We start from the raw sequence: 72089 nt of genomic DNA, 5'->3' as shown, positions 1-72089 counted from the left end.
AATGTCTAATTTAAAGGGCAGCACAGCTAGGAATGCATCATCCACCAAAATCTGCCCTGCAGTGTCAGCAGTCCAGTCATCTGGACTGGGAATAGAGTTCACAGCCTTCTGGTCTTCAGCACCAAGGTTAGGTGTATAGCAGAGCCACTACCATTGCAAACTGCCAATGTTTATGTCCCTGAAGAAGTCAATAGTTAATGCACCTTCTTAGATGGATGGTTGACTTCTAAGAGTTCAGCATAACTACACATATACATTCTGTAGCCAACAGCCAGATTTTATATGCATATTTGTATTGTGTCAAGTGGACCACTGATCATACAGCTCATAGTATCTTAATATGTTGAACTTTTGTCATCTACATAAAATGATTCATCACACTGTTGCATCTTCTGAGACTGCACAGAACTGGTTATATGTTGTGAGAGCCATTACTGGCATTACTATCGTTGTCTTCTTACAAGAATCTTAGAATTATTACTTCTTATGTTATACTCTCTTAGAGAGCAGTTGAAAGTGTTTTTTATGGGGGGGGGGGCGCTATATTCTGTAAGTTGATGTACAGTTTCAGAAATTCTGGCTGTGACCATTTTCTTCACTCAGTATAGGTGTGAAGTATCTATTTCTGGAATATGAACATATGTAATTCTCTCTAAGGCAGTGCTGCCCATTAATGAATTTGTATGCTATGGCTTACATGGTGACCTCATCCTAGTTTAGGAATCTCACACAGAGTCATAAGAATGGGCAGAGAGGGTGTCTGCCGTGGGCACCAACATGTAGGGTGCACTGGTCATAGTATGCTGCCTTAAGAAGAAAAGCAATAATGTCACAGTTGACAACCTATCTTTAAGCAAATACAATCTCCATTTGTAAATTGTCAGAGACTGTCCTTTTCCTTCAAATGTAGCAATGAGTTATTAGGTTGCTACATGATAAATGTATTTCTTATAAACTTTGCTTTATGTCATACTTAACTATAGTACAGAAGGTTTACTAAAAATGTGTTTATTAATGTAGTAACCTAATACCTTGCTGTTATCTAGTTTACCAGCTGACATTAAGCAATGGGTATCATTATAAACAGTGTGGGGATACCAAATAGATGTGTTCTCTGGGCATCAAGCACCCTTGCACAACTCTGATCTCACACAAGCCTAATGGAGGTCAATTAGCTGCAACTTGCTGAAACTCCATGATGCCTGATTTCTAAAGAGTGGCTACCATTCATGAATTTGTTTAGCTACAGTTAGCCCTTGTGGGTAAGCCAGTATTTTTCTGAATCAAGCTCAGCTCAGATACACAAATGTGGCATCAAGCAAATCAAGTATGACAAGGCATTTTCTTCCTTCCGTTTAGTTATTCATAATAGAAGGATCAATGAAGCAGAATTTACATCATATTTAATTTCACCTGAACCTCTATGTATGGTCATCTCTTGTATTTGTCATCTGCTGGTGATAATGAACCCCGTCTACTCTCTTTGAAAGGAAAACTACTTTCCAGACATCTAAACTAGCTAAGCTGACAAAATCCCTTGGAACCAGAAGAAAGCACAACCAAAAAACAAAAAACACTGGCAGCACTAGGATGAAATGAAAGGAAATGTTCTTTAGCATAGTCCAAAGTTTAATCAACACTTTCATCAACAGACTTCTTAAGAAAACAAAATACATATCCAAAAACATTAATTTATACACAATTAAAACTATCTAAATACCAATTATACATCCATTAAATAATAATGCAATTAACCAATCACAGACTTAAAACCATAAAAACATTAAATAGTCAATTTCCTATCTACTAAAAAACACTTAATATTACTTACATCATTTAAACCGGGGGGGGGGGGGCTATCTGCAGCTAGCTTAATTTGACATTCTCCCTCGTATCTTTCTACTTTGTTTTTAAGGTTGCCACCTCTCTTATCCTGGTAGATACATTCTAGTATAGTAAAAATAAATTTCTTGTAATGCTCACACTTAACTGGATGTCTAAACAAAGCATTATTTTCATCCCTTGTCCTAAGTGCATAATTATGTTCTTTTATTCTTTTACTAAGACTTCTTGTGGTCATACCAACATAAAATGCTGGACAACCAGAACACAAAGCGGTTTACTATCAAAATGTCAACATTCATACGGTCGACGTTAATTTGATTGAAATCATTACATCGAATGGTCAAACTACCAAAATTAAAATGTCAAAGTTTAGATGGTCAGCAAACACCTGCAAACTAACACTAGTGTTTTTGCAGGGGGGCTGCACCCCCCTGCACCCCCCAGTGGAGGGTTGCGCCCCCCCCCTGCTACTTACATATTACAACTCCGAGATCGCACAACAGTGCTGACAAGGGTAAATCCTTGCCTGTTGTTAACATAATGTTGACAGAAAATTCGAATGCACTGTCTGTCGACTATATGAACTACTTAATATTCATGTGTCAACCATATGTGTCAATCATATGAATGTTAGGCCATATGAATGTTGACATTTTGATAGTAAACCACACAAAGCAATATTAACTACATTTTTACTATTACAGGAAAATCTACCAGGAATTTTGATAGTAAATGGTAAATGACTTAATGCTAAATATGGTCCTTCATATAGAAATCTGCAGACACTGCAGTTGTTACATTTGTAAGTTCCATATGTTTTGGTAGTGACAGATAATGAAGAACCTGTATCATAATTTGATATTTGTTTAATACTACCATTCTTCTTATAAATAAAATTAGGGCCACTGCCTGAAATAGAAAATAAATCTCTATTACCTTCACTAACTTTCCAAAAAGGCTGCGGTGGTGCAGCGGTTAGCGTTGTCGCCTCACAGCAAGAGTTTCTCCTGTTCGATTCTCAGCTGGAGAGTCTTGTGTGTGTAGTCTGCATGCCCTCCCTGTGGTTGAGTGATGTTAAAGAGGTAGGTGCATGCTTGAATGGGTGTGCCTCCTTTGAAGGTTGGGCATCGGTCTGGCAACTCAGCACCGTAAAAATCCACTGCCAATCATTAGCGGACTGGAGTTCCGCTGTGGCGACCAATAACCGGGAAAAGCCGAAAGACATTACTTTTACCTTCAATAACTTTCCATTTACTATTTGCAACTGTCTTAATCATTTCACTGTCTACAGTCATGTCTAAACAGCACCTAGGCAAAAGCATGTCCTGATTACCCTAGTTGTTAACATCTTTTTTACTACTAAACCCTTTTAATAATATAGGAGAAAACTGTGTAACTCTTTTATTCTGAATTTCTTGAGCTATATTTTGCAACAAGTCAATAGAATATCCCCTTTCTAAGAATAAGTCAGTAATAAAAGTTATTTCTTCTGTGAAATCACTCTCTCTGCTGACTATTCTTGAGGCCCTAATAAACTGACCCCTGGGAATATTCTTCTTGATAAAACTAGGATGATTACTTTTGTAGTGTAAATAACTATTGATGAATGTATGTTTTCTATGTTGTTTGTCTTTCGGCTTTTCCCGGTTAGGGGTCGCCACAGTGGAACTCCGGTCCGCTAATGATTGGCAGAAGGTTTTTATGGTGCCGAGTTGCCAGCTCGACACCCAACCTTCAACGAAGGCACGCCCATTCACGCATGTCTTTCGGAACGCCACTTTTACTAAAAAGCACCAGTTGTTGCTGTCCCAATCCAATTAATTGTCTAATAAACTGACCCACATCACCTACTATGAAGGACAAAAAAAAAATCACAACTGCTGTTAATTTCTTTAAGTTATATTTCATGAGAGGAGGCAGAGCCTTCATCAATAAAAAGCAAATCGTCAACAAACTGATGATAAAACACTGTATCAGAATAGCTATTAATGATGGGAAAGATTTTACTTTCCCACCACCCTAAAACTAATCCGGCAAAAGGTGGAGCTTCAGTGGCCCCCATGGCTACACCTTTTAATTGTTTATAATACTTGTCATTAAACAAGAAATAATTATTTTCTAATACTAATTCCAAAAAGGCAGTGTATAACCTTACTGTAGAATTTGCATATGATGAGTAATTAGTTAAAAAACTAAATAAGTCAACCCCTTCCTTTTGAGGTATTGTAGTAAACAATGAAACAATATCGACTGTGAGCATACAATAATCATTATTATCATAATTAAAATTACAAGAAAACAGTCTTATACAATTCAAAAAGCCCCATGAGTCACTGACATAAAAGGAAAACTTTTGTGCCAATGGATTAAAACAGAATCTAAAAATAAAGAAATGCCTTCTGTAGCACTTCCTGAGGCAGATACAAAGGGTCTAAATGGTGGATTGAGGGGATTTTTGTGTATTTTAGGAATCCCAAACAACACACCAACTTTAGGATTATCAACATGTAAAAAGTCATACAATTCAATGTTTAATTCACCATTCATGAGGTGGTTGTATAAGCAATGATGAATATATTTATAACTCTTTAAAATTTCTCTGAGTGTCACCTCCAAATATTCTTTGCTATTATTTAAAGGTTTTTTTCATAGCACTTATACTTGGTGACATTCAAAATGACCCCCCTTTATCTCCCTTCATAAATCTTATACTATGTTCATTTTTTAATTCCATTAAAACATTCCTATCTTCCATATCCATATTAAAATATGCTCTAGTTGTTTTAGAATTTAAGATACACCTATATATCTTTTTCACAAAAATAGTCAAAAGTTTTATTGTTGGGTGTAAGACAGGATTAAAGGTGGAAGGTTTGGAAATAACCTTTCTGACAGCCGCATCTTGCATCATATATTTCAGATTTAATTTGCTGACCCAGATTTGTAGGCTGCCTTGTCACGAATAACTTTCTTACATTTATGCTGCACGATAACTTTCTCATAATTGTCCACAGCCAAAAAAATCATAATCAGGTTTTAAGTCGGAAAAAAATTGAAAGGTGTTCTTTAATCATCTTGTCTAATTGTTCCAGATTCAGTCTAAGGGCATTAAGCACTTTAATATTATTTTTGACTAAAAGTTTCAAAAATTCAATACCAGCATTATTGAAAAAGGGCACCACCTCTTGATAAAAAGGGCTCTCATTATCAATGCCATTAGAAACTTTAAAAAACTCAGTCCCTTGGATACTATATTCAGTAGAATGCAATATTCAAAATACTTATTTTTTGGGCAACAGCCCAATATTTCTTCAGACCCTTTTCCAAATCAGACAAAAGGGTCAAAAACTTGTTTTTAGCTTCCTGTTGAGTCGAGGAATTAGTAGTTTATTTAAAAGGGTCATATATGGTGTTTAAAACCAAAGCAACATCCTTAAAAACAAATTCACTATGAGAGGGAACTTTGTTGACACCACCTGTTTCTGTCTCAGCTGCCACTTCAGCTGAAGATAAATCAAGTAACGGCTTCTTTACTGGTATACTACAAGAAAACTTCTTAGTTAGGGTTGTTAGTCATTTTTGTAGTTCACTTAATACCCCAAATAAATCTTTCATCGTACCTTCTTGACTGTCTGCAGCTGTATATGTAGATAAATCCAAAAGTTTTTCATCTGGTGCACAAGCCATAGGGAAGTCAAAAACTCAACCAAACTAGCCAAACTGACAAAATCCCTTAGAACCAGAAGAAAGCACAACCAAAAAACAAAACCCACTGGCAGCACTAGGATGAAATGAATGGAAACATTCTTTAGCATAGTCCAAAGTTTAATTAACGCTTTCATCAACAGACTTCTTCAGAAATCAAAATACATATCCAAAAAGCATCAATTTATACACAGTTAAAAAAGAAGCTATCTAAATATGAATTATACATCCATTAAACAATAATACCTTCCAGACATCACTGTCTCTGCAATAGTACCATCAGACCTCATGCTGAATAGAGGCATTCAGTATCTCATGGGCACCCTGCTTTGTCATCCCTAAGTGGCTTTTTTTCAGAATTAATCCCACAAACAAACTTGAAGAAAAATAGAGCTCTGTGCATAATATTAACATTTTCAAACAGATATACATTTTGTAAGAGCTGGAAACATATAGTAACACTCAATGAGAAGATTAAAGTATGATGTAAAATTTAAAACAAACAAAAATCAAGATCTTCTGGACAGAGGCTGAATTTCTCCGTGATATCAAAACTTGGATTTGTAAACAGACTTGAGTCAGTTGAGGGATACTTGGAGTGCAAAGCATTAAGTGCATCAACAAGACTGTGTGGGAGGGTACCAAGTGGGTATAAGCTAGAGGCAATGACAAAATACCAAACATCGAAGACTGAAAAACATGGCTGCACTTGCACTTTGCCCTCTAACACTAAGGGAAAAAAATGGAAGGGATACAGTTGGCTCAGCAATGGCTTGGCTTGGCCAAGGTACAGAATTCTTTCAAGGCAGGATAATAGAAATTATATTTGTAGAGATACATGGATCAGCCATTAAGGCTACATTAATTGAAGGAGAAGTCTATTCCACCTAGAGAGACATTGTGGAAGGATGCTTTCTTTGACAGCACATCTGTCATGAATTAGTGAAGTATGGATCTGTGGTATGTGGTTGTAAGGGGAGAACATATTACAGCAGGTTTCTAAGAGATGAGGCAAGGACCTCACTCACAATATACAGCACAAATATGTATCAGGTCTAGCCAGTTTCAAAATGGCCTGACCAGTTAAATCATTTTATGTGCATTTGGAGGGGTGTCACCATTCTTTTGCAGCAGGCTTTGACTCTTAAAAGGAGGAGATGACTGGATCCATCATAACAAATGCTAATCAATGCATACTTTGAACTAATGAAACATGGGACCTCTACAGAATGAGGGTGTGACTGTGCTTATGTCAGAAGGGGGTTAACAAGATTAAGTACAGTGTATAAATATGTAACTAAGGAATACAATTGTTTTTGTCCAGGTAATAATACAGCTGCTGTAGCAGTACACATAAAGACAAAACTGAATACAGCACATCAGGTAATCCTGTACCAGGCTCTACCTTTAGAGTGCTACTAACAACTAAAGCCACTCTTGTTAATTTTACATTATAGCACATCTCAAGTGTCACACACACACAAAGAATGGAATAAAAACAAAATACAAAAACAATTTTTACTGAGAGACGTATCAGTTTAAGACCTTCTTTGCAGATTCCAGCCTGCAAACACAGGAAACATTCTTTCCCCTACCCACCAGCCTGTCTTCATCCCCACATTCCACATAGCCAATTCCTCTATAATACACACACACACACACACACACACACACACACACACACACACACACACACACACACACACACACACACACACACACACACACACACAAATGGCTACCAATGCAGTTAAAAATAACCTGTCCTCCATCATGGATTTTTACAGTAGAGGAATAAAGCCCTAACTATGGTGCATTTCTGGTTAAACCCACCTGTTTAGATCAATCCTTTCAACTGCTATTATTAAGGCATACTGCATGATTTTTACCCTCATAGCTTTGCTCCTCCTCCATTTACTGATGTTCTTCAAATGCTTAGACCATATTAAATGTGCATGCCTTATTCAATAGCTGTGCTGCGTTGTTTACAAAGCTTCTACATCACAACTTGTCTGATGTATGAAGACTTGCTATATTGAAAAATAAGAAGTTGCTCCTCCTTCTGACTTGATCCTTTGCTATGATTTTCAAACTTGTGTGCTATCATTTTTAAATAAAAATGCATTATTTAAACGAGGAACGAAGTTATGCAATTTTCAGCATGGTTAGCTTCTGCATTTTTTTTCAGTCTTCAAACTAATTATATGTAGAGTGCCTCTGTCTATCTATCTATATATATATATATATATATATATATATATATATATATATATATGAGAGAGATAGATATATAAATAAATTTAGATATAGATATTGCAGGGGTTGCAGCTTGCAGTGGCACCTTTATTCTCGTCATTTCTACCTTTCTAATTTCTTAACTCCAACAAAGCTAACGGCAGACTAAATAAGCACCCTTGAGTAAGAGAAATGACTGGTCATTAATTTCACATTTAACCATTTGTATTACATTATGGTATTAATTAAATACTTAATCAGTTATCTTGAAATATGCACACTTTCAGTCTTCAAATGTTTCTAAACAAACAGCTATTAACAATGAAGAAAAATAACATTCATATTTAACTTTGTATTTTCAGACGAAATGTCGAGCTCGGATAACTCAGGTCGGTCATCAGTCACAGTGCCAGGCAGCTGTCACTCACCATCAGCAACGTAATCAGTTGCTTTGCTTTAATACATACAGACAGATAAGAAATTAAACCATGTTATAGTGAGTTATAAATACATCCATTACTTATGGCTTTTAATGAAGAGGTAGAAAAAGACAACATGGTGAAAAAGAAAGAAGAGCCTAAGTCTCACATTGGTGCATAGCTATAGTATGATATGGTATTTTATTTCATTTTTAACCAGGGTAGTAGAACACAGGCAGTTATGGTCTTTTTTCAGGCTCATCCCAGGAGAGCTGCCTTGTTAATTGCTTAGTTATACAGTTGAGGCAATTGAGGCTGGGAGAATCAAACCCTGAGCCACAAGAAGCAGCTCATTAACAGCACTTCATTCTCTGCACCGACTGCTAGATTAAAAATGAATGCATTTGTTTAATGGGCTTGAGCAGACCTAGATTAGAATGGGAGCATGCAGTAGTAGTACCTCCCTTGTGCACCAGACAGTACAAGACTGACATTCAAGTTTATACCAAATACTGACAATATCAACAGCCTCATTAAAATAACAAGGACTGAAAAACTGAAGGTGTACACGACAGAAGTTCAGCAGTTGATGCCGCGCCCTCTTTGGTTGGCAGCCGCCGCAAGTTGTGGGCAGGCTGCAGCTGTAAACAATTTTTTTAAGATCTCCCAGTCTCAAACAGGAAGTTAGGCACTGCCTCACAATGCTGATGCGAACAGCACTGATAATGTTGCAGGATCCACTGGCAATACATGATGATGATGTCAGTGGCAATGAAAAATTGTAAATAAAAAAAAAAAAAATCAGGATTTAAAGGGGACACCATTATTTTGCCCTCAAAACCATGAAATACTGAGGAATTTGGTATGGTTGAGAGGTATGTACATTATGTCTGTTACATCTGTTAGATCTCCTCAAAGAGGGCATTGAGGGCATGCATGATGACAACACTATCATCCAGTTGAACTTGACAAGGCCAAGGCATTTGACACAAATCCATGCTGAAGTATTCACTCACCACTGTCACATGTGGACATATATATCTATATCACCAAGTGGGTAGACCACTGGATCACATACGTGACAGCTAAATATGATGACGTGTGAAGTGAGCTATATCTCAGGTCCAGTGATCAGGTCCATAGAGCAGGGCTGTCTGGTAGGCCCTTTCCTGTCTATTGTTTAATAGACACCACAGATGACATACACATCCTGTGCCCAAACAGCTGCCTGAAGGACTACAGATTGTGAGAAATCATTTGCTCCAATTGTGATAGTAGCATAATATGGACAGTATCAACACACACCAAAGATTGCCGCCACAGCCATGACAACACCTGCAATGAATATAGACAAGAAATATGACTTGCTACAAAAAATTGCCACGGAATCACCAATAAGTGTCCGATCACCTCGGTATAAAAAATGGTTGTTTATTCCACAAACAAAAATGAACAGTACACTTGTAGTAAAATTGATAAACGGTTAAGCGCTTTCACCCATCAAATAATGGGCTTCATCAGAACACTGTTGTTAGTACTAGAACTTATATTTCAAAGTTGGTGCCAAAAAAAACGGCTTAATTTAAACATTTGCTTTTTAAATTCTTAAAGCTATATCTGCATATAATAATTCCATTTGTCTAAGCTTGTTCTTTCCATCTAAAAATATGCATATGAACATTTGCAAAATGCATCTAAATCTCCACATTCCAACAATATTGTTAAAAATATAAATATGTAATATAAAAATATATAAAAGTACAAACTACTCATCCTACCTGTCTCGTACAACATATAACATATGATATATTGTGAATGTGTTAACACCCTACAATATTAACCTTGATGTTAAATAAAGATAAAAAATATTAAATAAAGATAAAAATGTATTTTTACTACACACAGTATATGGAATATACAAAATATGAGGGAAAAAGAGTCTCCACAATAAGCGGATACTTAGTAACATATATCCATCAAAGTACATTGACACCTAACTCTGTCCCTAAGAAAATGCATATACAAATAATAAATCTAGGAAACTGTTACATAGTACAGATGACAGTATATAGTAGAATATAAAAATGATATACTATAATAAAAGATATCTACCTCAGAAGTAACCAAAATATATACCTCTAATAATTATAATGTAGGTGAATGAATATATGCAAAAAAATGAATATGTACAAAAAATGCTTTTTACTTCCTGAATATGAACATAAGCATAAACAAATTATAACAACCTTAAAAACTTATAAGTAAATTGTCCTAAACATGTTCATAATATTAATTCATCTCTAAAATAGGCTTACAAGAAATGTAATCGTTAAGCCCAGGTGGAGTTGTCGCATCCAGATATAACTGCCACCAAACTTCCTTATAGCTTAATGCTGTCTTATGATCACCTCCTCTGGGATCCTTCCTAATGGTGTCAAAAATGGCAAATTTAAATTTGTGCATATTTCCCTTCTTTTCAATGTGTCTATATAAAGTGTTAGTGGGATCCTTCCTCCTGATGTTATACATATGTTCGTGTATTCATTTCTTGAAACATCTCTCTGTCTTGCCCACATAATAACTTGCACATTTGTTGCACTTAGCCGTATATACCACCATTTTTGTATTACAATTTCCTTTAATGAATTTAACTGTTGACTTGAATACATTCTGTATTACCACTTGTTCTTTATCAAATATATATCTACATTGGTTACATGTTCCACATTTTGTAGTGTATTGAACCATTCCTTTGTCTCTATCAGTATACCTACATTGTGTTGCTCCAAGTAACTTTTAATGTTTTGTCCCATCTTGAAAACTATTCCTGGTTTGGTATCCATTATATCTGATAAATGGGGATTCCCGACATCAAATACCAATATTTATTTATTATATTAATCACTTCACTGGCTATTGGGCTATATAAAATAATAAGAGATCTCTGATGTTGAACTGTCTCATTATAATTTCTGTTCAAATTCTTGGTAGGCTTTTGTACCTGATTGTTGACCATACCAGATCCTAGTAGTGATTTATATTTTCTCCCCCATTCTTGAATAGCATATTGTCCCACATCATACATCATATCTGATGGATACCCCCTCTCCTGAAACATACCAGTTATAAATTTGATTTCATCAACCAATGTGTTGTAATCTGAAGTCATGTGTACAGCTTGTATGCATTGCCCTTTGAAAATATTATATTTAAGCTTTTCTGGATGAAAACTACCATATTCAAGGTAGTCATTAGAAAAAGTGTTTTTCCGATATATCTTAGATTTCAAACCACCTTCATGTTTATAAATGTATGTATCCAGATATGCGATTCCTTCATAACTGTGGGAAAATGTAAATTTGAGAAAATTACTGCTGTTGTTTAAGAATTGGATAAATTCATCAAACTTGTTCATACTGTCATTCCATAATATGTATATATCGTCCAAAAATCTGGAACAGTGTTTAATACTTGTGTAGTGTGCACTGGGGAATAAGATGGTATCCTCCCAATCTAGCATGACCAGGTTGGCAAATATGGAAGCACAAGCTGCTCCCATAGCTACCCCCCTGGTCTGCCTGAAGTGCTCACCCTCAAAGTATATAAAGTTGTTGTCTAACACTATATTCATACATTCCATGACTAGACATACTTCATCCCAATTAAGATCCGAATGTTTCATAATACTGTTGCAAAAAGCTTCAAGTCCTGCCTGTTTAGGGATACAAGAGAAAAGTTTGATAACATCAGTAGTGACAAACAACAATCTGTCCTCCCAAGATTGAGTGGGATACTTGCTTAAAAACTTCCACAAGTCTTTTACCATGTGTGGTATCTTATGGTATATGTGTTTTAACCTCATATCAATAAGTTTACCCATAGGGAATGTTTTCGACTTACTGCCTGATATAATAGGTCAAAATGGTGGATCAAGAGTGTTCTTGTGCACTTTTGGTATGCCCATCAAAGTAGCTAGTCTAGGGTATTTGACCTTCAAAAATGTATAGATATCGTTGGTTATTCTAACATCAATATAAAATTCCTCAATGTACGAGTCTATTCTTTGAGATGCAATATTAATCTCATTGATAGAGATTGGTTCATAATTACCTGAAACATATAGAGTATCAGACATTCTCTTAGTATATTCTATGTTGTCATAAATAACTACCCCACCACCTTTGTCTGGTTTCATCACCCTAACGCTAGTGTCTAATTGTAATTCATGTAATGTTTTCCTTTCTTCTTTAGTTAAATTACTAATGAATTTTGTTTTCTTACACTCATTGTACAAATTGTATATTTCTCTAGTCACTATTTTCTCATAAGTGTCTACCACAGGGTGACTGGGTGGAATGTAGGTACTCTTTTGACTTATCACTGTGTCTATAATAGATGATTCATTGTTAGTATTCCTTTGAATATTTATCCTATATTTGAACACTATTGCAAGATTCATCTTTCTAGTAATTTTTTTAACTTCACAAAGACAATCTACTACATCAAAGTGGAGGGTTGGTATGTATTTCATCCCCTTTGCCAACAAGTTAAAATGTGTATTGTGTATTGATAAATTCGAATAATTGTAAATATTAAAATTATTGTATGTGTATGTCCTATCCTTTACTTTGATGTTATTACCTTCAGTAATATTACCATTGGTACTATTTTCTACCACCACTTGTTGTTCCCCCATTGCTTCTGCTTGTCCTTCACTTGTGTGTAGTGTTGTTGCTGAAAGTTGTTTCTGTATCGTTGCCCTTGTGGAATCTCGTCCCTCCAAAAATGTGATTCATTGTGGTAATACACTTTATCTTGAGCTTTGCCTGCACCCTGTTCCTTATTGTATATCCTATTCTCAAATTTCCACTTCCCTTTGTCATTATACCAATTATAAGCCACCCCCTTCTTGTAATGTTCCACATCTCTAAGAATCTTTTTTTGTTTATTTTCGCAAATATTAAAGATCCATCTCTCTGCTATTTTAAATTGTTTAGAATACAATCTTTCCCATTCCAAAAATAATAAATCCTTGGTTATTTTTGTGTTTAAACTCTCTGTTTCTTGTACCAATTTGCACAGTTTCTCATCATTGTATTTTATAAGCATTTTCATAAAGTTAAAACCACAATCATCAAAAATTGGTTGAATTCAACAATACCATCATCTGTCAACACTATTCCCATAGGCATTTTGAAAAATCTCAAACCTTTTGGAACTATTTTCATATTAATACATTTATATAAGTATGCGTTGTCAGCCTTAAGGCCATTTATACTTTTCAACTTTTTCCCCATAGAATAAAGCATGTCTTTCAAACTTCCCATAGATTCAGAGTTGGTATTGTGTCTGTCTGAATCTTGTGATATTTTGTCAAAATTACAACTTGTATTCAAATATATACTGTGTGTAGTAAACATGCATTTTTTTACCTTTATTTAATATTTTTTATCTTTATTTAACATCAAGGTTAATATTGTAGGGTGTTAACACATTCACAATATATCATATGTTATATGTTGTATGAGACAGGTAGGATGAGTAGTTTGTACTTTTATATATTTTTATATTACATATTTATATTTTTAACAATATTGTTGGAATGTGGAGATTTAGATGCATTTTGCAAATGTTCATATGCATATTTTTAGATAGAAAGAACGAGCTTAGCAAATGGAATTATTATATGCAGATACAGCTTTAAGAATTTAAAAAGCAAATGTTTAAATTAAGCCAGTTTTTCGGCACCAACTTTGAAATATAGGTGTTCTAGTACTAACAACAGTGTTCTGATGAAGCCCATTATTTGATGGGTGAAAACGCTTAACTGTTTATCAATTTTACTATAAGTGAACTGTTCATTTTTGTTTGTGGAATAAACAACCATTTTTTATACCGAGGTGATCGGACACTTATTGGTGATTCCGTGGCAATTTTTTATAACACCTGCAATGACACAAAACATGGGGGGATTTGGTATGTCAGGAAAACAAACACACAACCCAAAGATAATATAGACATCACACTATATAGTCAAACCAATAGGTATGTGACCTGTGTCCTGGGGTAGATGGTAAGTGGAACGTCCACCAGCATGTGATCACAGTGCTGAGTACTCCCTTGTATGTATCACAACTACTGAGTATGTGAAGGACATCCTTATTAGAGGCCATAATACCTCCACAGTTCACAGCCTTCATCACACTAATAACTGAATACAATGTACCCTTCTCATGTACCTCCCTACACACCTTCCAGTAACATGTAACTGAAGTGTACCACCTTTGTCACAGTGAGCTGTCACACATCTTATTGGCCATACCTTTGGTATGGCGTCTGAGTGTTCACGTGAGCCAGCCAGTGACTTTCCCAACGCTACACCAGAACTTTTAAAAGTCGATCAATCAGAAGCAGGTACTTCTACTGCATCTGATAACCAGCCAGCCATCATTATCTGTTCCGATGAACGGAACACCAACAGTAAGTCATTTGATTTACTTTTCAGCAAACTTGATGCAGTACTTTTACGCATTGAAAAAATTGAAAGAACCCATGGCATACTATTAAATTTACCTTTTGTGGACAATGTAGCCGGCAAAGACAAACATGTGCTTAATGTCACTGCTCCTAGTACGGATATGAATGCTGCTTGTTCCACACATAACGTAATTCAAGGAGCACCCACAGAATTGAACAACGTTTCAAGCAGCATTTTGGGACCTGACATTAATAATAAAGCTGACTGTATTCCGTTTGACATAACCAACTCAGGAGCGGAACAGCGATCAGTGTATACCTTTAACAACAAGCCTACCTCTGATGTTTGCAACGTGACGTATGACATAGAGTTAGGTAGTGCTAGCATACCTAGGCAGAGGAGAAATCCAGCCGACGTCGAACAACACTTTCTTTGGCAGAGGAGAAATCCAGCCGATGTGGAACTACGACAATTTGAAGAACTTCCAACAACTGAAATCAACATTAACATACCAGCGACACGACATCAAAAGAAGACTAACTTTAATCAAACGGAAGCCTTTTCAGCTAATATAGTTAACGCTAGAGATAACGAAGGGAACATTGAAGCACAGCCTTCTAGCAGCATGGCTACAACAGTGCGAGTAAGTACCAATGAGCCAGTTATGTTGAGTGCAAATAACAACAATAATGTACCTAACTTTTTAAACTGGATTAACATTAATCCATCATTCAGTCATGGAAAACCGTCTACTAATGCTCAATCTGATAATTACAATACTGGCACGGACATTCAGAATAAATTGAAACAATTGGACAGTATTTTACTTAAAATAAAAAAACTGAAACTAGAAATTGTTTACTTTAACGAATGTTTAACAAGGAAAATTGTACCTAAAGGGTTAAGGTATTACCAGTACCCCACAGGTCTTATTGCAAATTCTGAATTTCATCTTGATTTATGTAGTATGTATGATAGACATGGCTTTGAAATGTTGAAAATTATGAGTAAGCATTATGGAGTACAAATAGACCAACTTAATGTAGAAGCAACAGCATTAGATAAATCAATTCAAACTGATGCAAGTTTTGAAAGTTATAGATTTGAATATAGCAAATTGTTTAGCAACATAGATGAGCACTTGGTCAAATTACAAGCAGTGAAAGCCAAAAAACTAGACAGGGACACCAAGGCATACAGGGAAGGGACAGCGTATCCCAAACCTGCACCTAGTCAGACATGGAGAGGGAATGTAATTTCAAGTAATAATGGACACACACGTAATCATACCTATGCCAACACAGCCCCTTCTGACCTACCCCTTTCACATACTAATGAGAATGACAATGGAAACGAAATTCAGAGTATGGAGAGAACTGAGCCCCCTAATGAATTACGTAGGAGTGAGAGATTACAGAATAAGAACAACACAGACAGTCACTACAACAACAATGGTCAAGGCAATTTTTTAGGAGCAAGACCCAAAGTACAGCGTCAACGTCAGAATTACTCTCACCCATCCAGGAACAACCGTTAACCCATATTTCGGGTTTACCCAATAACCCAGAAATCGTAGTGAACATAGAGGAGGTAGAGTCAAATGTAGAGATTACACAATCAGTGCCTAACATTACTATTAACTCTTTAGGAGATTTTAATGTATATAATTTTTCCAGAGTTGACATTTCCACTGACATGGCAGATTTAATGGCCAAAGGCTTTACATACGTCCCACAACACCACATGGACTTAGTCAAAGCCATTATTGACGTCAAAACTTTTACACGCAAATTGAACTTCAAACTCACGATGGGAGGAGGAGATTTACTGCGAGTTAATAATACGTTGCATATTTCTAGCACCTATAACCCTCCTTTACACCCACTCCTAGCTATGTTTGAATTAATATGCGAACTTGACATCCGGAGGTATATCAAGAATCGGACAAACACTTTCACACACACCAACAGTGAAGAAATTGAAAACATCCGCACTCTCCTCATGAACAATCTACGTATATGTAAACCAGATAAAGGAGGAGGGGTCGTGATTTTCAACAATAGTGACTATATGGACCGTATGGCAGCAATTCTGGACACTCCTTCCTATGTTGTGAGTTCAAAAAATGAAATCAATCATGCCTACAGAGTAATCAAAGACCACCTGGAAGAGATGTTTATAGAAGGAAGGATAAACCAAGATCAGTACAACTATATGACGACATTACATCCGAGGATACCGTATTTATTTGGAATACCTAAAATCCACAAGAACATCACCGATCCTCCCATGCGTCCACTTATTGACAGCCGTGGATCACCCACTTACGCATGTGCTAAGGTAGTAGATCAAATTCTGAGTAAATACATTCCCCTTGAGTCTCAGATATGCAAAGACTCTTGGTCCTTCCTTTCCAAAATTAACGAATTGAGATTCGACCAACAATATAACATGCTTACAATAGATGTGAAAGATCTTTATAGCTGCATTCCCCAAGAAATAGCCATTGAATGGGTAAGTGACAGGTTAAAAGCAAGAGGGGCTAAGGGGCACGACATCTCTCTGGTAATTGAATTGCTAGACTTAACACTTACTAGGAATTACTTTATGTTTGGTGACAACCATTACTTGCAGACAACGGGAGTTGGTATGGGGTCACCTTATGGAGCCAGTGTGGCCAACTTGGTCATGGCCCAGTGGGAACACCTGCACATTCTTAACAACCCTAGGTTTTCTGACTTAATAATATTCTACACCAGGTATTTGGATGACATCTTTGTCCTCTTTAACGGGACTGAAGATGAAGCTACTACATTCATGGAGTTTTTGAATGACTCTACTGATTTTCTAGCATTCACTTCTACTTTTAGAAGCAACGAAATAGCGTACCTTGACATCCTTCTATCTAAAGACAAGAACATGGCTTGTTATATATCAAAGATATATAGGAAACCGCTTTACTCTAACACCTTCCTTCACTTTACAAGTTGCCACCCTTACAAACAGAAACGTGCAGTGGTGAAGGGACAGCTTGTTAGAGCAGCCAGAATCAGCAGTAAAGATGAAGACTTTACAGTTGAATGCAACACACTTAAAACCATGTTTTTAAGTAGAGGGTACCCCATTCAGTTAATTGATGAATTAATACACGAGATTAACATGAAAAGGAACAACAAGTTATTTGTGCCACTACTCAAAGTTAGAGTAGGAGAGAACAAGGTCCCGTTTACAATGACTAGTGACGATAGCATACAAGTTGACACTAACAGGACAGATTTGATTGACACTCCTAGATTTATTACCACGTTTACAGTGGACAGTAATTTTTTGTGGTCTATCATTCTTAAGAATTGGCAAGTGTTTGGTGTGGATTCAACTGTATCCACCAAATTAGGTGCTTCACCTTTAGTAACTTATAAAAAAGGGAGGAATTTAAAATCCTGGTTTGAAACTAAACAATTACCATTCAGAACACCAGGGATGTTTAGATGCCACAACTGCAACTACTGTAGATACATCATAGAATCAAATAGATTCAACATTGACAGGGGTGAATATAAACTTAAACATAGATTCACATGCAATTCAAAAATGTTAGTATACTTAGCCCAATGTCAAAATTGTACTGCCCACTACGTTGGCAAAACTGAACGTAAACTCAAGGAAAGAATCTATGAACACCAGTACGCCATCAGGAAATGTAAGCTTACCAATGCACTGGCCAAACATGTTTCAGAACATCCAAACCACCTATTCAAATTCATTGGCATTGACCAAGTTGGCCACGACAACAGAGGGGGTGCATTTGCAGTAAAGCTCTTAGTTTTAGAGCTTTACTGGCAAATTAGGTTGGAATCCTACCACCCACCTGGTCTGAATGAGGCTTGCTCCATTGGCAGTCTCCTTAGTATGCTAAGTCTTAAGAGATAGACTTATTTATATTGCGTAACACCCTAGCCTAGTAACTAACACATTTGTTTAGTTATGTTACAATTTACTGTTTGTACACTACAAGAAGTAAATGCAAAAGGTTTTCTTTTATATATATTTTTACTATGACATTTTTATTATGGTGTATTATTTACTGTTGTATTCTTATATATTTTTACGGCGATATTTTTAAGTTTGAACTTTTATAATTGAATTCTTACTTTCTGGTATTTTTTTTTTTTAGAATGGCTTTTTTAAAACTTAAGGAGCATTTAATTAGGTCATTAATTAACCATGTGACTTGTATAAAATGGTTTGATTGAACTTGTTTTTTATTCTGAAGAAGTTTGCCACTGGTAGCAGACGAAAAGCGCTTCAATAAATTCTGTTTGGATTACATTCTGTTTGGATTATTACCTATTACCTTTGCAGTACTGCATTCATCATTTTTTGATGCTGTTTGGTTTCATCTAGCACTTTTCCGTGCTTCTACAGTGTGGGGAGTACTTTTTGGCTTGCTCAGCTTGTTATTGTCCATGATTGTGCTTGCTTGCTTCTTTTAATGTTGTCCATGAGCCTTTACCTGTGTCCCACTTCCTGGAGAACTCTGCTGAGCTTACATCATATTCAGGCAGATCAGCTTCACAATATGCCGCCTACCTCAACTGTATATAACATCCCTGATAGATGTCCTATGCATTGTTCATGCAGGGATGCTTGTCTCACACAGACATCTTCCCCATTGTTATGTCACCTTGTGTGACTGCCACATAATACATATTTTCATAGTGCAGTCCCTACTGTACTATATTGATATGTGATTGGTGTTGCTGCTATAACTGTCTTCCATTGACATGCCCTCATCTGCTGTATGTTAGGCTGTTTCACCTATCCTCTTTCCCTGTGTTCATTCCTACAATTCATCTGTGTGTCCCTATTCAATACACACACTTCCTGAGTGGTTATTTTCCATGGCAGTCATGTACTTTTACAGATAAATTACAGAACTTCCATACAGAATGCAAGGAATGGGATTTCACAATACTCTGCACTGTATACACTGTCCTGTATTGTGTTTGGACCATATACTTAACTATCACACCGCTCAACTGTTCAGATTTTCACAAAATGCCCAAATTTCTGCCTTATATATATATTTTGGTGTGTTCCTTATCAAATTTGTGGCTTTCTGCCATATCACTGGGATGATCTTAGGAATGATGTGACTCAATAATTACATATATTTGAGTTTCTGACTTCAAATCCTTCAGAAACTGTATATTACAAACCCCTTGTTATTCTAGGATATTTCTAAAGAGCAAATATGTCAAATCTATTCTTATTTCTGGGTCATTGTCCCCTCATTATGTTGGTCTTTTTCCAGATGTCTTGCACTAAGAGATTGAGAGCTATGAAAGCTATTATCTGTTAAGCCCTGGCATTCATTGTATCATTCCATCCAAAACCGTGGACTTTCAGTGCTCTGCCTTAAACAGGATTGCAATGCGTGTTTACTTACATGGTTTCCTGGCTGGCAACACCATGCTTATTTACATTTAAATGCAGTGTGAATATGCAGCGAGTGCCACACATCACCTTGCACACATGTAAACACTGCGTAGGCTTCGCACAAAACCTAAATGGAGTTTACCGAATCCTTGTGAATATATCAGTGTTGCCTTCCAACCACACTGAAGCAGTATGAGTAAAAGCATAATAGTACTAAAGCAGTAGTTAGGAACACCAAGTGAAACCACTTCTTAAGCCTACAAAATGCTTTGTCTTTGTCCAGCAAAATTACCAGAAGATGATGAACAAACTTCTCTGCTGCGGAAAAAAATACTCTCTCTCTCTTTCTTGCTAACAGTGACTTTATAGTGAATTTTTTCAAGGTCCATTTTTTAAACTCAGTACTCTATCCTGATTCATCTCACATTCCTCTCCTTTAATTTATTAACTAGCTTTTCTTTGCAGTTAGTAAGCTACCAATAACTGAAAAAGCTGCTGATTAAATTAAACCCATCTAACTCTCCTGAGTCCTTCCTCAGATTGTATAATATTATTATTTATAAAATGCCTGCACTACTTTTCCCAGAACTGCATAACAAAAGCATCAGTGAAGACATCATGGTTTTTACTAGAAAGAACTGGTCATTCTCCATAATGGCAACATGGCAGGGCTCGATGAATATTTATCACCACTGTTCTCTACTCTGCTTTGGCAAATGTATTTGAGACAGTAATCCACAATCACTAAATTACATGAATTATAACCTAACGCTGCTTTACCCTCAGCCTGGCTTTCAATATGGCATATGGCTGACTGTACTCTATTCAGTTTAAAGATTACATCCATGGTTATAAACCTGGAGAGTTTTTGTTTGCCATATTTTTAGACTTATCTATGCATTTGGCATAGTAAATCAATGCAACTTAGTGTTCTGTCACAGGCATACCTTATTCCTAGCACTTTACAGTACTTCTTGACCGAACTCTGTTTTAAACCACAGCTTGTGAAATAGACAGATTATCTCTATAACCCATACTTCCTCCCAGCTGCTGTCTAACAGGGATCAATATTTATGATGCAGACATTTCAGCCTACTGTAAGCCTGAAACCCATAAAAATGTGCCCATGTCTCAGTTCTTCTACTGAGTGGTAAAGCTCTAAAAATTCTTAGAGCTGCCCTAAATGAGTTCTATAAACTAAAATACTGGCTAAAAAGTTGTGCGATACTGTTAAACATCAGCAACATCAAAGACGCATTGCTACATAACAACAAGAGTGTCAGATTGCCCCATTGCTTACCACTCACTGGATTCAGGGGTGAATCATGGGAAGGCTAGTACCAATATCAAATACCTAAGAATCTATTATGACAAACAAGTTAAACTTTTAACTGTCGTATAGATACACCAAAATATTAATCAGGTGCTAGGTTTATTGTGCCAAGAAAACAGCTTCTCTTACCTGAATCAAAATTAAAAATACTTAAGGTCCCACTTTTATCAAAACGTTTTTATGGTACAGTCCGCTACACCAGAGTGAGCATCTCTCTCATATGTAGACTGAAGTAAATCTTCTCACAAGCTGAAAATCCATAGATCCCACCTCTTCTTCCTCATCACTATTCAGACATCTCAAGGCTGAGTCTCAGCATCTGACTTTCTCAAGGAATTCAGTCACCTCCCTACTACCACAACTTCCTCCTCTCCCCCGACTCACCCAGCCCTCCCCTCACCTTTTATGTCCCTCTTTTATTTTAAGAAAATTACTCAAAAAGACCTTGAGCCCCTATTAGAAAACATACCCATGGATGCATCAACCACTGGTGCAGACAACCTTCTCCCCTGGTTCATCTCACCTTGCAAAGACTTTCTTACCACACCTCTTCTCCACATTTATACCCTCTGTGTAACTCAAAATACAAGGCCAGACATGAGGAAAACTGATCTTGTCAAACCCCTTCCCAAGCAGCATCAGTCAAAAAATGCCTTTCACTTCTGCTCTATCTCCATCCTCCCTACACTTCTGAAAATACTTGAAAACCTAATCAGCAGCAAATTGTCCACTTATATCTAACAGTACCACCTCATTAACTCTTAAACAGCATGGATTCTAGGCTGGCCAGAGCACAATGACAGCACTATGGTTACTTACAGATGAGATCTTCTCAACGTGGCTAAAGGAAATCTTTCAGGAGCTCTTTTCATTGACCTTACCAAAGATTTGGATCTTATTGACCACCTCTTGCTTCTTCATTCCCTTCAAAAAATTGGAATTAGCTCCAACTATGTCACCTAGTTACAAGATTTCTTAACAAACAGGTATTTCAGAGTCAAAACTGGCTTATCCCTATCACCTCTGACAGTCCTTACCAGAGGAGTGCCCCAGGGCTCCATGCTCACCCCACTGTTGTTTTCAGTCTTTATTAACATACTACCCTTTGAACTCTCTAACCTTCCTATCACTCTTTACATGGATGCCATGGTTATTCTTTGATGCAGTCCCTCACATTCAGCTATTCAAACTCCGCTTCAGTCTGTCTTCTGCTCCCTCATTTCTTGGCTAAACAACCATAGGCTACATCTAAACCCATCCAAAGCAAAAACTGCAATATTTGGAACCTTACAAAAGCTGAAAAAAACTTCTAAAAATCTCAGCACTGCAGATCTCAAAGGTACCCCAATAAAAACAACCATGTCCTGTTAATACCTAGGTTTATGGCTGGTTTATGGCTGGACCAGTCACTTAACTTTTATAACCACACTGGAAACACCAGAAAAAAGATCAGTTCTCATTTATTTTGGTCTGTGAAAATATCCCCCTTTTTCACCGGGTCACCTAGTGCTGCAATAGGCAAAGAAGTCCTCCTTGCTCAGCTTGAACATTGGCTCATCATCATAGCCACAGTCTCTAAAAAAACTCATCCATTCTACAGTCCATTAAAAACAAAATATGCTGATTTATTTCCACCTCCCCCAAAACATGACTGCACCTCCCCTCTGCATCCAGATGGCTCCCAGTCTCCTACAGAGTTGGGCTACTCCTTGGGTCATTTCAAACTACTTCAACCAAGTGTCTTCATGCCTCATGCTACCAAAATCCATACTAAAAGCACCCCTACAACCTCTGCAACCTCTCCCAGTTAACCCCCTCACTCTACCCCCTAAAATAAACTGCACTGTACCAGCCACTCCTTCTTCATTTTTTCACCCATGCTCTGGCAATCTGCCCTCCCTCACCTAAAATAAATCTCTTACTCCACTTTCAGAGCACATCTCAAAAGACACTTCCAACAAAAATCTGACATCAAGTGCTTTTCCACTGGACATATCTCTAACTCCCCCTTCATCTTATTACTTCTCCTTCAAAGCTCTGTTCCCACTGGCTACTTCCCTTCTATATTTGCTACTAAAATTATTCCACATCTGTTTTTCTACTCTAATAACATGTGTTCACTGTTTCAGTTGCCTGCATGACTCTAACTTCTGTGATCACTCATTGTGAATAAGTTCTGTTTTATTTATTTATTTTTTGTGAATTTCTGCAAATGGTCTGTTGTGATCAGTATGCTACCCCTGTAAATAAACTAACTAAAGAAATAAATGAAAGACTATCTATTACAAGGCTGCTAAATTAATTTTCAACAGCACCTTCTGGATTCATTTTAGTGTTTGCCCCTCTATATACTACGATGGTATGAACTTAATTAGCAATTCTTATGAAAAAAAATCATGAGAAGTCTATGTTGTTCACCTAATATAGCATGTTATGATACCTTCATGTTCGATCTGTATATTATTCACCTAAATATATTCATGCTTGCTCGACTGTACATATTAGAACTGTTTTAATTAATAAAACTGTTGTATTAGGTTCATAGATGAGTACAATGCTAACAACAGCTGGGGACTTTTTAAGCCTAGCCATCCATCTCAAATCTTTGAGAAGTTCTGGTACTGTTGGTAAGGGTAAACAGAAGCTAGGGAGATGAACCATTTACAGGCTGCCTGTGTCCATTAGAGACATAAGTGCCAAGCCTGGGATGATTTTCATGTTCCCCATCTATTTGTCCAGGTTACTTTTGGTTAGGAAGAAACTATTCTTCACATGGATGGGGAGCTTATTCCAGAGAAGAATTGTCTCTTAGATACGTAACTGTCTCTCCAGCAGGTCCTATTTATATCACATGCAAGGTTTCTGTCTTTAAAATGAGTAATACAAGTGATGTTTGTTTTGTGGATATGCAAGAGGTCCATCAAAGAGGGGTCCAATGATGCCTTGTATGCCAGGCATACATTTCCTCTCAATAGCCTCTAGGAGACTGAAAACAGGGATAGGTGCTTGAGGTAGCTTGCACAGGACATGATATTTGCACCCTATATTATTTTAATGAGGAACCTTTGTGGAGGTTCCAGTTGTTGGATGTGCCTGGGGCATTGTATTCAATGATGGGACTGATGAATGCTGAATACAGTACAATGATGTCCTCCTTGGACCTAGATGCCATTTCTTTGTTTATAAGTTGCACAACATAGAATGATTTCCTTACTACCATAGTCAAAGGCTAGATTGCTGTCTACGTGTGTCCCCAAGTCCCTGACTGCTAGATCGACTCTTGGGGGGGTGTTGCCAATATGATAGTTATCCGGGATGGCTGACATCCCAAAGGATACTATTATGAATTTTTTGGCATTTTGTTTTAGACCATGGCTCTGACACTAGTCATTTATCTGTGCCAGCCTTTCTTGGAAAACATTAGTGGCGGGGGAGATTCTATAACTGTTCCTAATTTGCAATCATCTGCAAATTTGGTCAGCCAGAGATCCATGATGCTGGCTTTGACATCAGAGAAATAGATGCCAAAAAGTACTGGTCCATGGACTAATCCCTGAGGGACTCCACTGGTGACTGGCCTCCTTGAAGAGGTGTACTCCCCAATTCTAACTTCCTGAGTCCTATGTGTGAGTCAGCTGGCTATCCTCTGGGTGACATAAGGGTTTATACCTAACTTCTTGAGTTGGTCAACAATGTCAGAGGGGAGTATTGTGTCAAATGCCTTGGTCAGATCATGGTAGACAGTGTGAACTGTTTTGCTCTCTTCCATTGCTTTGGTGACCTTCTCAAAGTAGTCACTAGTTTGAGTAGATATGACCTGCTCTTGACAAAAATAAACTGGTTTAAGTCCAGTGTCTGGAGGTTTCCTATGTCATTATTGATCATTCCCATGATAATTCTTTCCATGGTTTTGCATATGAGACTAGTGAGATTTATGGATCTGTAGCTTCTAGGGTGTGTAGATGACCCGTCTTTCTGCAGAGGAATGATGGTTGCTGTTCTCAATTTGTGAGGCATGAAGCCTGCTTGGAGGCTAAGGCTAAATAGTAATTCCAGAGGACTGGTAGGTCATGTTTCATACTGTTTAGAATGCAGCATGGGATCGATGAAGTGTTCTTGGCCTTAGACAAAGCATTGAGGACATGTTCCCTAGTGACAGTAGGAGAGTAAGATGTGATGGTATTTTCTAAGGGAAGGTTTGGGTGAAAAGGTAAAAGTTAGAGCTGAATTTATTTGCTAGTAGGTTTGCTGTATCTCAGTATAGGTGACTCAATTAACAATGGGGTCTACACACAATTGTGTATTACTTTTGAGGTTGTGAACATAGCTAATGAATGTCTCGTGGTTATCCTTGGCCTGCAAGGCCAAATTTACCTCAGATTTGGCTCTGGTAAACTTTATTTGTCCTCTGAGTTGTTTGTTTAGTTTGATGAAAACACTTTTATCTTGCTGGGTGCTGCACCTCCTAAGTTTTTCCATGATTTTCTTCCTTATGTTATACAGCCAACTGATGGTGTGATTTCAACTTTTCTTCCATGGACACTGCTGAAAAGGGGCAGTTTGCACAGTCTGATTATTTCAGTTAACAAATGGAAAGAAAGTGAAAGAAAGAAAAATATTTTCTTGCCTTACTTTTGCACATAAACTGCTCTGTACTAAGTTTTTAGAATCTCTCTCTGCTGCATAATATATTGCCTGTAATGTAATATATTAGAGGCTTGAGGTGGCATTTCCCAACTTTGCACTACCTTAGAACTCCTTACATGTCACAGTTAGAACTATCACAAAGCGATGCTCAGCTTTCATAGTGTGGCCTGCCTCAAGATAGAACAGTAACTATAAGACAACATGATCTCTGTATCCCACAATGCCAAAGGTCTAGGTGCATATACCAGTATAGCCTGAAGCTGGCAAGATAAGCATATGATTAGTTAACATTTCCCCTGTCTCCATTTCCCCCTTTTCACTGCTCTGCCTCTGTCTACCTTAACATGCTATCCCAAGCACTGTTTTGTACAAGCTTCATCACATCTGTCATACTGCATAACTTCTCAGACAGATCAGCATGTCTACCACAGTGCAATTATTTTCAAATAAATTTATTTTTTTCATACATTCTTTTCTACTGGAAAAAGAAAATCTGCAGTATTGGGGTGATTTATATTAAATGGTTTTCCTACAGAACTAAATGGAATTTTTGCACCTGAACTTTGACTAATTTGAGTGTTATGTTTAATATATCCATCTCTGCAGACAAGACTTAACACAGGATATCAATCTTATAATGAGGCAGTGACCTCATTGTATATTACAATGTCTCTGACTGCACTGAAGCATACTGTTCTTGTGCATAAACAAGATCAACAGGTTGCACTCTTTAAGTGTTCTGCAACTGCGATTGCCACTTGAATCTTTTTAATATTTCTTATTGTTCTAATGTCCATGCCTGTAGCCATAACTTGATGTAAATAATTACTAGTTTATTTGTAGATATTTGTGCTGGGTCATCACTGTAAGCTGGCAAATAAATAAATAACAGAAACAAGCACATACATTAATAATGTGTAGCCTTTAAACAATTAATAAACAAAGAAATAATATAAATTTAACAGTCACACAAATTTTTTCTTTCTGGAGCACTACCATCTTTCAAAACTAAGAACAAATCTCCACACGGGTGCCTTCAGAATTAGCAGGATATACTGCTGTTCATAACAACAATGCTGTGTGTTAAAAGTCAAAAAATGTGAAAGTGTTTTGCTGGCATTTTTGTACTTACCTTTCATACTACTGCATGTGTTGTGACTACAGCCCCATAAAGTATTTCTCCCGTCATTCCAAATTTGTATCCTGTTTTATATTAAAATTGTTTGTGATGTGTTAGCATTGTTGTGGCTTTGAATGAACTGTACCCTTGGTGATATCAGTGGAGGGATAACATGAAGTGGTATCCACACACTTTATGGAAGCATCACCTTGTGTTTGTAATAGTTTGTCCATTAAAGTACATTGACTCCTCATACACTATCCCTTCGGTTATGTTACTGATGGATACAGCACGCTTACTTGGGAAGTAGCTTAGTAAAAGATTTGTAAGCCTTATATTAAGCAATGGCTTAAATATTAAGAAATAATAGATGATGCATCATTAAGTCACTATGTGGCATAATTTATTTGTGAATATAAGTAAAATACAATTAGGTAAATGGGTGCAAATTGTTTATTGAAAACTGTAGTAAAAACCCAGGGCATCTAAAACAAAAATTAATTATAGGTAAGTACTAGGCTAGCTGCTCTTGCAGGCCATTTTAAGCCTAGACAATTTCCCCAAGGTGGTAGTCAAACCCTGTGCCTTGTGTCTGAGAAGTAAACACCTTAATCATTATGCCACCCTCCCATTTATTGTTGTGGTAATCCTGTATGGAAGGAATAGCAACAGTATAGACCGTGGTGGTGCAGCGGTTAGCGTTGTCGCCTCACAGCAAAAGGTTCTTACATTCGTTTCTCGGCTGGATCGCCTTCTGTGTGGAGTCTGCATGTCCTCCTCGTGGTCGAGTGACATTAAAGACATGCAGGTAGGTGCGTGTGTGAATGGGTGTGCCTTCTTTGAAGGTTGGACGTCAGGCTGGCAACTCTGCACCATAAAAATCCACTGCCAATCATTAGCGGACGGGAGTTCCGCTGTGGTGATCCCTAACCGGGAAAAGCCGAAAGACTTTTTAGTGATAGTGCCAACAGAAGGAAGAAGAGCTTTTATCTTCCCTTAATGAATATCCATGTAATACCCATCACAATATGTTGATACAACTAAATGCTTGCACTACAATACCAGCTGAAAATAACATTACATGATCATAATGCAGATGGAGGCCTCATTGGGTACACAGAGTGCTAAGCAAAATTGTATGCCTTACTACTGCCATCAGAAAGAAACAGAAAATAACATCTCTCCCAAAACACGACACCAAACAAGGAAATATAGGTGGCACAAATATGGAGAAGAAAAACAAGAGAGTAGGGTTTAGATTTCATACAAATGAAAGATGATGTAGCTCTGAGAAGGGAAAACAATACATTTTATAAAATGCATTCTTTTCTGCTTGCTTAAGATCTATATGTATTTTTTTACTAAAATAAGTTTCTAGAGACTTCATTTAACCTGTCCATTGCATATTTATAAACTAGACCAAGTGGAGGGTTAACTTGAAATATTTGTCTCCAGGGAAACCATATTATTAAGGATCCCAAGAACAAACAGGTTCCTCTTCTTAACACAATTTATTGTTAATGCAACAGTTTATAAAAGCAGTCTTTACAAAACTCAGCCATAAATGAGTTTTCCTTTTACATCTGAGCTAAAGGAAAGACCAACATAAAAGCATGTATTCAGACAGAATATAAATGTTGGAGACTGTAGGTAAATTATTAATATTCACTTTACATATGCTAATCAGCATCCTGCTGTATAAATCTAAAATCTTGCTATTAGGCATTTGAAGAAATTTTATACACTTCATCAGTTTGAATCTCAACTTTTGATAATATAACCAAGGTCTGTCACTGAACTGTGAAATCTCTTCTTAATATGCAGTGTAGACAAGAAGCATGAATATGTATGATTTATTCTGAAAAAATAAAGTTATAAGCCTCGCTAATTTTTCATTCACCTGCTGACTATGGCTTAATGAATTTTTCATTCATTCCAGAAACTAAGCTACGTCAGTCTAGGCAGTTTAAGATTCGGAGTGATGTTACTGGAATAAAAGCAGTGATTTCAGCTCTTAGAATTTTGCTTTACATGCATATTAATACAGTTTTACACTATGTGTATATAATAGAAAGCAAAACTGAAGGAGATAAAAATCAGCACCTTTAATTCTAATAATGTCATTCATAATCATAAACTTACAAGGCAGAGACAGAACTGCTAGCAGCAACCGGTTTACAGTAGTTAATTCATTTACACATTTTTGAAATATTTCAAGCTTTCCAAAACAATCAGTAGTACCAGATTCAATATCAGTCATTGCAACTCATAGGGAATCCCCCCACACCATCACCATCACCCCACAAAAGTATCACTCTTGGGATTTGACAGCCATGTATGACACTACAGAACAGCTGTTAAGCACAGCAGGAGTTTCTACATTTCACACAAGGAACTGAAGGCTGTGAGAAATTACTGGTCAGTGATCATTGTGTATTAACTGTCTCACATCCCAGCCTTAGATTTTGCAAAACATATTACTAGAGAGAAAATAAATAATTTTTTTCTTATTTTGTTTTAGTTTCTACTCTGTTTTTAATTGCTATTTCTGTACACAGTTTTTGGAGAGATTTTCATACTCTTCCTTAATAATGCAAAACTAAAGAGAGTGTTTGTGCTTACAATAATGCAGGACAATATTACCCACTGTGCACTAAATGGTTCATTGCTGTGTCTGGAGAAAAAAATATTTTCTGTCAGTATGTAATTTCCTAGTATTAAATTGTGACTGTTCTTAAGTTTCTTGCCACCATCGCCCAAGACCTCTAATAGTTAACCAGCATATGTTAACATTAAGGGCAGACGAAAACTAAGACTCCATTATTAACCACCAGTATGAAGCAGAAAAGGTAGTGAGTTAGACATTAGATAATTTTCTTTGTCCTGATTTGTATGCAAGTGCAAGGAATAATCTGTTTTGTCAGAAGGTGGCAGTGGTTTACAGTACCATTCAGTATTTCGTACTTGTTAACCCCTGTCATAAATCTGTAATTCTCTTATTTCCATGTTTACTTCAGTGTTCAGTTTTCAGCTTTACTGATTAATGTGTAGCAGAACCAGATTGCACTTCACTGACTACAGGTCATTGATAACTTTATGCATTTACAAAATATAAAAAAAAAATAATAAGAAGAATCTGACCTTAATATTTGTTGAATGATTGTTTTGTAAACAGGACTTTGGACTGACTCATATGGTCTATTTTGGAAAAAGCCAGGGACAAAATGCACTTAAGTGACACTAATACTTAAAAAAAAGTACTACAAATCTTAGCAGCAGCTGTTTAACTTCCTGTTAATCTGCTGGAGTATAATTAGATATGACTGTAATAGAAAGATCCGGATGCATTAGACATTTCTAGTAGTACATACACACACACACACACACACACACACACACACACACACACACACACACACACACACACACACACACACACACACACACACACACACACATATATAGCATCATTAGTAACACACTATATAATGCAATGGAGTGAAAAACAGGTACTGTATGTTGATGTGTCAGCAGGTTTCACAGTACAAGGGTCAGAAATGTATCTGGTCAGGTGAAAACAGTGCATAAAGAGGCTGTACGTTTAGGGGTAGTCGGGGTTATTCTGTATAGACAATAGTTAAATAACAGCAGGGTAGGTTGTAAGGTGCAATCTCATATGGAGACAACAGAATTAAAGATTGTTAAGATGTGTAGGCAAATGAAGGCTCAACATATCTTCTGATAGCTTTGGACTTTGTCATGGGCTTTTTAAAAGTTTAAAATAATCCCATTGGACATATTTTTGAAGTACCTAGACTACTATGCACGTGTTATAAAAAAGCACACACAAAACATGGAAATGCAGCTACTTGGTTTACTTTCATGGCAGAAACTGAAAATGATGGAAGGATCATATGGCACACAACATGTATGTAGCCGTATGGGTACTTACTGTTTAAAGAGGTACTAATATATGTATGTGCATAAGTGTGTGAATGTGTGTGTGTGTGTGTGTGTGTGTGTGTGTGTGTGTGTGTGTGTGTGTGTGTGTGTGTGTGTGTGTAGGTATTGCAGTATTGCATCCTTTAAAACTAGCTTTAATCTTGCACTTTGACAATATAAGCTAAGCTTAGTCAGTGTACTATGCACTAAACATCTTATATGGGATATATTTTAAAGTTCTCAACATTTATATTTAAGCAACTCAGCATTTGCTATTCATGTATAACTGCTAAAAACATATGTCCTTGCTATCACTGTATGCTTCATAGTTATGCCGTTGGTTAGGAACTGTGATGATTCTTCTATATCTCAATGGTTCAAAGTCACGTCTGGTAGCTACAGTCGCATGTCATAGACTTGGCATAGTAGGTATGACATTGCTATAATCGGGAATGTTTTGATACTCACACTAGTAAAATGTCACATTCAGAATGATCTTGTAAATCTGGAACAGGCTGTATTTTTGGGACTTGTGTTCATAGGTAGGTACTAGGCTATTAGCCCTAGGGCCTTCATAAGCCTAGCCAAAAAGGTACCCTGGCTTATCTACTGGAATTCCTCAGTCACATTTGGTAACAATTTGAAATGTCAGGACTCACCACAGTGAGTCCCAAAACATGGAGAATGAATGGCTGAAAGATCAGAATTAGATATATTAAGTTTGAGATACCATTTCTCAGAATATCCCCTTTTCTCTAAGTTATAGTGATCTCAGAGTTGGTATATATAATTTTTTTGGCGGGGTGTAGGGGCCTTGCTCCCCATATGGATGATGCAGGGATGGATTGCCCCCCTGCAAAAAAGAAGTTTAAGAGAAGAGCGATTTTCAAGATTTGCTCTTCTTTGGGTTTTCTTTCTTTTTTTTTTCGGCTTTTTGGCACTCGGTATTTCAAGTGCTGACATTTAAATAGGGAGCTGTCACATTTAGCAGCATCACTGAAGGTCTTCATTTGGAAGGAATCCCGTTTCAGTTCAGTTGCATATATAGATAGGTAGGTAGGTAGATACTGTAGATAGATAGGAAGGTAGATAGATAGATAGATAGATAGATAGATAGATAGATAGATAGATAGATAGATAGATAGATAGATATAGATAGGTGTATGTCAAAACATCTAATACTTAAAATACCTAAACCGATAATATTGAAAAATAAAAACTATTTTATCCACTGCACCCACCCCCACATCAGAGCACCCTCCACACCCCCAGCAACCTATATATACTAGCTCCTGAATCACACAACACTGAAAAAAGGACCAAATGAAAATTTTCAGCATTCTGAGTTTTAGTTGTTTTGAGCCATCAATAGCTTTTAGATATTTTGACTATAGGTTAAATGAATGTAACCCATACATGTGTGTGTGTGTGTGTGTGTGTGTGTGTGTGTGTGTGTGTGTGTGTGTGTGTGTGTGTGTGTGTGTGTGTGTGTGTGCGTATATATATATATATATATATATATATATATATATATTTCGAGAGAGAAAGAGATGTAAATTCTTGTGCATGTGCTTTGTTATGTCACAGTATTTCTTTGCCTTAATATATCAGGAACTCTGCTTGGTGGATATACAACTGATAAAGTCCTTGGGCTTACATTTATGATATACTGACCTGTAAATACACTAAGATCAGAAAATAAATTAGAAAAGTTTCCAAAATGTCAAACTAAAGACATCTGATTTGTTTACTTTGTTCTCTGTGTATTGAATTTTTCATTTCAACATTACATGAAAAGCTTTAACACTGTATTTCACAAATGTTTTCCATGAACATGAGAATTATTACTTCTCTTCATAGGTTCATATTAAAGTACTAGGTAATCAGATTACAGACCATTAATATATGGCCTATGAACCATATTTGAAAGTTCCCTCTAGCCACAAGGAGTACAACACAAGATAGATGGGAGGAGTTTGAGAATAGCAATCCAATTCCTCACCTCCGAAACAAATCTCCACTTCGTAAATCAGGAAAGCTTCCCTGCTTCACGAAGTGGAGATTTGTTTCGGAGGTGGGGTACATGTTGGGATAAAATTTGTCACAACATCATCTTATTTATCTGTTGATTAAGGTGTTCACCCTTTAACTGCCTATTTGAGGAATCATTTGCTCTAGAAATTAATATAAAGTCAATGAGTGACAGATCTTTCATGGCTTGAAAGGCAAGACACAGAAATACACAGAGAAATCTATAAGAAGCTAAATACAGAGAGAGGATTGTCTGTCTGTCTGTCTATCCAGATAACTGAGAGTCTTGGGGCAATTGATCGTTGTCATCAGGAATCTCTGTGGTCTCTCAAGTTGAGTGATCTTTCTAGAGAAATGCATGCAGAAAGAGGTATTATATTCAATAACTGGTCTGGTGAGAGATGAGTAAAGGAGGATTAAGACTTATCTGGCTCTAAAAGAGATGCCTTTAGATGAGCCAGATACAACAATTTTACAAACTACAGAGAGAGTGACATGATAGTCAAAAGATAAAGAATTTATTAACAACAATACCCAGATCCATCATGGGAATGTTTGACTGGATGGGGGTGTTGCTTTGAAGGTGTGATGTGGAAATGTTCTTTTCCAAAATGCACTGCTACTTTTTTCACATTTAGTTTGAGACCATTATGCTTACACAAACTGTTGACACATTTTAACATATGTTAGAATAATTGTGAGTCAATGTAGGAAAGAATAACAACGCCGTATGTACTGTCATTTGCAAACTTAGATTACATTGGCCTGGAGTTCTGTGCTGGAGGTTTGAGACTAAATGACAAGAGGAGGCCCAGCCTGGGGAATGAGGTATGACACTTTTTTGCTTCAAGAAAATGTACTTGAAACTATAACCATATGGATTCTTGTCAGACAATCAGTTTGCTAGCCACTACACAACAAAGGATTTATATTCTGATACCAAGTCTGTCAGTAATGCATGCATGGGGAATAGTGTCAAAGGTCTTGGCCAGGTCCAGATATACTGTATATACTGCAAAATGCTGTCCACAATTTCACACTGACATTTTCAAAGAAATGTATTAGTTTAAAGAGGCAGGACCTACCTTTGGCAAAGCTGAGCTGATGAAGGTCCACGGTTAACAGACTTTCAATATTAAGAATAATGAGGTCTGGGATAATATGCTCCACATCTTCACATATGAGGCTAGTCAGACAAGTGGGCCTACAGTTATCAGGATCTGTATTTGGCCATATTTGTGGTACAGCAATAGGATGGTTGTTTTATAATCTTTGAGAAGGTATCCAATAAAAATGTTTAGATTAAAGAAGTTAAGTACAGTGCAGATAGGACATGTCTGGTAGAAGAAGAACACAACCTGATATGTTATCAGGGTCCATAGATGAGGTTGTTTTAGCTTTTGAGAGGGCTGAAATGACTTACTCCATATTAGTTATAGGTGTGGCTGAAACTGTGGAACCAATGCCATAGTTATATCAGTAGGTAGAATTAAATTTGCACTAAATTTGTCAGCTATGATATTACCTATTTCCTTTGGGTCAGAGTGGGCAGTATTATTGTAGACTAGCTCCAAACAATGTTGGATGCTAGTTCTTAACTTCCTGACCTAGTCAAAGAAAGATTTGTAGTTATTTTTGGTTTCCGTTGCTATTTTAAGTATATATTCAGATTCAAGGTTCCTAATGGTACTTTTATTCTTTTTGCTAGTTTGCTTAAGTGTGCTGTTAATTGGTATGGTTAGAATGAGACCTCTTATAAGCATTACATCATTTCTTTCTCTTGTTATATAGTCTGTTTATATGGATATTCCAAAATGGGGTTTGTTTTTAAATTTCTCATTTGACATGGTGAGGGCAGGTACTGCCTTACCAATATCATTATTTAAGTGAGAGTCAGACTCACAGGAGGCAGTTTTAGAAATGTGGTCTGTCAGACGAGAATTACAGTGGAATTTATTTAAATCATCAAGCAACTGAGAAAGGTTTGCTTTTGAGAAGTCCCAAAACAATGAGGTATTTGCAGAGAAAGAGTCACTAGTTTTAAAAGAAAAGGTCACTGATTTCTAATTTCATTTAATGAGGGAAGGTGCTATTTATGGAGGCATTCAAGAACTGGCCATGTCTGTGAAGATAAGATCAAGGATATCTGTACCCCTGTGACTGTGTGAATCATGTACAGCAGAATTGTGCAAATATCTGCCATCATGACCATGCAAAAAATTACTCTCTGCTCAAGTGTGTGATTGTTTAACTTGAGACATTTGTGAATGATTGCCTTCACCAATTGCATACTGCCCTCTAGTGCTCTGCCATGATTGCAGTGCACCCTGTGTACACATTTAATTAGGCACAACAGTTCAGAAGGAATCCGTACTAGAATACTGGGTTGTTGTAGTGACATCATCTGAAATAAAAGATTGTAGGTTTTTATCTTTGTAAAGACAATGTAGCTTTTTTGTCCCATTTCGTTTTAACTTATTGCCAGAGTAAGTCAGTAATGTCAGTTTTATGCCATTTTCTGTGCCTTCCAAACTCAAATCTGTAAATGAATGTCAAGGCAAGATGTTTCAGTCTGAGACAGATGCATGCTATCAGTCCAGTGATTCTTTATGTGGCAACATTCCTATACGTTTGTTTCTGTGATAGCAATATTCACCATACACATACAGACACATCTATAGCACAAACAGACATATAGCTCAGCATCTGAATTTTAACTTTTATTACATAAGTGACTTGTAAAACTTTTATCTGACCATTATCATTGCATTTCTTTTGTTTCTGAGCATCTTTGAGAAATTGTTCAATAATCCACAATTTCTGCATCATTATTAAAAAGTAGAACAAGTTTTGCTCATGTGTTTATAAACAGTCTGTGCTTCATTTGACAAGCATTTTCTTGTAAGTTTACTAAAATTCACCTTTTTACACAAATTTCCAAAATGTCATACAGGATATCATCTCATTAATAGCTGCACTATCCTTATGGATTTCCAAGCTAAAGAGTGACAGGAAACTATTTTCCACTCTGACTCCAAAATCCCTTTTTAAGACACATCTGTAAAATGACACTTCAGAATTTGAGTCACAGACCCAAAAGGTAAGTATTCTGAAAGTTTTTGTCCCACATATAACAATAATTTCTAAATTTATGAGTCTGCATTTAATTTGGTGAACAGTTTCTTGGAAGTTTAACGAATGTTAACATTTTTACACCAATTTTGTGAAATGCCATCTTTGGGAAATGTTTCACTAGCAGTTGCACTATCCACACATAAACACCCTCTCTCATCTCTGAAATCCGTGTTAAAAGTTTTTTTGCCCTTGTCTCCCCTCCCACCTTCTGAATCTATGCTACATACTCATAGTCTAGAATCACCCATATTTTATCTACAAACTAAAATTGACATTTAATTGATTTTTCAGGTTGATCAACTACATCTGGAAATGCTTCCCAGTTTGAAAATGATGGAGTGTTTATTAATTTTTTTTCTTACAGCATTTGGTAGTTAATTGACCAAGTTATATCAGTGATACAACAGGTTTTAAATGTCAGAGATGTGATATGGTTGGAAAGTTATTTATTTCATGCCTTAACATAAAGTTTTTGTATATATGTATCAAGCATGACAGACTAAGGATATACAAGTTTTATCGTATGACTCTGGTAGAGTAACTATAGACTTTTCTGTTAGAAGTTTAGAAATGTGTTTTTCAAATAATTATTTTGAGTTCAATAATGATTAATATCTACAACTTCTACATGGTCCCTAGAATCTGAGAGTGGAAAGATTTGCTTTACAAAAGGGATTAAATCCATTCTTTGACCATACCCTATTGTGGCTGCATTTTTTGTATCTGGTACAGCCCTGAAGCATTTGCACTCAGTTTTGTTGAGTGGGTGAAATCTAACATTTTTGTCTTTCATTTTGCCTTTAGGAGCAACGTGGTGGTTATAGACCTTTTAAGTTTTAGTCTACCAGGCACTGTTTGTCCAAAGATTTTGGCTAAGACATTTGTGAAAACACTTTCTAAATATTCATATTTTTATCAGGATAGCCAAAATCTGTAAAAAAAAATATGGAGGTTATTCCATGCTTACATATCTGCTTTTGTAAAATAAAATAATTTCTAAGGCACTCCTGCAGAAGTTAGAAGATGTTTTAGGAGTAGCCAGTTTGTTGTGTCTTTCAGCTTTTCCTGGTTAGGGGTCGCCACAGTGGAACTCCGGTCCGCTAATGATTGGCAGTAGATTTTTACTTGCCCAGTTGCTGGCCCTGATGCACGACCTTCAATGAAGGTACGCCCATTCACGCATGTCTCAACACAGAAGATGCTCTAGCTGAGAATCGAACAGGACAACGTCTTACTGTGAGGCAACAATGCTACTGCAGCACCACCACCGCAGTTTAGGGGTAGCCAGTTTAAATAGGGGGAATTTAGTCAACTAGTAAAAAAGAGGATGATTTAAATGTGGGTATTTTTGTAAATAAGTTAAAAAAAGGAAATGTGAATTACAAATACAAACACTGGAATATTTTGCAAAGTGCTGTTGCATAGAAATGTAAGTTTTATTTAATTTCTTTCAGAAAGGCAAACAAACTCTTATGAACATGTCAATACATAATGAATTTCAGATGCAATATCTGGGTATTCAGAATAGTACCACAGAATGCTTAAGAAGTTCCAGAAATAGGGTTTGCGGATATGCACTGGAGGACAACAGTTTTATGGATCATTTAGATAAAAAAATAAATAGTATGTTAGAGGTCTAGATACATGTCCTACTTTGTATATGATTACGTTTTGAAATATCCATGGAATAAGAATACTGAAGCACAGGATAAGTGAAAATATTGGTGACATCTTGAATAACAGGCTACACAATGGTGCAGTGGGCAGCATTGTTGACTCACGCAGCATGAGGTTCTCCATTTCAGTACTCAGCTGGGGTACTTTCTATATGGAGTCTGCTTGTCCTCCCTGTGTTTGCATGGGCTTTTTCCGGTTGCTTCAGTTTTTTCCACATTCCAAAGACATGCATTAGGTGGCTTGGAAACTCTAAACTGATTGTAGCTGTGAATGTGTGTGTGTCTGGTATGGGATAACAGACATGGCAGGGATACCTGGTAGTATAAATAATGGCTCTAGACATTTCAGAGGTACGCGAGAGAGACAGAGCAGAGTAAATACAAGTAAAATTTGGTACATTATGCAAAACTAAAGATGTGTACCTGACTTTCCTTGTATTTTCTCTGCACTGTCCCTCTCATACCTCTGAACTGTCTGGATTTCAAACTTTATTTGTTTTTTTTTTTAAAAAAAAAAAGAAAAAGAAGCAACATTGATTTTCTTTTCTCCACAGCTTCCTTTCCAAAGCACTGATGTAGTGCAAAAGCATGGGAATGTAAGGCCCATATGCATGTGCAATACATGAAGAAAACAGCAGCATACGGAAAGAAAGTGGAATACGACTACAGCGCCACAATACAATGAAATGATTAAAGTAAGTGTTTTTTAAACAATGTCATTGTTATAACAGTAATAACTAACACCTGGGTCTGACATATTGAAGATTTACCCATGGTTGTCTTTGTTTAATTACTTGGCCTTCGCCCTCATGATTACACCACACCAACCATGGGTAAATCTTCAGTATATCACACCAAGTCCTTCGCTATTGCTATATTATACAAGGAGCCTAAGGGACAGATTAAGATAAAAGTGAACTTATCAGATGAGGTGAGATTTTGCTTTGAATTTTCAACCTTCACCACATGCTTTGATTTTCTCTCACTAGCCACATTACAAAGCAGTATTGTCCCATTCTGGCTCAGATTTTAGTAACTGGAGTTAGACTAAAAGTGTCCTATAGTCTATCTAAACCTTATTTTTCACTTGATTCTCAGCTAGAGCGTCTTCTGCGTGGAGACATGCATGAATGGGCGTACCTTCGTTGAAGGTTGTGTGTCAGGCCTGGCAAGCCGGTATATAAAAATCAACTGCCAATCATTAGCGGACCGGAGTTCCGCTGTGGCGACCCCTAACCGGGAAAAGCCGAAAGACACAAACAAACCAAAACATTTCTTGCGGCTATACTGTTTTGAGGTATATAGATCTATATATATATATATATATATATATATATATATATATATATATATATATATACACATATATATATATTTATATCTTCTTCTTCTTTCGGCTGCTCCTGTTAGGGGTCACCACAGCAGATCAACTGTTTCCATTTCTTCCTGTCCTCTGCATCTTGCTCTGTCACACCAACCACCTGCATGTCCTCTCTCACCACATCCATAAACCTTATCTTAGGCCTTCCTCTTTTCCTGTTACCTGGTAGCTTCATCCTTAGCATCTTTTTCCCAATATACTCAGCATCTCTCCTCAGCACATGTCCAAACCAACATAATCATGCCTCTCTGGCTTTGTCTCCAAACCTTCCAACCTGGACTGACCCTCTAATATACTTATTCCTAATCCTGTCCACCCTCGTCACACCCAGTGCAAATCTTAACATCTTCAACTCTGCCACGTCAAGCTCTGACTCCTGCCTTTTTGTCAATGCCACTGTCTCCAACCCATATAACATAGCTGGTGTCACTACCTTCTTGTAGACCTTCCCTTTCACTCTTACAGGTACTCGTCTGTCACAAATTACTCCTGACACTCTTCTCCACCCACTCCATCCTGCCTGTACTCTCTTCTTCACCTCTCTTCCACACTCACCACTACTCTGAACTGTTGATCCCAAGTACTTAAACTCATTCACCTTCACCACCTCTACTCCCTGCATCCTCACCATTCCTCTATCCTTCCTCTCATTCACACACATATATTCTGTCTTAGTCCTGCTGACCTTCATTCCTCTTCTCTCTAGAGCATATCTCCATCTCTCCAGGGTCTCCTCCACCTGTTCCCTACTCTCACTACAGATCACAATGTCATCTGCAAACATCATAGTCCACGGGGACTCCTGTCTGATCTCGTCTGTCAACCTGTCCATCACCATTGCAAATAAGAAAGGGCTCAGAGCTGATCCTTGATGTAATCCCACCTCCACCTTAAACGCATCCATCACTCCCACAGCAGACCTCACCGCTGTCACACTACCCTCGTACATATCTTGTACCACTCTTACATACTTCTCTGACACTCCCGACTTCCTCATACAATACCACAACTCCTCTCTAGGCACCCTGTCATATGCTTTCTCTAAATCCACAAAGACACAAAGCAACTCCTTCTGACCTTCTCTGTACTTCTCCATCAACACTCTCAGAACAAACATCGCATCTGTAGTGCTCTTTCCTGGCATGAAACCATACTACTGATCACTAATCATCACCTCCCTTCTTAACTAGCTTCCACTACTCTTTCCCATAACTTCATGCTGTGACTGATCAGTTTAATCCCTCTGCAGTTACTACAGCTCTGCACATCACCCTTATTCTTAAAAATCGGTACCAAAACACTTTTTCTCCATTCCTCAGGCATCCTCTCACTTTCCAAGATTTCATTAAGCAATCTAGTTAAAAACTCCACTGCCATTTCACCTAAACACCTCCATGCTTCCATAGGTATGTCATCTGGACCAACAGCCTTTCCATTCTTCATCCTCTTCATAGCTATTCTTACTTCCTCCTTGCTAATCCACTGCACTTCATGATTCACTATCCGCACATCATCCAACCTTCACTCCCTCTCATTCTCTTCATTCATTAACCCCTCAAAGTACTCTTTCCATCTGCTCAACTCTCCTTGCTTGTGAGTATGTTTCCCTCATTATCCTTTATCACCCTTACCTGCTGCACATCTTTACTAGCTTGGTCCCTCTGTCTAGCCAATCGGTACAGGTCCTTTTCTCCCTCCTTAGTGTCCAACCTTTTATACAGCTCTTCATACACCTTATCCTTAGCCTTCGCCACCTCTCTCTTTGCCATGCACCTCATCTCCTTATACTCTTGTCTACTTTCTTCATCTCTTTGACAATCCCACTTCTTCTTTGCCAACCTCTTTCTCTGTACACTCTCCTGTACTTCTTCATTCCACCACCAGGTCCCCTTGTCCTCCTTCCTCTTTCCAGATGTCACACCAAGCACCCTTCTAGCCATCTCTCTTACTAGCTCTGCTGTAGTTACCCAGTTATTCTGTAACTCTTCACTGCCACCCAGTGCCTGTCTTAACTCTTCCCTGAACATCACCTCACAATTACCCTTTTTCAATTTCCACCATTTGATCCTTGGTGCTGCCCTCATACTCATCCTCCTCTTCTTGATCACCAATGTCATCCTACAAACCACTATCCTATGCTGCCTAACTACACTTTCTCCAGTCACCATTTTACAGTCTCCAATCTCCTTCAAACTGGCCCTCCTACATAAGATATAATCCACCTGTGTGCATCTTCCTCCTCTCTTGTATGTCACCCTATGCTCCTCCCTCTTGTTAAAATACATATTCATCACAGCCATGTCCATCCTTTTCGCAAAATCCACTACCATCTGACCTTCTGCATTTCTTTGCTTAACACCATACCTACCCATCACTTCTTCATCCCCTCTGTTCCCTTCAACAACATGCCCACTGAAATCTGCTCCAATCACCAGTCTCTCACCCTTGGGTACAGTCATCACCACTTCATCCAACTCACTCCAAAATATTTCTTTCTCATCCATCGCACACCCAACTTGTGGAGCATATGCACTAACAACATTCATCATTATATATATGGGTCTACTTTACTTACTGAAACAGCCACATCACCGACTTCCACTTCGCCAAGACAACAGCAACGAAAAATCAGAAGACCGACATCCGGAACACCGACTTTCCACTTCAGGTAAGTAATCGCTTTGCCATCCTGTTGCACTTTGCTCCTTACCTCCGTGGTAGTGCGATCTCGGAGTTGGTATATTTAGTTAGAGGGGTGTGGCAGGCAAAGCCCCCCACATGGGTGGGTTTAATTTTGTTTTTTTGGGGTTTTTTATGGGATGGCCAAGTGGTTACTTACCTCAAGTGGAAAGTCAGTGTTCCGGATGTCAGTCTTCTGGTTTTTCATTCCTGTCTTCTCGGCGGAGTAAAAGTTGGCGATGTGGCTGTTTGGGTAAGTAAAGTAGACCCATATGCCATGAAATACTGAAATTTCAAAATAGCAAACATAAAAAGAGTGATAATTTCAGAGTGAATCTAAAATGATCTCAAACAAGCAATACTAAAACTAATTTTTTTCCAGGGTGCAAGGCCCCCCCATACCCCATAATCCCTGATAATTATACATACCGAGTCTAAGATCACACAACACAGCAGTTTAGTAAGGGTAAACTCTCTAACCCTGATGCAATGCAATCTTACAAAAATGCAGCCAGTTAAAATGCCATTAAGGAGAACATTTGCTCATATGAGCATTTGCTCTTCTAAACTGCAACCATATAGGTTGCCTGCAAGTTGTCGAACGGCAGTTTGTCAAACCCAGAAAACTACAGCCACACCTGATTGAAGTGCTGACAGTTGTACTGTGAGAGATTGTGGTACATTGGAGATTAGGTAATTTGCCCTTTACCCACAGTGGATGGTTTGGGTAAGTAAAGTAGACCCATATGCTATGAAATACTGAAATTTCAAAATAGCAATTGTTTAATGAAATTTTGGAAAGTCAGAGGATGCCTGAGGAGTGGAGAAAAGGTGTTTTGGTACCTATATTTAAGAATAAGGGTGATGTGCAGAGCTGCAGTAACTACAGAGGGATAAAATTGATCAGTCACAGCTTGAAGTTATGGGAAAGAGTAGTGGAAGCTAGGTTAAGAAGGGAGGTGATGATTAGTGATCAGCAGTATGGTTTCATGCCAGGAAAGAGCACTACAGATGCAATATTTGCTCTGAGTGTGTTGTTGGAGAAATACAGAGAAGGTCAGAAGGAGTTGCATTGTGTCTTTGTGGACTTAGAGAAAGCATATGACAGGGTGCCTAGCGAGGAGTTGTGGTATTGTATGAGGAAGTCGGGAGTGGCAGAGAAGTATGTAAGAGTGGTACAGGATATGTACAAGGGTAGTGTGACATTGGTGAGGACTGTGGTGGGAGTGACAGATAAGTTTAAGGTGGAGGTGGGATTACATCAAGGATCAGCTCTGAGCCCTTTCTTATTTGCAGTGGTGATGGACAGGTTGACAGATGAGAGTAGACAGGAAGCCCCGTGGACTATGATGTTTGCAGATGACATTAAGATATGTAGTGAGAGTAGGGACCAGGTTGAGGGGACCCTGGAGACGTGGAGATATGCTTTAGAGAGGAGAGGAATGAAGGTCAGCAGGGCCAAAACAGAATATATGTGTGTAAATGAGAGGGAGGGTAGAGGAATGGTGAGGATGCAGGGAGTAGAGTTGGTAAAGGTGGATGAGTTTAAGTACTTGGGATCAACAGTTCAGAGTAATGGTGAGTGTGGAAGAGAGGTGAAGAAGAGAGTACAGGCAGGGTGGAATGGGTGGAGAAGAGTGTCAGGAGTGATTTGTGACAGACGGGTACCAATAAGAGTGAAAGGGAAGGTCTACAAGAGGGTAGTGAGACCAGCTATGTTATATGGGTTGGAGACGTTAGCATTGACGAAAAGGCAGGAGTCAGAGCTGGATGTGGCAGAGTTAAAGATGTTAAGATTTGCACTGGGTGTGACTAGGATGGACAGGATTAAGAATCAGTATATTAGAGAGTCAGCTCAGGTTGGACAGTTTGTAGACAAAGCAAGAGAGACGAGATTGCGTTGGTTTGGACATGTGCTAAGGAGGGATGCTGGGTATATTGGGAAAAGGATGCTAAGGATGGAACTGCCAGGTAAGAGGAAAAGAGGAAGGCCTGCGATAAGGTTTATGGATGTGGTGAGAGAGGACATGCAGGCGGATGGTGTGAAAGAGCATGATGCAGAGGACAGGAAGAAATGGAAACAGATGATCCGCTGTGGTGACCCCTAACGGGAACAGCCGAAAGAAGATGATGATGCCCTTTACCCACAGTATTCTCTTCCCCAGCATATTATATCCATACCTGATACTCAGAACTTCAAATGGCTCCTAAAAGAATAATTCTCAAATTGTTGGTTAAACTCCTGTATACCCTCTGGCTAAGGTATTCCTACCCTCCTTCACTGTTTGCTAACTCATTTCTCTCTCTCAGTCTATTGCTATATATTGGCAATTCTGACTTATTTTATATACCAAACAAAAATCTTTTCTGACTCTTTATATGATGTTCTATACTTTTATATTCTGTTATATCCTGATTTTACTTTGTGTATATATTCATGTATATATTTTATCTCTGTTTAATTGCATGACATTTTAAAATTCTGTTTTGCCTTGCTTGTACAGTTGCTTTATCTTATTGTACTATATTTTGTATTTTTGTAATTTTTGTAACTTTTTCTAATTTGTTGGAGCTTTTCTCTCTGGATCTCCACTGAAAATGGGCCATTGGCCCAGTTGGACACTACCTAGTAATCAAATGTAATAAATAAATAATTATTGTGATCTTTGAGATGGTATATATAATTAGGGGTGTGGGGGTACAGGAGGGCTTACTACATGCAAAAAAGATGCCTTGTTATGAGTTTTTCAAACTGGGTGATGTGCTTGATCAGTTGCTTTTCAATGAATAGACTTTATATATATATATATATATATATATATATATATATATATATATATATATATATATATATGGGTCCACTATGTAATCCTGAAATACTGAAATCCCAAATTTCAGTATTTCAAAATCACATAGCCGAAAAATCACAATTCCAAAACCCGCGGAAGCGCGAAATTCAAAATCCCGAAGCATGGAGGTGTTGAATTTCCGCTTTTGCTGGTGCAGTGTGTGGATGGATGCGTGGAAGTTTAGGTAAGTATGTATGTGTAAGTGTGTTGGTTAGGGGCTTTAGTGTGTGTAAATGTTTGTTGTGACTGTGATGTGTATGTGTGAGGGACTGTAAAATGTGTGGGTGTGAGTTTTCTTTGTGTGTCTGTTTGTGCAATCTTGGAGTGTGGGGAGGTGTGGGGTATTATTTATTTGATTGTGGGGGGGTTGTGTGTATGTGTTTGTGTGTGCTGTATGTGTAGAGTAAGTTCGGCATTTTGAATTTCGTGGTTACGAAGTTTCAAAAATGTGTGTTGTAGTTGGTTTTCGGCTATCTAATTTCGAAATACTGAAATTCGGGATTACATAGTGGACCCATATATATATATATATATATATATATATATATATATATATATATATATATATATATATATATATATATATATATATATATATACATGTGTGTGTGTGTGTGTATATATATATATATATATATATATATATATATATATATATATATATATATGTATATATGGATTCACTTCAGATGATCGAATTTCCGAAATCTCGAAACTCGATCAAGACCATATGTTCGAGATTTCAGAAACTCAAACATCAGAAGTGAAAAAAAAACACATTTAAAGATGTTTTTGCAGGGGGGCAAGCCCCCTGCACCCCCACAGCCCCCCTACTTAATTATACTAACCCTGAGATTGTGCTACAGTGCGGAAAAGGGAAGCTTCCCACTCCGTGCTTCTGCAGACACTGTGGAACGAGAGATTTCCCTGTTCCCCTATGTAGCACAATCTCGGAGTTAGTATATTTAAGTTGCAGGAGTGCAGAGATCTTGACCCCCTAAAGAATCCCTCACCTAAAACACTCACACACTCTATTTAACCCCCCCTTCAGATGTTCGAGTTTCTGAAAACTCGATCATATGGTCTCCACCACATGAGTTTCAAGATTTCGGAAACTTGATCAGCTGAAGTGAACCCATATATATATATATATTTATATATATATATATATATATATATATATATATATATATTTACACACACACACACACACACACACACACACACACACACACACACACACATATATATATATATATATATATATGTATACACACACACACATACATATATATTGTTGGTTGAAAGCTGCAGTGAGTTAGGCCTTCTGCCATTGCTCTGCTGTTTTACAAAAACTGCTGTGAAACTACCAAAAAATAAGTGCTTATTTTCAACTGTTTTCTGCACTTCTGATTAACTAAAACAATTTTTGCTGTTTGTCTGTTTAAACTGTGTAACTGTTTTTAGGCTTAGTGAATTCAGTCCTTTCCTCTGTTCTAATATTTTTCCCTTTATGTTTCTCTAGTTGTTCTGTTTATTTTACTTGTTGCTGCACATGAAAAACACTAGCATAGAGCTGAATCTAGTAGTGTTTGTGACCTTTGGAGCTTGTAGTACAGATAATCTTTTGTCTAGAGAGGTCTAGCTGTTTCTTTGTGGGAGGGAATTTCAGTTTGGTCTGATCTGGCTAGTGTTACTGATACAGGGCTCTGTTTGATTGGATAATTTGTCTGGTTCCTGTTTCTCTGCCTTAACTAGCCAGTGTTTAAACCAGTCTGTGCTTGTTTGCTCAAAGTTGCAGTGAGTTAGGCCTTCTGCCCTTGCCCTGATGTTTTACAAAAACTCTTTGAGACTACAAAAGATAAGTGCTTATTTTTGACTTTTTGCACTTCTGATTAACTAAAACAATATTTGCTGCATATCTGTTTAAACTGTGCAACTGTTTTTTTTAGACTTAGTGAATTCAGTCCTTACCTGTGTTCTAATCTTGTATCTCTACCCACCTGCCCAACTGATGTTGTGGTCTTAAAGCTTTATGGCTTTTGAGTTGCCAGTTTCTACTTCTTCTTCTTTCAGCTTTTCCCGGTTAGGGGTCGCCACAGCAGATCACCTGTCCGCTCATGATTGTCAGTGGAGTTTTACAGTGTTGAGTTGCCAGCCCAGCGCCCAATCTTCCACTGAAGGCACACACACACACACACACACACACACACACACACACACACACACACACACACACACACACACACACACACACACCTAGGGCCAATTTAGAGTGTCCAATCCACCTACAGCATGTCTTTGGGATGTGGGAGGAAACCGGAGCACCTGGAGGAAACCCACGTGACTACAGGGAGGACATGCAGAATCCGCACAGAAGGCACCCCAGCTGAGGATCAAACCGGAGAACCTTTTGCTGTGAGGCAACAATGCTAACCACTGCACCACCGTGGCCGCCTAGTTGCAAGCTTCTACTATAAATTTGATATTGGACACTTCTCCTAGTCCCATTGCATCAGCTCATTCTACTGAGTACAGTGAGATCAGTTGTGTAGGCCTACCCCTTTAGCTTCTTAACCTTGAATTATCTTCTGTCTTCTCATTTTCTACTTAAAAAATATTGTGCCTTTCCTACTTCATTTTTCTGCTTGTGTTTAGGTGTTCAGCTACATTTAGTTTGCTGCATTTGTTACTGCTTGTCTGTAGCACTATTAAATTGATAACAGTACTCTACTGAATTGGTGCTTTATTTGAACTGTTTTTACTGTTGTGATTGTGAGCTAATTTATCACATTTGCACTGTTTTAAAGCAGTTTACTGACTGACTGTATTGCATTGTTATTTACTGCAATTCATTACTGTTTAACTGAATTTTACTGCATTTCATTACTGTTAAACTGTATTTTTCATACCGTGAGTTCTTTTTTGTCTGCAAGTGGTTAATCTGTGCTTTTTTGTGAGTTTTACTGTGTTCTTAAACCCTTAAATTGAGTAGCATAGTCTGGATGCAGGTTGGCTGCATCCAGAGCTGTTTTTTTTTTTTTTTGCCTACTGTGTTTCTGGCAGCCATCTTGTATTTGCCTTTTGTGTTTCTGGCAGCCATCTTATGTTGGTAGGGGACTATCTCCTCTGCTAGTGAGAGTAGCACAACTGCCTGTTCCTTGTCTGGCACAAGCTGATTGGTAAAGAAAGCAGGGACTAGCAAGATTGGCTAGATTTCTGTGTTACTAGAAACTTCTGTTTTTTTGTGGTATTTAAACCCATTGTTTGAGCTGGTTTGGGCTTGTTTGCACGTCACGCACCACGTCTGCACTGTTTAACCCTTTGTGAGGTATTCCAGCTTCAAATTTTCCTTTAGTAGCACTTGTGTGATCACCTAGTAGTACTACTGTTAGACCTTCCACCCTTTACCCTCTTAGCTCTCTCTCTGGCCTCTCTCCCTCAGATTCTGACAAATACGGATGGACAATTTTCTACACTTTCTCCTGCCAGTCTGGTTGATATGGACATCCTGAGACAGTGTAGCAACTGCCTCATGTACATGCACAACCCTCTACTACTACCACCTGGGAACACAATTTGTGAGTGATGCAATTACAAGAACCTATGCTCTCTCCCTCTCAAGCCAATATATCTGTCACTGAGAAGGCTGTCAACACAAACACCACACCTAAAACACCACCTACACCTACACAACACACACCCATGTTGGCATGAATGACTTGAGACATACCCCCCTGGACTATATGAAGAAAGACATGATTGTGCTTGCTGAATATGTGTCCTAGGCAGGTATGTTCCTAGCCTTAAGCAGCATTCTACCGTCACCCAGAATGATGCCTCAATGCAAACAGAAAATGATTGACTTTAACAATTGGCTTAGTTTCTGGTGTCATTCCAAGAGGATCCAGTACCTGACAGCCTGGGAATACATGATTGACAAACCATAATGCTTTGCCAGAAATGGCCTGCATCTATCTCCCTTGGGCTTCAGGCTTCTGGCAAAGGCTCTTGCCTCCCCATAGTGCCTGCCTTTTTTAGGCAATGCCATGAGGTCAAAACTACCAACATGAAAATTTCATCAAAATGCAAATTAAAGGTCATGCTGTTAAATGCTAGGAGTCTAAACATGAAATTGCAATCATTGCAAGCATTATTAACCCTGGAAGATGCTGACATTTGTGCAGTCACAGAAACCTGGTGCAAAGCTGTGGAGAGCACCCCAACCATACCAGGTTACTCATCCTATCATACATTCAGACCCCAAACCATGGGCAGCAAAGCAAAAAGAGGTGGAGTTGCAATATATATATATATATATATAAAAGAGAAACAGGTACAGTTAATCATTGACAAGACCCCCATTCAAATCATAGCTAGCTACAAGCCCCTAACTTTGACTCAAGATGCCCACTCCACCTATCTGGGCCTATTTGAATCTATCAGGATTCAACCCTTTACCCTAATCCTGGGTAACTTTAACTATCCAACCACAGATTGGAAGAACTACTCATGCCAAAACAAAAATGCCCAGAGGTTCCCTGATTTCGTCAATGTAAATGCCTTGGACCAGCTGGTCGACACCCCCAGAAGAGGTGAAAATATCTTGGACTTGGTATTAACAAACATGAGTAATCACTGCAGCATCCCTACAGTGTCATCCTCCCTGGTAAGATCTGACCACAAAGTGGTCAGTTTTAAAGTCACCATCTCCCCCGACCCCCCCACAGCTAGGGTCAAACAAAAAACTTCTCCAAAGCTGATTACAACCTCTTGAAGGAAGGTATAAACAGCTTCACAGCCCCCACCCCCTCCATAGGAACTGGCACATGTGTACAAACCTACACCAAGGTACTATACGAGTATGTATTAGCTGCATGGAATCAGGAATACCGAACAGGACAAAATCATCCTTCCCAAAGAAAAGTAAACCTGTCTGGTAGACATCTGCAATAAATAAACTCTATAATAAAAGGAAAAAATTGCTGACCAGGACCAAGAAGGAGCAGGTGACTAACTGGAAGCAGTCTCTCCTTAGCCTGAACAAGCAAATAAGTCCAAACTGTCCATATCTACTAAAGACAATCATAAGGCCTTCTTCATATATGTCTGCAATCTTAAAAGAAGCACTCAGATCTGCTCAGAACTGGTGGTCAAGGACACCACATACACAAATGCCATAGATATAGCCAACCTTCTGGCAGACAGATTCAGTGAAAACTTCACCTCTCTGTCCCCCATCAGTAAATCAGGACATTCCCAGCACATGCCCCCCCTCCCGTTATCTCTAGGGAGCAAGTCATCACTGCCCTCTCAAAGCCAAAAAATACAGCCTCCATGGAACCCGATAACATCCCAGGCTGCATCCTACATGAACTCAGGCAGGAACTTGCACCATCATTAGGCACCCAATTCAACCAAAGCGTGAGTACTGGCTTCATCTCAGCTGAGTGGAGGACAGCCACTGTCATCCCTTTGTACAAAGGTGGAGTGTCCACTTATCCAGGAAATTATAGACCCATCACCCTAACTAGCCTGGTCTGCAAGGCCATGGAGTGGATTATCCTAGACCTCATTAACAAAGACACTGGCAACCTCAAAACACTTGATCCTACACAGTTTGGTTTCATCAAGGGGAGGTCATGCCTGTTAAATTTGGTCAACTTATTTGAGGCAGTCACCAAAACCATGGAAAAGGGGAACATGGTGCACACCACCTACCTTGACCTGGCCAAAGCCTTTGATACTATTCCCCACTTGGGTATTATAGATAAACTCGCTGAACTAGGCATCAACCTGTATGTTACCAGATGGGTAGCAAACTGGCTCACTGATAGAACCCGCCTAGTCAAAATAGGGGAAGCCACCTCAAGCAGTAGACCCGTAATGAGCTGTGTACCCCAGGGGTCAGTCTTGGGGCCTCTGTTGTTTGGAGTGTACTTTTCTGAGGTGCAGACCAAAACCAGTTGCTGGTTTGGCTGACCAAGTTTGCAGAGGAATGCAAACTGAGTGCTATAATCAGTTCCCCTAGCGATGTGGACATCCTTCAAGAGGGTCTCACCCAAACAAATGACTGGTGCCAGAAAGATGGCCTCAAACTGAATCCAAAAAATGCATCATCATCCGCTTTGGGGAGAGTGATGTCCCAACAAATGATCACATTAATTACAAAGTCTTAAGCACATAATCAGTCGTCAGGGACATGGGCACCCAGGTTGATAGCAGACTGACGTTTGAACACCATATTGCCTCTGTTTTATGGAAAGCTTTCTACATGGCCCACCGCATTAGTAAGGGTATCTCATCTAGGGACAAGGAGGTCATAACATCCCTGTATTCTTCCCATATAAGACCCATTATTGAGTACAATGCCCCTTTTGGCATGTACCTCACAAAGAACATGCAGCAGCTGGAGACACCACAGAAGTTTGTCACCAGGAGAATCCAGGGCCGCAAACATCTACCCTACACATATAGGTTAAAGGCCCTGTCCCTCTACTCATTTTCCTACAGACTCCTCAGAGGTGACCTCTGTTTGGCATAGAAAGCAATCTCAGATCCCCCCTTGATGGGACTGCTGCATATCCACAAGTCAAGCTCGACTTGAGTAACCCACACGTATGACCTCAACCTAGTCTGTGACATCAAAAGGACTTGTTGATGGGACAGATATGTGTCCCAGAGACTCCCCCTTCTGTGGAATAGACTCCCTCTCCACATCAGGCAGAGTACCTCATTAAAGCTTTTTAAGCGCAAGTTGCATAACTGGACAAGGAAGAGAAAATACACCCTGGGACAGGGGCATTGGGTGCTGACTTGTCAGAACATGGGCTAAATTTTTGGCTAGGCTTGTAACGGCCTCAGGGCCAATAGCCTAGTACTTCCTATGATTTTATGACTATATATATATATATATATATATATATATATATATATAAATATCTATTATATATATATATAATATATATATATATATATGCATATACCTGTATATCTATATATATATATATATATATATATATATATATATATATATTTATAGATATATAGTTGTAGATAAAGATATATAGATATATGTATTTATCTATCTCTGGGTCTATGCCCTAAGTTCGAAAGTTCAAAAGACTGAAAACCAAAATAGGCAAAACTCAAAATATCTAACATGGGAATTTGCCCCTTCTCCACTGTTGTGCAACCTCTGAGTTGGTATATATAGGGGGTGTGTGGGGGTGCATGGGGGTTTGGCACCGTGCATTAAAATGCTTTTGATGTTTTGAATTTTAGATATTTAGGTTTTCAGTCTTTTGAACTTTTGTGTCTTATGGCATAGACCCAGATATTGATATATACACATATCTATATCTATCTAGTTATGTATATGTATCTATATCTATTTATATGTATATCTATATCTATAGCTATATCTATCTATCTATCTATCTATCTATCTATCTATCTGTCTGTCTGTCTGTCTGTGTGTGTGTGTGTGTGTGTGTGCATGTGTGTGTGTGTGTGTGTGTGTGTGTGTGTGTGTGTGTGTGTGTGTGTGTGTGTGTGTGTGTGTGTGTGTGTGTGTGTGTGCAAAACAACATTGTAAAATGACAACATAATACTGGTACTGTGACCTGCCTCACTACACTGGCCAGCGGACTGTCTGAGAGAATATCACTGCTTCCATGTTTCCTGTCTTGTATGTGTGCCCTACACATTTATGTTGGTGTGTGAATGTCAGCTGTAACCCAGTTGTCAGTGTATGTAATTAGCCATATGAACAGCCACCAGTTGACATATTGGTATAATGAAGATATAGTGAGATGACAATCCAGTGGGAAATATAAAAGCCATATGCAAAAGAACTGAGCAAGGCAACATGGTCATTGGCTGACCCAACATCAAATTTTTGGAATGCAACACAACTCTCTAGAAATAACATACAATCATAAACACAGTGACAACCTGTGACATATGAAAACATAGTTTATGTCTTACAAACAGTAGTCTTTCTACAAATCAGTCCCCTACATACATATATTAGCAATCACTGTGTATGACCCTGCAAAATTCAAACATATTGATGCTGATTGCTGGTTATGTAACAGACAATTGGAAATGCTGAACAGGAGTGCCTATTTGCAAAACTATTCCTAAACACAGGATACAAGTGTGTTATAACCAAACCATCAAAGATATTGCAGGCAGATGTGATATCCATGTTGAAATTAAGAGTATGCCAGGCATAGTCTGCCACCAATAGTGTGACACAGCAGACACTCATTCAGTATGTGAATAGGCAGGCTATGCACAACAAATCAGTCACTAAGAACCATATCCAACATACAAGTATGCCAACACCTGCAGTGTAACAGGCAAAGCATTATTAACTTATATGTGAGCCATCACAGTCAAAAGCACTGTGATAGTTACATCTAAATGACTGTCATCTAGGTTGTGAAATGCAATTCAAAACCTTATCCTCAGCAAACATGGCTTGCTGCTTACTCATATGTAAACATATTTTTACATAATTCTTATTTGTGATCACAGGGATTGTATGACTATCACACTTACCTTACATATACCTCTCAATTGCTCTTAGGTCAAGAAATCTGGAAAAAGCCCTAAATAATGGGGGAAAAGGCCCAAAAATAAGGACACTTTCTAAATATTGCTCTTACAAACTTAGAAAGCTGACAGAATAACAGGTTGTGCATTAGCATGAATTTTCTTAAGGGTATAAGTCTGAAACTCAAATGCCTGTCATTATTTTCTGACTTCGGCCCTCAGTGATTTGCCAGTGATTTGCCAGTAAAACACAATTTTATGAGGTAACAGACCAAAACTATTAGACAAAAATCTAGACATTGTCCAAAAATCTGTACAGTTTGGAGGTATGATGATGGGTATTCTTGCATTGGAAGTAGTATACATGGCAATGCAAAAAAAAAAAAAAATACTGTAACAAAGATCAGATCTATTTTAGTTACAAAATCGGACAAAGTAATCAACATACCTCTCTCCCTGTGCACCCACTCAGTGCACAAAGCTAAATTCCTAGTACGCTCTTCATCACCTGTAAAAAGCATGTACGAATGATGTAGGTATTAAATAACATTGATATATGTTGGTCAGCTCATGTTCTCTTAACTTTTAAATTAAATAACATTACAGACTCTCCATACACAGTTTTGAATGTTTCACACATTGGAGGACCTGAGAGATTCAAACCTGCACCTCCCAGCTATGTTCCCACTTTAACTCTTTGACACCTACTTACCTACCTAGCTAATCCATCCTGCCTGTGATCGCATGGAAGAAATGCAGTTAAACAAATCAGAGGTATGGATATGCAGGGATGATGCAGTGACATGGATCACAGCTCACACTTTAGAAGATATTTATAATAAACTACGAAGTGCTGTCCATTTAAGATAATAAAATTCTAAGTATGAATGCATGTCAGCACAGTGGTCACAACACAAAAACACAACTATAAAATGTCATACTTCAGAAATTGGGACACTGTCATGTAACATATAGTTGCTGTTAAGAGACAACTACAAATTCCTGTACATCACATACACAGAAATGTAGTTTAGGTGGAGGACATAAAATATATACAGTAAACTCTCAGTTAACCAGAACTTAAGCAACCGGCACTCTCAAGTAACTGGCAAAAAAAAAAAAAAAAAAAAAAAAAATCGAAGAAATACAGTAGAATGTTCATGTGTTGCACTTTCTATGCCCCCCCCCCCAACACACACAGAAACTCACCTTGTGTTTTTAGAGTTTTAAAAAGGAAGATAGGAATAACCCCTCCCCTTTAGAACAAGTCAAACCAAACAAATAGTATATGGTACAGTATTAGTCAGGCCTATTTTTAATAGTAACTCTCAAGCAACCAGAAACTACAGTTATCCGGCATCTACCAATCCACTTGGGTGCCGGTTAACTGAGAGTTTACTGTACATATGTTTTGCTGTGAAATTAGAAATTATACATCAAAGTTATCCTTGATATCAGGAGATGTCCCTGTTCTACAGTCAAAATGTATACCTGATGATCTCACTCCCTCCAAATATAAGTACAAGAAAGGTGTTGAATTTGAATTAATAAACAATGATGCACTTATACATTAAATTCAATTTGCCAGTGTTATCATATTCCACATTCTTTTTGCATAACTATCCCATTATGGTCAAAGCTTTACACCTAAAACTGTAGTAAAAGAGTTGCTGTTAGCAGAGCATTACAGATTATGGAGATATTTGTAGAAATCTGACAAATAAATGCTATAGTCATAAGCATGTGAAAAATAACCATTAATATCAATAAGCAGGTATCTATTAATATCATTTTCAAAACTTTTACAGAGATACAAAGATTTAAATATAATGAGAGCTATCTCCTATGGGGATTTGAACCCACACCTAGTCACAGTATATGTAGGTTGGCCTCTTGCTTTACAGAATGAGCTAGCACATATCACGCCTTCCTTTTTAAGAAACTATTATTGTATGAGTATATGGATCATGGAAGAATACAGAAACAACAGACACATAAATGCTAAAAAGCCTCATGTACCACAAAACTGACAGCATCGAATTTTACAATGTAGAAGATATGTTTAGACAACCAGACATGCAGTGGTCTTGTTTTAAACAAATGGGATTTTAATAATACTGTGCACTTTGTAAATCAGAACAGATGAACAAATGTCTGTATGAGTTACTGTTTACATGTATACAGGTAGACTGTGTGATACCCTCAAAGTATTATGGGTAGAGGAGAAATGCATAGTCATCAGTGGCCTAGACACTCTAGGCATCAGTGATATGAGACCATACTGTATGTGAAATGATGTCCTTACATGTTGGAAAACAGAAAATCTAAAATGTTTATTAGTATGCAGATGATAAACAATATTAAACAAATATGCCCCATGGGAATTAAACACATAATTACAGGGACAACAATCATCTTGCCTTCTGAATTATCCAGGTAACCTAACTGTCAGAACAGTTAGTTAATGGGTTTAAAGGCATGTATCTGACGTATGAGACACAGCTATATCTCAGATTTCCTTAGGAATGTACAGGTATATCTATGTAGGATTGTGGGACTTACTGTAGGTATCCACTGGCTGTCTCTGTACCTTGGCAGCCCTCTGACAAAGATCCTCAGAGTCCCTCTGATGCAGGTCATTGTAGCAGTGGTGAACCTGCACTCCAGTCCTGTAGATTCCCATATGATGTTGATGCTCCGTTGCAATCTGTTTCCATATATCAATCATCATGAAGTTTCGTGGTCTGGCTGTCATGAGATGCTCCACCCAACATAGACAGTCAGCATCTCAGTGGCCTCCTCTTTGGTCCAACTGGGTGCACGGACTTGTTGAAGCCTCCTGGAATTAGCCATTTTGATGAGAATGTAGATATGTTGGATAGGTCACAATTCAATAACTTGCTTACTGAGGTCCCTCTTAGTTTGCAGGTAGCAAAATCGCTATTTAAAAGTAGCAGTTATGACATGTTATCAGATCATTGAAAGATAATGGGCATGTGCTACATATGGTCCCATTTAATGATACCTATTGGGTATTTGCATGAAGCATCTTCCATTTATGCTGAGCTATTGGTTAATGCAGCAGATTTTGAGAACTTATACGGATGTGTGCAAATGGAATTCCAAAACCTTGAATTTTGATGAACCTCTTTAATTATGTATGTCACGAATGCAAATGGGAATTATAAGCTGTGTGCACATAGCTGGTCTTACTTTCAGGTATACTTGATTCATAGGTAACTGCAAAGGTAATTTTGGACCTACCAGCATTGCTGTGGTGGGATATGTTTCTCTTCTTATAGACCTATAGACTTCTTAGAAATGTATGTGTATCTGCTTAGATTGATGCTTTTAAGGAAAATTGTGTACAATATAAAAAAATGTATGCAACCTACTGCAGGGCTATAGGAATGACCTCTATGCATACAAGTGGGTACATCTGCATCACTAAGAAGCACCCCTTCCGCATATACTGTTGTCCAGAAAAATGTAAACAGCAACAGTGAGTGGTACATAAGGACATACTAACAGATTTTCTGTATGAATTACTGGTTAACTTGGTAAGTCTGTGGTACATTATGGAAAGCTATGGATTCTGACATTATCCTTATGTTGCTATGTAATATGCATTCAGATTGCTATTATGGATATTTATTCATTGATGGTTCTTAAAACATGTACTAGAACTATTGCCTGAAGAAAACTAGATCTGTGTTTATGTCTGTTAAACATGAACTGTGTGTGGTATGCTTATGGATATAGAGGCTCTACGTCACTTTCCGTAAGTCGTTCAATTGAATTTTCAGATACTTTCTGGTAATGGAGATAGCATCCACTGCTCAATATTGTTTGTGTTGATACAAGCTCATCATGTATAACAGTTCCTGTTAATATGACTGTTTTTTTTACACAGTAGTCTGTTTAGGGTCTCATTGCAATTCAGGTACAGGATGTGTGTGATAGCCATCAAACATTTCTAATACATAGGTTATTTGTAGTATGTTAATGTGAACTGCATGCAGAGTGTGTAGATTGCATGGCACAATTTTGTTGTGTTTGGATCTCTCCTACTGTCCACAAAAAAGCGGAAAGTAAGCAAGGGCAGCAAACAGCAGTATTTTATTTAAAGCGTTTTCACTACTGTTAAAGTAGCCCTTCTGAACCAAAAATCAAGCGTAAAAAGCGTTTTTTAAAAGGCAGAAGGTGAGCAAGATGATGTCATATCCTGTACAGGTACTGCACCATCAAACGCGCCTTATAATAACCTTTTAGTAATAATTCAAACATAGAATACCAAAAACAGACATATACTTAATATTGCAGTGCATAATGAATGCTAAATATTTCTTTACTCCAAAAAAATGTACACATAAATGTATAATTACATAAAAAAATAAATTATATAAAATATAAAATATAAATAAATACAAAAAAAAAACAGCTAAAAAAGACAATAGGGATAAATAACAATAACATAAAATAACTGTTTTTAAAAAAGTGGTGGTTCAAAACCAGGTTCAAACAAAACATTATCCAGCAACTTTAAAAAAGCGCTTTAGTCTTTAAAAGTTTTCAAGTTTTAAGAATTTTATTTCAAAGTTAATTTAAAATTGTAAAAAAAAAACATAAAAAAACCAATAGGTAAAAATATATAAACATAAGATCAAGATCTAAAGGTAAAACACAGGTTTTTTTTATTATAATGTTACATTACACACTTCAAATTGGGAAACTTGGGAAAATGCAGAAGTTGCCATTCGCCATTCCATTTTCCACATTTCAATAATCTTTTGAGCCCCCCTCTTATACCTAATATTAATAAGGTCCAGTACCCATAATGTTACTCCAGCCGTTGTTGTTGGAAATGTGCTTTATGGCCAAGGTTGTTTTTGAGCATTTTATAGTTTAGTATATTTGAAAAACGTAATCCCGTAATCTACGGTCAGTTTTAAAAATATTCATGTATACAACAATTACACAATGCAATATAAACAAACAAACAAAACAGCAAATGCATTATCAAACAAAATCCTGTAACTGATTAAACTTTTTTCATATTTAATGGTAAACTGAATGTAATCTCTCCTACTGTGATAGCCACTATAATGGGTACAAATCCCACAGACAGGCTCTACAGATATAAGTTATGTTGTTGTTCCAAGTCTTATGTATTCAGGCATTGTTTTCATACCACATGCGGTCTTATTTGTCATAGTACTATATGGGACAGGGGCTATTTCCTAGATTTTGGCATTGTACGGTATTGCAGAGATGGTACATTAGCATAAGCTGTCAACATAATCTTCTCCATATGTGGGCCCCCACATTAATGTAAATATGTGATATAACTGTCTTCCAGATGGCAAACAGACCTAGGGCAATAATTTTTCACCACAAGAAAATGGAATTATAATAGATACTCTGTGACAACATGGATGGAGACTCCTTGGGGGCAGGAAATACAGTATAGAGAAATGAAGTGGACCAACCTCACCAACATGATTAATGCTGTGAGGCCTGTCATTGATGATGCTCTGACATGATCTTTCATGCAGCCAGGTGTTATGAGAGGTGAGGAAATGCCAATGTTGGTGGCCCACCGTTGACACCCCTCATGAGATGACACATTTTCTTGCATCACTTGATACTGCAAGTAGGGAATGAAGTATACCCGGGGGTGGGATTGAAGCAGGTGTTCCAGGCCATACATGTATGCATTACCTTGCATAACATGTACTCATCCCTCATTAGACCCATAATAGAATACAATGCCCTGTTTGGTATGTACCTCTCAAGACATCTGCAACAACTGGAAAGGCCGCAGAAATACCTCACTAAAAGAATCACAGGTCTAAAGTAGATGCCCTACGCTGACCGCCTTAAAAAACTCCAGCTATACTCTGTCGCATATCGTCTACTCAGAGGCAATCTCTGCTTAACATACAAGGCCATGTTAAACCCAGAGCTGTTGGATATACTACACTTAAAGAAATCCCAATCCCTCAGAGCCACATACTCCAGGGATCTAAACCTTGTCCATCACAATAAACAAAACATGCTGGAGGGATAGGTTCCTGACCCAGAGACTCCCCAAACTCTGGAATAGATTGCCCATATATGTCAAGCAGAGTGCCTCTTTGGCCCTCTTCAAAAGGAACCTTGACGATTGGATGGGAGAAAGGAAATTCACCCCGGGGATCACGTCAGTCGCCCTGCTAGACAGGGGTCCAGGGAAGTAAATAGTGTGGGAAGAAATAGCCAGGGAATTGTTATGGCTAGGCTTGTATAGGCCCTAGGGCTGATAGCCTAGTACCAACCTATGAACCTATGAACCTATGTAAATAGATTAGATCAGTACACATTGCTGTTGCATGCATATTCATGTATGTTTATTTTTGTGTTGCAGCAGCAGAATTGCATCATATGCACATGAGTTCACACAGGGTGAGGATGAACAATACAAGTGTAATGACATTGTAATACAATTTCAGTACATACATCACAATGCAACCAACATGTGTATTGTTGTCTGCATTCAAAGATTTAAAGATTCAAAGAAACTTTATTGCCATTTAGGAAACACAAGTGCTACTTAAACGAAATTTCGAGTGTCAGCTCTTTTACAGAAGAAAAACAAACACAAAAAGACAGAGATGATGGGTATTAAAGAATAAACAATAACTATAGTACAAAAGTAAATATCTAGGTAGCTGATGCACATACTTGTACACTATTTATATACACACTGGACAACACTGACTACTAGATGATTAACACATGAAAAGAAAAGTACACTATACACAGATGTGAGTTTGGGTGATACTGCACATAAGGAAGTGATTAGAATTGCACTTGAATGAGAATACATTTATTTTTGTATGCAATAAATAAATAGAATTACTGTATGGAACAAAAGAAAAGAATGAGTGCATTACAATCTATTATAGTTTTGATACATCCAGATTTACGTTTTCATTTGCACAAGTCCATCCACTTCTGCACAGCAGCAGACACAGCAGGTGAGTGTTTCTGTATACTATTACTATGACCATTACCTGTTATTACTTCTGCCTCCTATCTTGCCAGTGGTGTATCATGTCACTGACATTGTAAACTAGAGGTATATCTTCTGGGGAGATAAGCCATGCAGGTGCACCTTCTGACAGGCCAGGTATGTTTCCACACCAAGTTCATAGGCTGCAGCACTGTGTAACATAATTGTACTGCCTGAAAGTAATGTCACTGTTTTTCTACACAGGGACAACTGGCTAATGTGTGCATTGTATGTCAAATGAGTATCATCATGATCTTTTAGCATAAGTGACTGTGTTTGCTTTGTCTGTATGTATCTACTGCAAAATTTACATTATGACAGAGAAACTCACCACATCTGGAGGGTGTAAGTGGTATGCTGTTACCACTGTTTCATACATATCACTAATGTTACTTATGTTGTCCTCCATTAATATTGTGTCCTTCTACCCGTGCATAGGACAGCCACCATCAGCATCTCAGCCACAACTGACTGGTATGTGCATATATTATCTACTGCATGTTTTACATCATTTGGAATGGTACATGTAATTAATAATGCTGTGTTTATGCCTTTGTTTCCCTATAACAGTTACATTTCAGCCCACACCTCCAGTGCTGGACTCCTACAAGGACATGTCAGGTGTGTTTTATGCTTGCATTCCTAACAGGTGTCACATATGCTGCATATGTAACATGACTGTCAACTCCATGTTATATAGGTTCTGTGGGCCATTCATGGACAAGACCTCCTGGTATGTCATTATTATCTGGAAATATCATAGTGATATATATGTGACCTGTGTCAGTAATGATACTCAGCATGTTATAAAAGCACGCTTTCTTGAACTGTGTCATTTGTCTCTTCTTTTGCATGTCCATTGCCTTCATCCACCATTAGCCCGACCACTGATCCTGATGTTGGATCTGATGTGTCTCAGTATGGTAACATGGCCCCTGGAATACAGGACACAGATTTGGTGATACAATCCAGCCCACATGGTGAATGTCATGTGGATAAGGGTGTAGCCTCAGATATGGAGGAAAACATGTCCAGACATTCTGACAATGTGGGGACATAAGATGGTGAACAGGATGAAGCCTGTGAACCACAGCCTGATGTTTAGTCGGCTGGTGATGTTGACACTTACACAAAATGCAGCGATACTTCCCAGCTCAGTAGACATAGGCATGTAGCTGGTGTGCATGGGTATGTGTCAGAAGGCGCCCGCCTACTCTTACAGGCAAATGAACGTTCCCAGTGACATCATGGATTTGACATTTGTGCACTTGCCCATACTACAGATTATGTCGCAGACCAGCTGGATGTGCTGCATGAAGGACAGGAGCACAGACATGGTAAGGTCCTGGTGGCAATGGCTGGACAAAATGAAAGTATGTTATCTATAGAACGGTCCACTGAATCCCTGGTTACAGCAGTACTACAGCAGTGCCATAGTATGAGCAAGGTTATGCATGCTCTGACTGTGTTTAGCTGAGTGCCACATGGGAGAGGCAGGCCCCCCCCCTCAGCAGATCAATACTTGCTCATTGTGCATCAATGTCTATGCTGCAACGTGCACACACACATCTGCTGTAGGCCAATCCATTGTGGGGCAGGCAGTTACGACCAGACTCACAGCCATACTCATTCCCGCAATATGTCTCCACATGCTGGTGTCACCCCATCAATGTCCTCTGTGAAAGAACCTGGTCCAAATGCCTTCATATGTTGTAGGGGCAGCCTGGACCATGATGTGAGCTGTCAGAATAGGCACACTAGACTACATTAGAGTAACACTGACAGTTGATCCACTATATCCTGTAGTGCTAGTCTCACCATGTGGCGATAATGATTGCTATGCAAACCACTGACGGTGACATCTGTCTGTGACTGTTGTGAAGTCTGATGCCACCAGAGTCTGACTTTTTTACTAACTGTCGATGACTCCATTTAGTACATGATACTTTATCCATACTTTACATTGATATATGTTGATTTTGATATCGACGACAGTTCTGCGGCATGTCCTGATATTGTTTCCTGTTTGCATCTTTTGATAGTGGATAGATAGGAATGTGTTTCACAGAGGTATGTCCATTGTTGTCTGCCATGCACATATAGACCAACATGAGTCTGTATGCATACCTATGTCACTTGTGGCCTTAGTTGATGATCCGTGTCATGATAGATTTGTTTATGTTCATACTGTTATATGTCAAAATTATGTTATGTCTGATACTCAGTGTGTACATCTACTAGGTAATTGCCATTAGATGCAATCTGTGCTGCTGTGGTGGGGCAACACCGGAACATCAATATTTAATGTGTGTGCACTTCTGTATGTATGGCTTGTCATGACTTAAAAGTATGAGTCAGATGCTCACATGTCACCTGGACCTGGACTTATGGTCACACCATACGTCGCCCACATCTGTTTCTTCTACCCCCTGTGATCTCCTGATCCTCCTCTGATAGCTAAGACATGTCATCTACAGATATCTGGGGTTCTTGGGTTAGTTCATCCACACCTGCAGCAGGAAAACGTCATGTGTTGTTGTTAGCATATTGTGTAGCATGGTGTACACAGTAATCATCTGTGCTGCCTTTTCAGGTGTGTATTGCAGTGCACCCCCAGCTGTATCCAGACATCTGAACCTGACTTTCAGTACATCAAAGACACACTCTATAGTATTTCATGTTGTTTCATGCACTTTATTGTAGGCCTCCTCTGCAGGGTTGGAAGGTTCTCTATATGGGTTCATTAGCCATAGCTCGAGTGTATAACCACAGTCACCTGTTGTGGGGAGTGGAAACACATATGTTGTTATCATGAATAATGTTGACATGGATGTCTTTAGCTTATACCCTAGCTGTGTCCCTGTACTTATCCAGTAGGAGTCCCACGGGTACTTCACCTTGCCGGAATACAATCCTTAGACCACTTACCCTCTATATGGCAGCATCATGGACACTTCCTGGGTGTGTCACCATGATGTTTGTTATGCTGCCATCTATTGCCCACATCACCTGGCAGTTCAGGGATGTCTACCCCTTTCTATTGATGTATCTTTCTTACTGGGTGCACAGGGATGTGGGTGCAGTCTATTGCACCAAGTACATGGGGGAAAGAAATGGTGCATGACAGTTCACCACTCCATGGGGGTAGATGGAAAGTGTTTATGTTCTTCTACCTTGGAGAACATTGCTGCCAGGAATTGTGCCAGGATACAACTGGCAGCTATCTGTGACACTCCTATAGCATTTTGCATATGTTACTGGAATATCCCAGATGCCAGCACCCCTAGGCTCAGACACAGTTTTGTTTCAAGGGGATGGGGTTGTTTGCAATGTCAACACAGACATGTGCAGGGCACACATGTTGCATACAGCTTGCACCAGTTGTCTGTCTAGGTGGCACCTGTCAATGATTTCTTGATCTTAGAGTTGGCTTAGTTGCAGCCTGGCTCTGTGTCTAGCTGGGTGCCTTTTAGAATGCACATCCAGTTCCTCCTCCATAGCTTGCAGTACCACAGCCTATTGCAACTCATTCACTAAGGATAGAATTTTGTTTTGGTCAGTATTGTTACAGATTCCATAAGATTCCATGGGAATACCTTCCATTCCTTGTGCTGCAGTATGGCATTCGCCTAGGATTTTGGAAATAAAGTTGGTGTTGCACTTTGTCGCATTTAAGTTGTGATGGGCACACACTATATATTTTAGAATCTGAGAGGTGTGTGCAGAATTTGTAATTATCCTATGCTGAATAAATAAGTACTGAGACTTATTCCAGAATATCTTCAGAAATCATGTCTGCACCTCGTGTGCTGAAGTCTTCTTTCGGCATGCTGAGCTATCTGCAACTAGCTTTTGGAATCTGGTCCATAGTGCATTTTTAGTCTAATAATGCATAGATTTCCTAATGAAAAAAATGCACTAAAATAAGTTGCTGTAGTGTGAAGAAGGATGATAGTCTGTTTTGTCCCGCTAATAATATTCAATTGGGTATAGAACATATGAAGAGGCAGGAGGACTTCGCCTTTGACTAGAAGTGTTGTCTGACCCCTCATGAAGGAGCATCTTATAAGCCTTGGAGCCTCAACAAAAATGCCATAATTTCTCAAGTATATGCAGAGAATTGTTTCTGATTCATCAAGGTATTTGCTTTCACCACAGTATCCACTATAATGTCAGGGCTTCGGGACCAAAGCAACTTCCAAAATGGGCACACTGCCATTATCAGAGTCCTACTATTATTTTGATAACAGTCATAAACCCTTGCCCACACCCTCCCTATCTTCACAGAATTTGGAACACCAGCTGTGCCATCTTGACAATGACTGGACAACCAGCTTTCATTCAAAGCCTGGATGCATTAAGACTCTCCTGTTTTTGCAACTCATGTGAAGGCTGTCACCCATACCTCTCTCAATGTCTCATTTCAAGAAATCTTGACAAAGACTGAAATAATGGGAGGACAAAGGCCCAAACATTTGGACAGATTTTAAATACTGCTCCTATAAACTTAGAAAGTTGATAGAATAACAGGGTTTGCATTATTATGAATTTTCTAAAGGATATGATTTCTGAAACTCAAATGTCTGTCATTATTTAGTATTATTTAATGACTTCACTCCTCTATGATTTGTCAAAATACCACATATTTTATGAGGAACACACCAAAAATAAATGGCAAAAATGTGGATGTTCTGTGAAATTCTGGACAGTTGAGAGGTGTGCCATCATCTCAAGCATGTCAGTGACCGACCTTCTAAACACTGACTTCTAGCAGCAATAGATCGAATTCCACAATAAAAGCTTTACAGTTGAAGTCTTCACTTCTTGGCATCTTGCATCTTTTCACAGTGATGAAAACACAAAGTAATGACAATTGTAAAGGTATTCATTTATGAGGGGAATAAATGTGCGCAACAGACCTATGTTTGACCCCCCATCCATTATCATATGACTGAGCAAGTCAAGCAAGCAGATTAAAAGGAGTGAATCACACCTAATATTAGGTTGTTATGCCCACTGGGCTTTACCACTGAAAATGTCAACTTAATAAATGGAGCATGAAGATGACCTATATGTATATCACTACTTAATATCTTACAGATATTGACAACCCAAATGAGATCTGCTCTTCAGATTTGTTTCAAAATGAATCAACTGCTGTCCTGAATTTGTACAGAGAAGATTTTACTGAGCATTTTAATCTGGTTCAGCATATAAATCCTGCAGCTCTCTAAAATTTAAAGTCTTAAGCTTTTGTCTACTCCAGTTTCCTACATGCAGGCAAAATGCCTGGTGTATATTAACTTGCAGGCAAATAAGATGACAAATACTTCCAAGGCTAGAATAAAGTGTTGCTTTGAAAAAAGTCCATTTGCACAGAAACCCCAGAGGTATTTAAAAAAAGAACAAATGAAAACATGAGGTAGCTTATCTTTGTATTGCCATGACTATCCTGTGTAATTAAATTATATACTAGTCTGCATCAAGCTACTCATACTTTGTGTAGACTTTCCTACATTATACCAAAAGTTTCTACCCAAAATGATTACACTTCACCTTATACTCTGCTAGATAAAACCTTTCTTAGCACATCTTCTTCTTTCATCCTGCATAGCTGTGCCTGTGCCCATTTGAAATAGGGTCTGATGGTTTCCCCAACACTAAAGATCCCTAATAATTAAGGACCCCCCATTTTGTTTTGTTGGTACTTAATAATGTACTCAGTCTTGGGTCCACAGACCCACAAAACTATTAACATTGCTGGTTAAACAGTGGTATCTTATAAATGGGAGTAAAAAAGCATGCTGACAAATGAATGTGCCCTGTAGAAGGTTCTAGAATGTTAAGGTAAATCACATGGTATATCCATAGATATAACATGGGACATCATTAGAACATTAGGAGCATGTGGTAATTGGCACGACTCTAAAGTGGTATAGACAAAAGTTATGTACTACACTGGCAGTGGCCACCCTTACAGAAAAAAAAACACTAAAATGATGCTTGATGAATTACTTGGCTTTAGACCAACATATAGCTAGCTACTCTAGTCTAGTAAAAAATGCAACGCTGGCATCCTGCCAGCCATGACACAATTAGTAACAGCTTCACAACTCAAAAACACAAATTACTGATGAAAGTACAACTTCTGTAGTTGATAGTAATGGAGGTACTGCCAACACTTTTAAACAGAGATATTTCTTTAGGTAACAAATATTCATTGAACCTGAGTATAATAGCAAGAACTTAAAATGCATTCATTTGTCAACAAAGCAAACACATAAATAATTTCAGGCAGATAAAATGCCAGCAAAAAATATTTTTTAAAGAAAAATAGTCCACCTGAATGAACTTCAATATTTTCTCATTAACTTATAATGTGACTGTAAGTTATACTTCCTGTGGTGGTCTCGAGACATTGACAACAAATTGGATGGGACACTTGTGTCTCAAACAAGGTCATAATTCACCTCATGATCAATAATGGCCTACTTAAAAATATGCAGCCAGTAATCCCATGAGCCATCATTTACTTAAAACAAAACAAAGATGGAAAGTAATGCCACACTAGTTACAGCAAATAATGTGATTTATATAGAATTGGAAGACTGTGTTTTTCATTGTGCCTGGACTCCTGTATAAGGATTACCCATTCCCTAAGGCATGCATAGGCTCTTTAATTAGGTATTTTGGAATGCAGACACCCTATTATCAAAATGCTAAATCACTTCCTGACTGATGGCGGTAGCACTGCCCATTACCACTGTGTTAGCTTTTCTTGTGTCACTTGCATGTATGTCATAAAGCATATGTGCAGCATGTTGGCTCAATGGGTAAAACACCTACATCCAGGGTTCAGGATTCAATCCTGATGTCTAGAGACCTTCTGTGTGGAATATGCACATTTTCTCCATGTCAGTGTGGCCATTCTCAAAGTGTTCCAGTTTCAAGCTACAAAAATTCGGGTTGAATAGCTAGTGTTAACTGTCCACCTTCACTGCTGAAGCACTGCTGAAGATATAGCTAACCTACTGGCTGATAAATTCAACACTAACTTTACCCATCCCCCATCTATCCCACATGAAATACCCAATATAGACACAACCCCAGTTATCATACAAGACCAAGTGCTAAAAGTTCTATCAAAAGCTAAAAACACTGCATCAATGGATCCTAACAATATACACGGATGAATCTTAAATAGCATGAAGCACTATTTAGCCCCCCATACCTCTCAACCTCTTAGCATAAGCAATCTGGACAAAGCTAAAAATAATTGGGGGAAAAGGGTCCAAAAATAGGTGAAAATTTTAAACGTTGCTTTTGTCATAGCTGGCTTTAGGCACCAGTGAACTCTGCAGTCGCTGGGAGCCCCCTGCTCCTGGAAGGCCCTCAACCACAGCAAGTTATCTTAAATTGATACTTTATAACATGTCTGTCAAACCAACAAACACTAGTACAGCAATCCTGTATACTTATAAAATCAGGTGGCTAATAATAACTCTTATTTACATCTCCTTTAAAATTCAAAGATATTGTGGTTATAGTAACAGCATTTTATCAAGTAACAGGCTGCACAATTCTATTAAATATTTTACCACTGGCATAGTGCCCCTAGCTTAGTTAAACTCTGCTGGTGGACATTCTGTCCACCAAAATTAATAGCATAGCCACCTGTAGGTACCTGCAATACCTGTGGTTGTAGCCCCCCCTTAACCATCTTTGACTATGTGGGGGCCCGACTATGTGGGGGCCCAACAAATGCCACTGCTGGTTGTGGAAAAATGAAGAGAAACATATGTACTAATTTCCTGATTATGCTGTTTGACCTTAACAGGGCTGTGATACAACCCTTTTAGGATAAAAATGATAATAAGCACTGGAGAGATCAGCCACCCAGAGTGACTGATCTCAGTGAAATCCTTGGATTTTAAGACTTGATGCTTCTGATCTTCAATGATGGTTTTCTCTTTCAGGAAGTTTTATAAATACTGGGAGAACACCAGATACTATAATGTTCAGCTTCATCCCTGAATAATTCTACGCAATGCTAAAATTAATAGCAGAATAAAGGCTCAAAATCAGGAACATGTTTTAATTTTTACTCTACTTCACTTAAAAAGTTAATAGAATAACACATTCTGCATCAACATGCATTTTTGCACAATAAAAAGTATAAAACTCTGATGTTTGAATTTATTGACTGTAATCCTGAATTGAGTTGATGTAGGTTATGAGGGTGGCAGTGGATTGTGTGGCCATTACTAATTTAATTTTTATCACAGTCAAACTTTAGAGGTGTACACAGTGGAGTCATTATAGCTTGTGTTTAGTCTGGGGACAGTGTAGTCATTGTTTCTTTTACTTTTTTCACAGACCTTAGAGGTGTACAAAGAAGGTTATCATAGTTTTTTTAGGGGCACTGTACTGTCTAGGAGCAACAAAGTAGAATACATTACTGTCATCATTATGTTTCCTCACAATCACACATCAGGCCCCTATACAGGTGGCTGCCTTTGGGGGTTAGGGTAAGGAAATATGCTATGTATATGTATGTCAGCAGTCACTTGAAATACATGGCTGTGGCAATCTGAAACTCTGCTTTCATCCCAGTCTAACACCAGAGGGATGCATAGGCAGTAGTGACTGTATTTTGGGGGGATTAGGGAGGTAGGCTGCATTCCCAGAGAGGACCTGTGTATCCTCACAGCAATTGTCTTGTTAGTTTATTATGGACTACTGTTTTGTTAGCTTTGAACATTAAGCCTTGGGCACAACGTAGGTCTTCCTTGAAAGAAAAAAAATAAAGACTGAAATTCTTTTCTTACTCGTGATTTTTGTTTAGGCCACTGTTGGATTAAAAGGTTGGGAAAATGCTATAAAATGCATCCCAGAGAATATCTAACCTCTATAGCTTCTGGGGCCACCAGCTTAATTGTGCTATTTCCTAAATAGTTATTAATGCTCTGTCTTGGTCAGGAAAGATGCGTTGAAAGGATGCAAGGGATCGTAAATCTGAGCCACGATGAATGCCTTTCCTTAATCATAATTTCTGTTTAAGACATCAGTGTATGAAAAGGTTTTGTAAAAAGAAAAAAAAAAAACTTTAAAATGCACATCAGAGTACAGAGAAAGTTATGGCGTCTTGAAAAAGCTGAACAGTATGGAAAAATTTGAGAAAAGGGAGAAAAAAGGAATGCGCATGGTTGGGGAGCTCAAGATAGGGATAAAAGAGAAGGGAGGACTGGAGAATATGTGTATGTGTGTTGGGGGGTGTTGAAACATTATTGAAATGTATCATTGTTGCAACTAAATGCCAGTAACTGTGAATGACCCTTTTTGAGATGGGCCAAGATAGTCTGGTACACAAGTTCTATTGTAATGGAAGAGCATTGTAGCTACAGGTCAGTCTGTGTGTACTACTCCTAAAAGTTTGCAGCATGAACTAAATGGTTGCTTAGGATGGGTGGCAGCGACAGGGTAATACTTAGACTTAAAGAGCCAAGGGGACCCCAGCTTGACACTTGCTGGTGGACCCCCAAAATGCTAACACTGGCCCTAGCTCTTATAACCTTAAAACAATGCTAGAATAAAAGATGCTGTGTTAGCATGTGTTTTCAGAAGGATATGAAGTCTAAAACTCAAATGTCTGTCATTATGTAGTAACTTCAGTCCTCAATGATTTGCAAGAAAACCACATATTTGATGAGGATCCGACCAAAAATATGAGGCAAGCACCCTATAACAATGCTGTTAAACATCAGCCTCTATTTAGATTTTGCATCAGGTGAATGGAGAATAGCTACAGTCATTCCCGTGCATAAGGGAGGACCCCCCCTACACTCAGGTAATTACAGAAGGAACTAGGGAACCTCTAAACACTGGACCCATCCCAGTTTAGATTCATCAGAGGCAGGTCATGCTTATAGAACCTAATGAACTTTTTTTGAAAAGGCCACCAAAGCAATGATTGAAGGTAAAATGGTACATACCACCTATCTAGATCTGACTAAAGCTTTTGACACAATCCTCCCACTCAGGCATAATAGAAAAGTTTAAGAAACTAATAATAAACACCTATATCACCTGGTGGATCATCGGGTCTATATTAAAAGAACGAATAATCAGAATTTCGAATGCTCAGATGAGCGAAAATGCAGCAACTCAAAAACATTATTGTGGGGGGGCTGCACCCCCCACACCCACCTCTTAATATATATCCTAACTCTGAGCTTGCACTACAGTGAAGAAAGGGCAAATATTCCCATCTTCACTGTACTGCGATAAAAAAAACCCTTGAGTTACTGCATTTTCGCTCATCTGAGCGTTCACAATTTTGATTATTCGTTTTTTTAATACAGACTCTAGATCACCAGCTGGCTCAGATAGAATGCAGGAGTTCAAAATAGGGGAAGCCACTATCAGTAAAAGACCAGTACCAATAGAGTCTCCCAGGGATCAGTGTTGGAACATCTCCTATTTGGCATCTACTTCTTGGAACTTAAAGCTAATACAAATGTGCTCTGGCTGATCAAGTTTGCAGATGACTTCAAGCTAGATGCAGCTATTGAATCTCCAAATAACTTAGCCATCTTGCAGGAAGGCTTGTCCCAAACAAACAAGGAACTGGTGCTAGAATCATGGACTAAAGTTAAATGCCAAAAAATGCATTATCATATCCTTTGGGAAGTCATAAACTCCGGGTGACTGACCACATTGGTAATACATCCCTATGAGATGAACCAGTTGTTCGGGATCCTGGAACTTATGTGGATCGTGACCTAACCTTTGACCAACATGCCTACTGTGCTGTGGAAATAGTTCTATATTGTGCAGTTCATCAACAATGGGAGTTCTTCTAGGTCCAAGGAAGCCACTGCCTTCCTTTACTCAGCCCTCATAAGGCCAGTCATTGAGTCCAACACTCCCTTTAGTATGTATCTGTATAGACACATACAGCAGTTGGAATGCCCACAGAGATACCTTATTAAAAGGATACTAGGCTTGAACAATTTTCCTACATGGGGGATCTCAAAGCCCTGTTGTTATACTCTGTCTTTTACAAACTGCTAAGAGGTAACCTGTGTCTGGCATACAAGGCATCCTCTGAATCAAAACTGATGGACCTACTAGACTTCAGCAAGTCAAACGGTATAAGAAATACTTGGTCCAGGGATCTAAATATTTTCTGCAACATCAACAGAGTAGGTTGGAGCAAGGGGTATATCTCACAGAGGATACCGTTGCTTTTGAACAGATTACTCATCCATGTAAAACAAAGCTCATGCCTATCCAAATTGAAATGCAACTTGGATCTGTAGATGGGTAATAGGATGTTTACCCCACGGCTCCCCCATGCTTCTAATGGTCAGAGTCATGTCTTATATTGTTTTATCCCATTACTGGGGCCTTTATATCTATGGTATGATCACTGTAATTACCACTAAAGGTAATGCAAGTATAGTCCATGAATGGGTAAGGTTAATTTGGACACTAAATGAAATAGATCATTCCAAGCACTAAACAGGATATTAGGTAAGATTTAAAATGGTTCATAAA

Source organism: Protopterus annectens, chromosome 2.part0 (genome assembly GCF_019279795.1).
Source record: "Protopterus annectens isolate FY-2018-M chromosome 2.part0, PAN1.0, whole genome shotgun sequence".
Taxonomy (NCBI): Eukaryota; Metazoa; Chordata; order Ceratodontiformes; family Protopteridae; genus Protopterus; species Protopterus annectens.
Note: the sequence above shows the minus strand (reverse complement) of the source record.